The sequence below is a fragment of the Patella vulgata genome, chromosome 3, assembly GCF_932274485.2.
Source record: "Patella vulgata chromosome 3, xgPatVulg1.2, whole genome shotgun sequence".
NCBI classification, from domain to species: Eukaryota; Metazoa; Mollusca; class Gastropoda; family Patellidae; genus Patella; species Patella vulgata.
The window spans coordinates 64,772,215-64,844,303 of NC_065881.2; the positions used below are offsets into that span (position 1 = coordinate 64,772,215).

Sequence of the window (72,089 nt, forward strand, 5' to 3'; positions counted from 1 at the left end):
TTCACCAGAGGAAGCAGGAAATGTGTGTATCTGCTTTAAGGCCCAGTCTGGAATACACATTTGATATGCAAGCCTACCATAAAAAAAACAAAGACTCAATATTCTAACATCTACGATCTTTCCAATTAATGTCAGGTAAAGACCAATCCAAACATTGACAAACATAAAGCTTTGTGGTCTCACATTCCCAATTGATATGTTCAAATGGTTTCCGATCTGGGCCAGTTAAGTGCTCCTGGTTTAACATTGGTCACTACCAGAGCCTCGTCTAGGGATTTGGTCGTGCGCGGCAATGTCGGGCGAAGCCCCACCCGCGAGCACCGATGGTGCGAGACACGCGAACACCGCAGGTGAGAGCCCGCGCGGGGGGTCTGGGGGAGAAAATTTGAAAATTGACTCCCTTATAGACTCGATTTCTGAGCACTTAAAAAGATAGTTTCGGAGATTTGATACACTATTAGTTTTGGCATCTTGTTAAACCATAGATTGATTAATACCCTGTAAAATCGAGATCAAAACACTGCTGTGGCTGATCCGCAGACAGAAATATACCCATAAAACAATCAGAAAGACGATTTTGTAAACCCACGCACCATTATGATATAGTATTGGCACATGGGGAAAAACCTTGTCAGCGATGTTGCCGCCCAGTCTTCAACTTTTGGGCTCAGTAGGCGGCACAGTATGGCCAGTGCGCGGCGGCGGCGCCGTCTAGTCACCATGTTAAACGAGGCTCTGGTCATTGCGCCTCCAGGTACTTTGGCTCCAGACACAGGCCTACCAATTGCATCATCAAGGGGCACAGTGGCAAACATTCGCCATCGACATAATCCAAGATGTTGTTATATAACCACATGCAAAGCAGGAAGATTTGGTCCCCAAAAGCAATTGGTGCTAACACATCTTGCCAGATCATGTATGTAGGCTAGTCAACATATTTAGAAAACTTAATTGGACGATAATTAGATTTGTCAATTGTTTGTTTTCAGTAAACGGCGGTTATTATTCTTCTTTTTCATAGAGGATTGAGTTCGCCACAAGGGATAATTTCATTAATGACACTCAAATAATCATCACAAATCAGTTCCAAAGGCGATAAAGAATTCAATTGTTTGGCCACCAGAACCTGGGGATTGTTTCACGAAATTTTAACTAAGATAAAATCCATATTTTAGTAATTTGATTGGATAATATTAGATTGATTTTAGTGCTTAGCCAATCAAAATTGAAGTATCTACTAAAATTTGGATTTTATCTTTTGTTAAAATTTTGTGAAACAGGCCTCTGGACATTTCTTCTTGGGCAGATAAATTCTGTAGAATATTGTAGAATATGTAGGCCCTACGTAGGCCTACTTTTTCCAAAAACGCGATGGGGAAAAAAAAATAAAAAAATAATAATCCGAACAAAAAGAATAAAAAAAGGGTGTTGTTTTAAGCAAAATACAGGTTCTTTTGGGTTAAGATTGTTTTGGGGTAATAATTATGTGGACTGCAGTTCCATGACCGAGGTCCAAGGGGAAGTAACTCTAAAATTCAATGGCTGCCGACCATGCGGTTTTGTTATTGTTTTGTGTTGTATTTCGATTAATTTTCTCAATACATGCACTGAATTAAGTGACACCACTTTTACAACAAAGAATGGGTGCGAGGGGTAAAAAATTCACACCTAAAGGAAAAACTAATACATCAAATATTGGAAAATGGAAAAAAGGACAGAGTTCAAGCAGCAATCCCGTTTCAAAAAAGTTTAGAGAAGCAGCTAAAAATAGACTTTTTCAAAAGAACACAGGTATTAATACTGTTGTGTAAAGGAAATGGAACATTTATGATTATTTCAATCCATTCACATAAAATTAGGGGCAACTGCTTAATATATATCAATTGTATTAAATTATATATTATAGGTAAACCGAGAACTCAGACCAAAGTCGATCATTCAAGACCACTTTAGAAGTTTAGTTTGACCAAGACCAGTCCGATCAGCCAAAAGACCAGGCAGACCTAGTACCTTTAGGAACTGTCTTGGATCGGACGATATCCGCTGACAGTTCCTATTCGTCCCTATATAGCTGCAATATGAAAATAACGCTCTTCCCAACCTCTGTTCTAAGGCTATTTTGGAATCCTTATCGTTTATTTTTCACCTTGATTCTTCTTTGTTCGCCAAAGGAAAACATACACAAAATACGTTTGAACTGATCAGCCATGTATGAGACTCGAATATGTGCAGACCGCATGTTTATTTAATTGCTAAATTCTACATGAAAATACTGTTGAATTATTATAAATTTGTGTCAATTATGGTGAGACAGTACCTAAAGGAACAAAGTCAGGCCAAGGTAGAGGACCTCTTGGACAAATATTTTGCTTTACTAATGCGCTTCATAACAATTTAGTATTTCAAAGGAATCAAGTGTATTAAAACAAATGCCATTATCAATTTTTTGAAACAACATTTTATTATTTAAAAAACATTGGTCCGAATAATCTTCTGTCTTTGTCAGTCAACTGGTTTGAGTGGTCTTTGTCCAAGTTGGGGTTTTTTATGTATTGCTAGGGATGAAACTAGTCTGGGATATCAAGCTACATACATGTACATGTAGGTGAAAGCAGAAATTAATCCCTTGTAATACTAGTGCTATAGGTGACAGTGCCAAATGTCAAAGTATTCTATTTCTCAATAGAACTGATGATGAAACACAACATCGTACACCTGTGAGACTCATATTTTATGACTTAACAACCTATTGCTTTTGGGAGACATGCTGACACCAACTTTTTAGAAATTGATGATAGTGAAATCCGAGTGAAGTATTGTTTTGATCTGTGAAATTTGTCAATGACAACAATATAATACAGTGATGATTTTATGATCCATAGGTCCAAGCAATCTGACCGTTGCAGCACTTGCTAAACATAATGAAGGGGAAACAGAAATCGATGGAATGTCAGTTGTATCTACTGAAGATGCCAAGAGTACAACAGCAAAAACATTTAGTACATGGGCAACAAATTGGACTGATTGCACCAATGCCACGTTTAGTAGAGTACACCGATATTGGGCTTCGAATTCAGCAATGCATAAAGAGGCAAGTACATACATATATACTTGCGGTTCATTGAGATATGTTTTATTAGGCAATTACTGCATGCTTGTCACTTTGGCATATTCACGATCCATAACATACATGTATTATAGCTTAGACTGGCTTCCAATTATTGTCTTGGATCGGACGATATCCGCTGACAGTTCCTATTCGTCCCTATATAGCTGCAATATGAAAATAACGCTCTTCCCAACCTCTGTTCTAAGGCTATTTTGGAATCCTTATCGTTTATTTTTCACCTTGAAAATTTAGTGATCATTTAAAAAACAACACACATTTTCACTGCTCGTACCGAGGTGAATTTATACTTTAAATCAAAACATTTCTGGTGATGACACACACTCAACAGAATAAAAATCAATCGCTTCCATTATCGACAGATACACTATATTATTTATCAATCTTGCACTACTGTTTGAGGGTAACAGCTAGCTGTATTGTGATATAACTCTCCTGACTTGCCTTAGCTTGTCCCTTTGCAAATTAAGAAGGGCTTTTTTCAGCTCCCCAGTCATATATAGAAAACAGTGACTGCTGAAATGTCAGAAAACGAACTACAAAATATATTAATCATTAGAGTTGGGCGATATTTTGGTTTTTCGATATATAACCATCATAGAAATAAAAACCATCAGAAATACCGTCTTCCAAACCGTGATGTATCATGTTTTGATTTTTCTGAATGATATTAAACAATGTCTTCCTTTTTATGTTAGTTACAATTAATAATAAATAAAAACTATTATTACTCTCGACTGTTCATTCCATTAAGTTTGCAAACACCATTAAAGAGCTTTGTTTTCATCACATGACTTCTCACTTACATTGTGCTTTTCCACTCAACTGATACTGTAAGAATTATACATCTTGACAAACTGTTTTTCCAAAGGATTCATTGATTTTCTGATTGACATAAATTTGAATAAAGCAGAAATATAAATAATGCCAACTATATAGAGAGGGTGTCAGTAGACTGATTATCATTCAGTGTCGTAAGTGTCAGGGGGGTTCATGACTAAATCAATGAATACTTTTTGACATAGTACCAATGTTTTATAGTTCGATTTAGTATTCTTGTATTGCAAAGTCTTGAATGAGAAAACATGAGTTTGCAAGGGTAAATAAATAGCATTCAATCGTACCCATAGCTATAAAAATATGCATGGCCAAGTTTTTGTGGCTATATAAATCTATGTTTGAACCAGCTCATTAAATTTTGTTTGTAAATTCGGTTCTGTATTTATGCTAAAAACTTTTAATAATATTGACTAGAAAGTGTCAAGTGAATATTCTGGGGGTATTTTTAACTTTTTATGCATGTTTATATACATTTAAAGAATGATAAACTGAAGTTTTTGACACTTTATAAAACGTCATGATATAGTGATCATATCACAATATTTTCTGAAAATATCGCCATATCTGTTTCCAGGGATATCGCCCAGCTCTATTAATCATTATACCAAATCATTTACACACATATAAAACATAGGTTAAAAACAAACAAAACTGGGAACAACTAATTAGACAAAACATGAACAAGACAGAAAAAACTAATGAACAAGAAACTATCTAATCACTTGATTATAACCAGGAATTGACTATAAGCATGCAGTGTAGTGTGCATTTCACCTGTTACATTTCTTGCTGTATGTACATATTTACTTATATATATTACATTCATGTATTTGTAGATTCTGGCTGTATTAGCTGCTGTAACTGAAGTTATAAAACAACAAGGTGGTAGTGAAACAGAAACAGAATATTTTGCTGCCTTGGTAAGTTCAAAAGAGTAAGATATACTCAATTTACTTCTTTGATGGTAAAATTTGAGGCTTGTCATAGTTGGAAATATTGATATGTGCCATACATTGTAATTGAAATGTAATTGACCATTACATGATTTTTGAATGTGATTAATTACATTTCCATTACTCATTACATTACAATATTCCTTTATTCATTACATGGCCATTGCTTCAAAAATATAATCATTCCATTTCCGATTTATCATTATGCCAGCCCTGCTGGATCATCCAGCCATATAACTTTATGCTCTTTTATTTCCATTTTGTTCGAAACTGTAGTCAAAATCATAAGGATCTACCATTGGTTAGTCTACAGTGTCGATTTAATTAATAATTTGTTTATTAGGTCAGAGAAATTATATAATTTCCATCAGTTTGACTTGCATGTAGATTTACAATCATGAATTCTACCATATTCCCATCATCAGTTAGTAGGATGGGGAAATGAGACAAAGGTTGTTTTAGGTGACCAATCGATTCATATTTTGGCCATTCAACCCAGTTGCTTTACATTTCAGATGACTGCATTAGAAACGGCAGATTCTAAAGACTCTCTAGCAGCTATATCTTATTTATTGAACCTTGCTATAAAAAAGTAAGTTTTGATAGATATGGAAAAAAATATTTTTTCTCTCATGTATAGAACTATATATTCATATTTCACTCAAAATTTGTTGGAATTATTCGTCAGAAAAAAAGTTCTTTGGGAAATCAAGGGATCTGATTTGATGACAATTGATAAGTCATTTCCACTCAACAACAAGGAACACTGAATAAACTAATTTGAAAAGGGTATTTGTTTCAAACACTGTTTACCAATGTTTAATTGAAAATATTTCCCTTTATAGAGTTCCAGCAGCTGTTTTAAAAAGTAGATTTTCACAAGTATCTAAACAATTATTAGACTATTTAGCTAAATACGCTGATGGGACATCTACATCTCTGACTAAATCTGTAAGTGTTTTTATACATCCACATTTTCATGTTGATGTATATTGTCGTCGCCCCTGTCCAGACGTCCGGAATTTGTTTGTGGACCCTCAACAGGTCACAATTTTTATCCAATTTTGTCGAAACTTAAAATATATGTTTATCTTCAAAAAGATCTTGGTTCCTTTCAATATTGGCATGTATCGGACTGATTGCAAGAAAAATCACATTTTAAACTTGTGGACACTCTAGAGGTCACAATTTTTATCTGATTTATCATGATGAAACTTAAAATGTATGTTTGTTCCTTTCGATATTCTCGCATATCGGACTGTAACTTCCTGGATTATGGCTCCTTATTGTCCTAAAATTCGTGTTTTTAGCTTTTAGTTCCTCTATAGGTCACAATTTTTATCTGATTTAAAAAAAACTGTTTGAAGATATCATTGTTTCACCATAATGTTTGTTAAGTTCGAATTTCGTGAAAACGGACTGAAACTGCTGGACAAAATGGCCGCTCCCTGTACTCAAATAATGTTAAAAGTATGTAATATCTAAGTTGTGGACATATTCAGACCATAACTTACTGGATTACTTATTTTTAGCTTGTTCTATCCATCTCTTACAAAATTTTAGCGTATATTGCATGTTATAGAATATTATTATTGTAATAGAATATAAATGACTGGATGACTTTGCTGAATTTGAGGTGGTGATAAGACTTTAACTGCTTGGTACGTCAAACAATAGTTATTAAAGGGTATTGTGCTAACTTTTGATAGCGATTACTTGAAAATGATTACTGATCTTTATGAATGAAGCCATGATTACCCATCATTATGAATCTAGCTATGATTACCCATCTTTGTGAATCTGGCTTGTTGACAAAGCTGGATTTATAGGTTTAAAACCCTGTTAAACGTGACTAAATATACTTTCTGTTTGGGCAGAGAAATGGGGTTTAACATCCACTCGGCACAAACTAGGTCATTTCGGGACTAACATATGGATAAATTTTATTTCAATAATTTGCTTGCGGGTAGGGGTCTTTAGCTGTGGGAAGAAACTGGAGGACCCGGATAAAACCTATGGGCTTGGACAGGGGACCCTACTCCTCATCATGTATAACCAGGGAATCGACAGACCTACTGATACAGCGTGCACACGCTAACCATTCAGCCATCCAACTCCCCATGTCTCTTAAGACAGAGGATGGTACTTATTGCCATTTACTCTTTGTGTTTCAGCTATTACTTTGTTTAGCAGCTGTTCTAAGAGTTCAGGATCAAGGAGTGTGGAACCATACATCAACACATCAAATATATAACAGTATATTAACATTTATTACACATAAAAAACCAAGGGTAATTATTATTATCTACTAAAATATATTATTATATATGTATAAGATACACAATAACCTTTTTAAATATTAAATATTATTTAAAAGATATACCTCATTGACTTTATTGAACACCACAGATACATTTACATGTAAATGACGAGTGCTATAAAGAGAAAATTCAACAACCTATTGTATGATACCTGCAACACCATTACATATAAATAAGTGTTTATGGTAGATGTTTATTTGATTTTATTATTATATTTATATTTTAAGATACGGAAGACAGCCCATCAGTGTATACAGATTATTTTAAAAGGTAGTTTGTTTATGACTAGTGATGATCCACCACCAGTTCACCCTGCTGCTAGTTTAACAGCTAAATATTGTAATCATGAAATAGAACAGTGTGCAGGTACTTTAAACTTCTTTATTTATAAAGATTAATTCTATTGTTGATAGCAGAAAGGCCAATTTGGAAAAATGTAGTATATATATCATTAAAGTCATGGTGAATTTAATAAATAACAAAAACAATTTGGAATTTGAAGTTTTTATCATTAACAGAAAATGTCCATATCAAATATCATCTTACATTGCCAGTATGTTCAAGTTATTATTTGTATATATTTATTTTAGTTCTAACCGTGGTATATTTCAGGATCAAGTGAAGCTATTAATACTCTATATACATTGGGTTTATTGAGAGAAGTTCTTGGTACCTTTTCTCAGAATAGTTTAAAATCTACATGTGAAAACATACTCAGAGTTATGACTATTAGTAATCCGGTAATTTCATTTACTTCAACTCTTTACTTTTAATGTTAGATAGCAATATTTAGTGATTTGTTTTCTTACATTTGTTTGCTGTTTAGGGTATTTTGTTCAATTCTAGGGTTTTGAAGGTAGACAACACCCTTCAGTAGTGGAATTGTTTCCAAAAATTAAATGCAGAATATTGTATTAATACACCCTCCACTCAACAGGAAACGTTACTTTACCCAATCCCTCAATATGTTAATTGACCATCCTAACAAGAGTGCTTTTATCAGATGTGAAAATATTGATCATATTTTTACAAATATATCAAAGTCAAAGTTTATTAATACATTAATATATTTGTCAAATTTTGATGACATCCCTAATAGATATATTATTTTATAGTTAGTGAAAGCCAGTGGTATGCAAGCCTTACATGGTATGTTTTCTTCAAAACCAAAAGCTAGTAATTTACCTGCAGAGTTAAATGCACAGATTATAACAGTAAGTATACATACAAGTAAACTATAATGTCTAATGAAATATTATCTTCCCTGACATCAAACAATGCATTTGAATGAAACAGAAGTAGTCAAGTGATATTGATAAAGTACTTGTTTTTATTATCAGTTTGAATTTCAATCACTCATTTTATTTATTTCTCTTTTCTTCCAAAAATACAGAGAGGTAACAATCATGAAAAATGATTAAATCATGCCCTCCATTATATCGTTTTGTTTTTTTCGCTATTGTTTAGGCGCTGTATGATTATCAGCCGTCAGAACATGATAGTCAACCAATGAGAGCATGGTTAGCTGTTATGGAAAAAGCTCATGTCAACCTAGCCAGGTAAAATTATATAACACAACACAAATCAGTTACAAATCTTTGTTTAATAACTAAAATAGATATATTGATTAACGTAATTTGGTATTATTGAGCAGTACATTTTGAGAGTATAAATAAAATGAGTGGAATGACATTAACTTGTATATTATGTTTTCAGAATTGATGAGAAGTTAGGTATAAGTCATTTACCAAAATTATTTTCAGTTGGTATGACATGTTTGTTATCCAATAAACCAGAAGTAGCTTCATCAGCATCCAAAACATTAATGGTAAGAAGATAGATATTCTTGATATTATAGTAATTCAACTTAAAAAACCCCATTTATTTTTGATATTATAGTAATTCAACTTAAAGGCCATTGACTTCTAACTATGTTCTATAACAAAGCAATTTTAGAAACAGCTTACCACATAGTCTTAGACTTCAAGTTCACTCGAATCTTTCAAAGGAAATTTGAAAACTCATTTGTTTAACTTCAAATATAAGTGATCATGCTAGTAGTCTGAGCTAGCACCTTGGACATGCATTTGTGTATTAAACTGTTGTGATATTAATATACATTATTATTATTACTACGCTTCGTGTTTATCATTTATATTGTTAAATTCATGATAATAAAGCATTGATTCAGGCCCAAAGTTACAAATGAAGGTGGCCCTTGTAATTACTTAAGACTTGTTTATAGACGTGATCTATTCATATGATTTATTATTTTTCAGACATTATTATCTGAATGTGTAGCACCAACAGTTGATTATCTTCAAGTTCTAGTCACATCAGCTCCAACAGGCTCAATGACTCCAATACATAAAATAGTTAAAGCTTGTGAAAGTGGATTAAGTTATCAATTTCATTCAACATGGAAACAAGTATTCCAACTTCTAGCTTTATTATTTGAGGTAACGACAAGTTCTTTGAAGATAATATTTGATTCTTTAAACAATATTTTATTAAGACTTCCTGCTCAACAGTAGAACTACAGACTTAGTAGCAGTGAAGATTTATTAAATGATAACGTTTCGGGTTGTGATACCCTTTTTCAATGATCACACCTTGAAGCATTTAATAAATCTTCAATGCTAATTCTGTTGTGCTACTGTTGAGCGGGGATTCTTAAATTCATTTTTTTACCCCTCTTCCCCGCCGGTATCTTTTGCTTGATTCAGTACCCACGCAGATGTAGCAGCGTGTCCAGCTTTAGTCACCTTGTCAGGGGAGTGTTGCCGTCCCCCTTCTCGTATCCAATATTTTATTATACGCCCACATTTTCATGTGGACGTATATTGTCATTGCCCCTGTCCGTCCGTCTTCATGGATTATGGCCCCTGTTTGTACGAAAAATCACGTTTTTAGCTTGTGGACCCTATAGAGGTCACAATTTTTAACCAATTTTCTTGAAACTTGTAATGTAAGTTTATAACCCAAAGATCTTGGTTCCTTTCGATATTCGCGCATATATCGGACCGTAACTTCATGAATTATGGCCCATGATTGTACGAAAAATCGCGTTTTTAGCTTGTGGACCCTATAGAGGTCATAATTTTTATCCGATTTAAAAAAACGTATTATTATATCACCGTTACACCCTAAGGACGGCTGATTTTAAATTTTGTGAAAATCGGCCCAAAACTGACAGGCAAAATGGCCGCCCTTCGTTCTCAAATAGCGTAAAATATGGTATATCAAGGTTGTGGACCCTATAGAGGTCACAATTTTTATTCGATTTTGTTGAAACTTGAAATAAAAGTTTATAACCTAAAGATCTCGGTTCCTTTCGATATTTGCGCATATCGAATTGTAATTTCCTGTATTATGACCCTTGATTGTAGGAAAAATCACTTTCTTTTTAGCTTGTTCTCTATCCATCTCTCGAAAATGTGGGCATATCCTGCCTGGCAGCCGTTGGTTTAAAGGTTGAAAGTGATTGATAAACAGGCATATATTATAACCGCATTCTATGATTTTCCCATCCTCCATAGATAATTGTTATTATATAGGACATAATTTTAAAAGATAAGATAATGAATGAACAAAACCAATGAAAACATGGTTATCTATATTGTTTTACATGTATTGCCCTATATGAACGTAGAATCCATTCTTTGGATTCAATCCTTTGCTGGTGCACAGCCAATGATCCTCAGTGGACTGGCCAAACATTGTCATACTAGTAGCTGTATGGGTATCTCAAATTTACCTTGAAAATAAAATTTGAAATTTATTCTACAATGTTGATATGTACAGTGTTGCCAAATTCTGTATTTCACATGATCTGATCATGTTTCCAATATCTGGTCATTTGATAGTTATCATTTGACTCTATGGATTTTATATTCATGATTTAATATTTTAGGTGATAGGTAAACAACTACCTGAACTTATAGAAAAGGTGAGTAAAGTAATGTATTTCTATAAAAACAATATTTTTATAATAGAATCTATTCTCTTATTCTGATTACATAGAATAGTTGTATAAATGGCTGTAGAGCATAGATTATGCCAATTCTATGATATTCACAGAACTTTTTGTCTTGCAGATGTTAGTCACATTAGTTGATTTAAGAGAATCATCCAATTTTTCCTATAAAGCTGATGTAGATCATATTATTGGATCTGCTGTAAAAAGTATGGGACCGAGATTAGTGTTGAAAAATATACCATTAAATATCACAGGAGAGGAGTAAGTATAACTTGTACAATATTTATATATCTAACTGTACAACAATATGAAATAAAGTGGTAAAGTGCCTAGTCTTTCTTAAAGAATGTTGGCTTTCTGATTCACCAAAATACCTAAAAGAAAATAATCAATTAATAAGCATCGAACTGTACTGTATGTTTATTAACAGAGCTTTAAAATAGACTTCTATATTTACATACCTGTTCATCTCATTTCAGTGTATTTATTTGATATGTTTGTAATGTTTTATAACCATTATTCAACTATTGATATAATATGTTTCAGTGATGATACTAATTTTCCTAGAAGTTGGTTACTACCAATTTTAAGTCACAATATACAGCATACAGAGCTAGCTTTCTTCTCATCATATTTCCTGCCATTATCAGCTAAATTCAGACAGATCTGTAAGTTTGATTAAATCTCTTTCAAATCGACAGACTTTTAAATAGTTCTGCGTCTGGTTGAAATTGAACCCGTTTTGGGTGTGTGTGAGACTTTGAAGAAATACATATGTTATCGTAACATAGTTCATTTTTTCGGTAATATTAATATTTAAATAGCATTAGTATAGTGCTTAAGTCTGTTGACTAATACTTCCATTTTGAAAGAGTACAATGTACCAGATAATGGCTCTGTTCCCCCCATCCATATTCACAAATTATCTAAATGAAACTTACTCAGCATTTCAAAAATTTATTTTATATTTTAGGTGTTGATTTGCGTGCAGAAAAACGATTTGCTTTAGCAACAGCTTATGAAGCTTTACAGAAACAAATCTGGGGATTATTACAAGGTTTCTGTACTCATCCTTCAGATCTAACTACAGTGAGTGAAAATAATATCTCATACAAAATCATAGTTTCAATTCTTTATACAGAAGTTATAAAATCACCAATATTGTATTACTTTCAAAGGTTAATTATATCATTTGTTACAAGGTTATCATTGGATATCTACATCCATAATTGTTATTATCTGTTATAGTTTATTCATCTACATTCATATGGTAAGATTATTATAAATCTCATTTTATCCTTTTTAGTCATTTAAATCAGTAGCCAAGATCATGGGAACAGCTATCTCTGAAAGACAAGATCTGAAAATGGAAGTAATGGCTGCTCTTAGAAAACTCATCAATCAAAATCTTGAAAATGGTTAATATTTTAATATATGAATTTTTTTAGTGACTTATTGATTCTTTACAAACATATGGTTTGGATTAAATTCACTTTAATATAAGGTAACAGAAAATGAGAGCTAAAAAGTATGAGAATTCCCTAAAGGTTAAAGTAATATAATGTTACATGCAGTCTCAAATGTTTCCGATGATCATAGTATATATATATTCAATTAATTGAAGTACGGTTTGAGCTGGAAACTGTAATTTAATTATATTCCAGACACCTTTTTGTTAAAAATCATCAATTTCCAATAATTGTTGTAATTGAAAAAGATGAACAAATCTGAGAGGTTTTTTTTTTTATTGTACTTGAATATTGAAGATATTTAACTATTGTTATGTAGGAGTTAACAATATTTTTAATTTACTCCAATCGCTTGTATATTACAGAAGCCAATAAAGCTGAATTAGCACGATTTGCTAAAAACTTTCTACCAATATTATTTAATTTATTTACTACTGATCCAAAGAAAGAGAAAGAAGGTTGTCGATTGGCTGCGTTAACCACTATTAAAGCGTATCTTCAAATTACAGATCTACAGGTTTGAATGAAATCTATTCTATATATTGATTTGATAAATGGTCTAGTTAATTATAAAATGATAATAAGGCATCTAAATAGTGAGTGGTCAATGTGTGTGGTTTATTTAAGCTTGTCATTATGTCAACCATGGTCGTCTGCCTAACCGAGTGGGTTTTCTCCAGATTCTCTTATTTCCTCTTATTGCTAGTGACTTGTGTGCGCAATAAAATAAGTGTAATAAAGATACATTATTAGTACCAAATGATCTAGTTTGTGTTCATTGAACATCAAATCTCATCAGCATGTGTGTGTCCAGCCACACAGTGTTGATAAAATTTAAGTATATTATTCAGGTTGAGTTTTAGTCTTCCTTGTAGCTGTAAATGTACAACATAGTACATAACTTAAACATACATTATGAAAGAGCTAAATCTTCCTATTGCAGGTCTGTCTTTAGGCCTGAAATGTTATCTAAATTATTAAGGATAATTAAACGTAAAAATGGATAATCGAGACTTTGTTTTTTATTGTATCAACTTTAGTAATGATGGTCGAGGCTAGCCTAAAATTCAAAAACTCTTATAGCGAGAACTGTCAATCCTTTATCTAATCTTTCATAATGCCCCTTTAACAAATATTGTAGCTATAATGTACAAATATAAAGTATGTTGATAACATCTATTATATTCCAGCTTGCTGAATCATTTTTTGATACATGTGTTGCTAAGATTAATGATGCTGACATTACCCCTGCTAGAAGGTAAATTGGAATATAAGCTCTTTTTCTTATATGTTCAAATCAAAAATCACCTTTATTAAACATGCACAAACAATAATGGCAAAAAAGTCGATGCTAGTTGTGATATTACATGATTATATACTTTGATTAACCATAAACTGAGAAATAGAAATCCGACCTTACTTTATGATTTTTATAAATTTAATTTGTTTTAAATTTATTGAATTTTGTAGAATAGCGTTGACTGATTTGACTGGAGCAATATTACCTCATATTAAAGAAGACAGGTTACAAATTATATTTGACATAGCTAAACCAAACTTAAAGGTAATTATTATATTTTAATTTATACTTTGAACATCAAATTCATCTTCGAAAAATGCTATTAGTGAACCGAATTATGCTATACAAATTAGTACTTTTACTTTATTCCATCTCTTTTATTTTAAAGTCAACAGATAACGCATTACAGAAGAAATCCTACAGAATCCTAGAAGAGATATGTTCTATGAAATCAGAAGCTAGTAAAACATTTGTACAAGATAATTTACCTAAAATACAGAAAATGTTGATAGGAGCTTTATCTAAATCTAGTTCTTCTTCTAAAACAGTAAGTCTTTGGTTAATTCTTTTATAGCTAGTGATTAAATTCCAGATTTTCGTGAAAATTTATTTGTTACGATAGCATACAAGAGTAGTGACAGTGAAAGTCACAGGTTCTCATAACCAGTTGAGCATAATGATTGAATTCTGCTATTAGTCAGACCATCTTGTATATGAGTTCAGTTATTGGTCAGCCCTTTTTAATATAAACATTATTTAAAAATTACAGAAATTATTATTACTTGTTCTGATATATGTCCCTTTTCTTTTCAGCCCAGATTAAGATGTTTGATTCATATATTTCAAAATCTAGAAAAAAAACAGATGCACTTTGTTATGACAGTTTTACCAGAGGTATGTCTTAATATACATGTAAATCATTGTACATGTACCAGAGATATTGTACTATTTTAATTTTATAACAAACCAATTTCTTCTTAAATCTTTGGACTAAGTACTGGGTACAAAGAAATATTATTTTTCTTTGTAAATCAATTTAAAAACCAGATAATATATTATGTACTAGAGCTAGTTTAATGAGTAATGTATTATTACATTTCAGGATATATTATGTATTAGAGCTAGATTAGCAGAATATAGTTTAATGTGTTGTTATATTTCAGGCTATATTATGTACTAAAGAAGTAGGTGGTAGAGCTAGATCAGCAGCCTATAGTTTATTAATTACTATAGGTGATGCCATGATTAGATGGAGGAAAGATAAATCAGAAGAAGGTATTATCTTTATTCATTTATTAGATTTGTGAGATGACTCTTCCTGTGTACCGGTAATTGAAGATGTAACCCAAAATGGAACTTCTAATCTTTGAAATTTATACACAGTAAAATGGACACTAAAAAGTCAATTTTCCTGGATGCTCTTTTGTGTAAAACAGAGATCCCCATTCTTTTCAGTCCGAGGGCCACAAAGCTTTACTCTGGAGGGCCGGAGGCCACAAGCTTAAAATTTTACAAAAAAAGCTACTAAAGTAACAGTCATATTTTATTAATAAGACATCCGATGATGTTTGCAATCACAAAGGGGTGTAATATCTGGGTACAGTTGCGAACGCAGCTTACTCTTGGCATACTTCGTTTTGGAGAACAACTTGAGTCTTTGCTATTGGGGGAAGGGGTAAGCAAACCGCACAGATGGCCCTCGAGGACTGGATATGGCCCGTGATTTGGGGACGTCTTGTGTAAAATGAACCAGTTGTTTTATACTGTGATCTATCTATACATGTGATAATAATTTTTAATGTTTTTCAGATGTGATATATGAATATATAAAGTTAATATTAGCTGGTTTAGCTGGTGGACAGGATATGGTCAGTAGTTCATTGTTTGCTTTAACTAGAGTATTCTATCAATATAAAGGTAAGAAATTATTTAATTGTCAATTTATGTGAAACCATATTAGGGTTCAACTGTTAAAATACACCAAGGTCTGATGTCTTGTTAACCAATGTGTGAACAAATTTTACAACTTTTATTATGAAAATGTTAAGAAAGAAATTGACCCAGATTCTTACTTGTGTTGACTTTAAAGAATGTTTTATTTTATATTACAGATAAGATACCATCAGAGTGTTTAGATGCTCTAGTAGATAATGTATGTTTATTATTACAATCTAAGTCAAGAGAAATAGTACAATCAGCACTAGGTTTTATTAAAGTTATGTTATCAGCTTATAAAGATACAACATTAGCTGGTCAACTTAAAACACTGGTTAGTATCTATAAATAAATCATACTCATATTATATAATTTTGAACATTTTAACAGAGGGACATGGACAATTGTAATACAGCATTTGATCCATATTACCAACGTGCCAGAAGTAACAAAGAACGTCATTTTTTCTGTTAACATTAATATTAACGGCTATTTTGATTTAACTTAGACTATCTGGTACTAGTATTGATGAGGTCCCTAGCACTTACTTTAATTGAAACCAGATTCAGTAGAAGAACCTTCTTGTTTAAATGAATTTCCCTGCACTTTACATTTAACCAAAATAGTTAAGTTGATTATTAATGTGCTACAATACCTTATCTAATATATATATATTTAATTTACAGGTAGCTGGTCTTGTTTCCATGAAAGATGACTGTAAACATCATTTCCATCTGAAAAATAAACAAATTTATACAAAACTTATCAAAAGATTTGGGTAAGTGAATGAGATCTAATTCTGAAAACATGTCTTTTTGGTTTTTCCTGAATAATTTTTTGTGGGGTTGGAGAGGAGTTCAATATCGACAACTTTGATTTTTTTTTTTTTATTGCAAAACACATGTTTAAAAATAACAATATTGGTGGTTATTTTGAACAGATATGAGATTATTCATAAACTAACACCAGAAAATGTACATAAAGTACTGGTCAATATCCGTAAAAGATTAGAAAGAGAGAAGAGAAATCAGTTAGCTAATGAAAACGGTGACTCAGATGCTGAAGATGATGACGATGATGATGACATGCCTACAAAATCAAAACCCGAAACGTAAGTTAGATTGATTTAAAAATATTAAACATGTGCAACATAAAGAATATTCCATATAATTACAATTGTGTTATATGTTTAATAGATTATATATTTCACATGTATGTTTTATTAAGTATTTATTGAAATACTTACATGTAATAAAACATGTTGAAATATTTACCTGTAATAAAACATGCATGAGAAATATCTAATCCGTTAAAACACATACAAAAACAGTAATTATGATTTTAAATTCATCTGCCGTCTGCAGTATTGAAGAGATATAAAACCAAAGTGTACTCTTTTGTATGTACATAAAGAACCCTTGACAGTAGAAATTCAATGAAGAGTATGTCCATCTTTATATATGAGTCTGGTTAGTACAGAAAAGTAGGCCATTAAACCCCAGTTCAGATTTATATCCAACTGAGACATAAACCCTGGACCTATTGAATTATGTTATTAGCTAGATTACTTATTATAGTAATACTTAATAGGTGAGTTAAATTATTCTATTCTTTTTGACTAATCAGTGTAAGAACTTTATTAATGTTTATAGAATTGATGAATTATTGAGAGATACAGATTCTGAGTTAGATGATGAACCTGAGGATAGAAAGAAGAAAGAAGTTTCTAAAAGAAAGAAAGGAAAGAAAGCATTTATTCAGGAGGAAGGAACAGAAATTGTGGATTTCCTGGATCCCTCTGCTAATAAAAAGATTTTTTGTATGTTATTATTTATACTAAAATTATTAATTTAATGTTAAATCAGCCTTTGTATTTAGAGACACGCAAAATCAACAACTTATAAGAAAGAAAATTTTTTACTTAGCTGATACAATTACTGAAAGGAACAGATGGGCTAGCGAAATAAAAAGAGAATTTGATGTGGATGAAATTCTGAAACTATAGTTCAAATATTTAAAATTATTTATACTGGATTTAAGGCATTTATCTCATTTACAATAAATGGTCAAACAAACAAGTATATGTGCAAGCATAAAATGTGTAAATATTGACAATTTATTTATACCGGTTTATAGCCTATGGGAACCTACATTAACTATAAATGAAATTCGATATTTATAGTTATATTTTACAATTCTATCATTGGTTTAAAAGAGCCTAAATAGTCATATTATTTTCATTATATGTGCGAAACAGTTTGTTAGAACTGTGTTACAACATTCCACTTTTACAATCCAGGTTCTCACTAGACAGACAACACTCCCGGACCACATTCAGTCCATTTGATTTTTTAATTTTGTTTATTTACTTTGTGTGTTGTTTCAGCATCTAAACCCAATAAACAACAAGATAATGGTAGTAGTAAGAGAAGAGAAGAATTATTTAAACGTGGTGGTGATGGACGTTTAGTTATAACAACAGAACAAGATGATACAGGTATTATACTTCAATTACTATCCTTGTTACATAGTCTTAACAGTTCTATTGTAATATAAAACAATGAAAGGAAATGGAGGTTTAAAATCTTGTGCAACACTTTATTTATGTCATATTGTAACTAGCATTTCTATTTTATGGTTACTCGTGCAAGCTGTGGTTTCAAATTTTACTGGATAGCTTCGTTTCTGCCTACTGTTTTTTGGAACCAAATTATCATTGTATCTGTTATGTGTATTAGCAGTCTGAACATGAGACTTTGGTGTTTCATTCCATCCGAACAAGACATAATTTCCTTCATAGCTCAGCAGGCACTATCCCTGACAAATGTAAAACAGGCATAAAAATACCTAAAATTCTTCTGGCCACAACCAAGGATATTTTTATTTTGAGTCTAGTGTCCTAAAACTCCCTAAAATACAAGAATTAGTTATAACATTTTGGTGACAGTATTAAAAACTTTAGAATAATGCATAATAGCTGTGTGTATTAAGTGTGAAATCTGTATAATCAATTTATAATATTATAGGAGAAAAAATTGAGTCGGACATGGAAGATGATTTAGAAGATATTATGGCATCTATGGATGGAAAACGAAAGGTATTAATCAAGTTATTTTCCATTTACTAAATTTTAAGTTTTGTTATTCATGTATATTCCATTTGATATATTTATTTTCATAACTTCATATGATCATACCCATATTTTATTAAAAATGTAATTATTTTCCTTTTTGTCTTCAGAAAATTAGAAAGCGTGTGTTTGATGAACTGGATTCTGATGATGATGATGGATCTATTGTAAATAAAAAATATAAAGGTTAAACTTTCTACACTAGTCCACACAATTTCTAGCATATCTATTGAACCACTTACTTCTTTAAAAGTGTTCTTTAGATAGTAATTTAGATTATGGATAAAAATGAAATATCGTTCAGGTGTTAGCTAAAAATATAATAGAAAAAAGATGGTAGCATGAAATCTAAAAAAATAATCATTGGGTGGTCATAACTGCTGTTAAGATTTATCAATTTGAATAATTTTTTGTACAAGTATGTTTAAGACTGTGTATTGTTTAAAAGTCTATAGTTTGTTTTAATTGTATGAGTTGTTTATATATTATATAGCTGGTGGTAAAGGTATCCATAGACAATTAGATAAAACTAAACAACACAAAGATACAAATCAATATGGAGCTGAATATAAATCTAAGGTAAATATTATTGTCCATAATTCATAGTAGATTTAATTTATTCTAAGACACAGAAACAAGAGCTTTGAGATAATGATCAGCCACTGCCCAGTCTCAGTTAAAACAGGGTTGCCAAGAAAATAAGTTTAATTGATTTTGAATAATTTTATATTTTGTAAATAACCTAAAACTCGCTTAATTACAAAAAGCCATGCACTGGTCTACTTAAAATGAAGTACATCTTGCGCAAGTGTTCTTAGAATTCATAGAAAATCACTAGACAACTTTATTACCTTTAAACTGAGAGAGTCTCAATGATGGCTCAGCAGATATATAATCCATGTAACTGTACAAACAAATCACATCAAATCAAAAATTATGTTTTTACGAAGCAGCTAAATACTTAGGTCTTTTAAAGTTGTTTAGCTAAAAGGTATGTTTAAAAAAAACTACGGTATATATTAAGCTAAACCATAATAAAGGATTGGGTATGATAAGATACATTTTATTGCATAAAAATGTCCATGGGGAGCAGCATATAATTACATAAATTACATTAATACAGTACAACAAATATATATGAAACATTCAATCAAGAGTATACATTAAACTTGTGCAATGTGTAATACGATTGAATAGCAAGGGGGATAACAGGCCTATGTGTGTTTCTTTAGTTTCAGAGTCAGAATGCATTCAATAGCTTATATTAACTGTATATTATATTATTACAGAAAGCTGGCGGTGATGTAAAGAAAAAGGGTAAACCAGATCCCTACGCTTACGTTCCATTCGACTTTAAACGTCTAAATAAAAGGTATTTTAATCATATAATGTTGAAAGTAATGTAAAACTTAGAATTTATTCTGAATGCTGCAATATCGACTCACAAAGAGTTTTTAAATATAGTGATTATTTTTGTCATAATCTGATATTGGTATTGGTAAGAGATTGGTATTGGTAAGTGTATACTGTATATATAATGTATGTAACAAAACAGAACTCTCTTATTTTGAAGGGGGTCGCAGTGGTAAGATGGTGGCTCGCTAGGCTGTAGGTCGGGTGTTCGATCCGTGCATTGGCCGAGAAAGTTCATCCAGATTTTCTGGCATGGCTCCCCCTTGTCAGCCCAGATCGCCAGTTCGGAACAGAACAGTAGGACCTTAAACCCCATTTCACTTCTTTTTTTCAGAAAACAAGCTAAATTAAAGGGTCAGTTTAAAGGATTTGTTAAAGGTGCAAAGAAAGGAGCGTTAAAGGGCAGTAAGAAAAGAAGACAGTAATTGTTTGTTGAAGTCATTGTATATTAATGTAAAACAACATATTTAAATGTCAATTTGTCTTCACAATTGAGGTTAAACTTCCATTTGTTAATGGACGGTGTTTTCCTTATAATAAAAATAATAGGGGTTATTGTAAGTAGTTGTCAGTAAAGGGAGGTAACTCGTACCTGGACACCCGAAGGCCATATTATCTCCCCTTAGACCACATACCTTGTGGCCTGGTTGGAGAGTAACAGGAAATATTTTCTGCCACAACAATGTAACTACATTACCTGAATATATTGATCAATCTGTCCATTCATTATTTCTTTCAGATGCATTAGGACTAGATTTTTGTGAGAATGTTAGATAAATTTGATGTAAAAATTGGTTTTGAACGGTTGTTTCATATACAAATAAGATTTGTTAATTTTTCCTTTCATTATTCTTTGGGATTTTTAAATTTGTATTTCTACATACCATAAGAATCATAAATTGATTAATTGTATAGGTATTTAGTGATATCAACTAAAATATCTCCTTGAACATATCAAGGAAACATTGCTTCAACTAACTGTCTCATAAGATTGTTTAGATAGTAGGAAATATATTCTAATGGCCTTAAAAAACAATATTATCTACTATAAATGGATATCACTAATGGCTGAACTGTTCTAATTTGAAACTCCAACCACATTTCACCATATGAATATAATGTACACCCAAAGGATGATAAACACTCTGTGGAATCAATTTGAATGTAAATAAATCAGGACACAGAATGTGTATATTATTCTGTACATGTATTTACAAATAACCAAGAAGGAAGAAAAGTGAATATTCCAGCAAACCCCTTATCAGAAATTGGTTGTTTTTCTTGCTTGGTGATGTTTAGATACTATAATATAACTAAAGCACAAGTTTATACTTTCTCCACATTAAGCATGTTAATATATTTGGAATCAGGAAAGTACCATATTAAATACACTATAATGTCTTGTGATTTTTTTCTTTTGAGATCAGATTATGGTGAAGTTAAACATAAATTAAAGAAGAATATTTGTTTTTGTACAGTGTAAAGTTGACTATGGTTAAATATATATTAAATCACCTTGAATTATTCATTTCAGTCTTCTAGGTTTTGTTATTTCATATGATTTTGTCTGACTGAAAGGAAGTACTCTTGACATTTTATCACAGCAAATTTATTGGATGCCGATCTGACGATCTTGTCAGATCGACTGGGGTTCTATGCCATTGTATAATTTATGGTGGTATGTCAGGCAAAACTCAGCCTACATGTGATATCTCAATGGCCTCATTTATACTGGGAGTCACTATAGGTATATATTACTTCAATCATCATCAGAACAATTGAAATTGCTAAAGGAAGGGCTCTATAAAAGATTTAGCAAACCATGAATTTCTAGTTTATCATCCACATGGGGAGGTTGTTGAATGTTGAAATCAACATACGGCTAAATCATTGGAAGTTCGCTGCTGTAATATAGAATCTGTTGTAACCACTAACATCGAAACCAAGAGATCATCGAACCCACAGTTTACAATCTAATTAATTCCCTCCTTAGTCATTATATATGTTTAAATTAACACCCACTAGAAGTTGGGCGATCTAAACAAATACATTTGATACCGATCTGCCAATTTATCGCTAATAAATACCCGTTTTGTTTTATTATTTCGTAAAGGTTTATAGCATACAGTAATTTTTCAAAATTTATCGGACGCTCGTGATCAATGCATTATTGATCCCAGCACATCATTTTTTGGATTTTCAATAATTAGCCTAGTCCTTATTAATGTGATACATAAAGTGTCTCATTTTTCCGGTTGCGCCCCCTCGGTACAAGAATTTCTGGATCCGCGCTTTTAGATCCAATATGTGCAATAAAGGGTAATCCATAAATGAATCAATATCTTTATAAACACGTTTTATAAATAGTTGTGAAGAAAAGTAGTCAATTAAAAAGAATTAATGATATTTCCATGTTAAATATTATTATTGCACAAAAAATCACAAGTTTTACTATGCGTCATACAAAATTACAAATGGTACTTCAGTTAAATGGACGTGAGAAGAAGGTCATATAATATGTAGTCTATGTTCAAGGGGCGATTTCATTTTAAACGATTATCTTTTCCATCTAAATTTTAAAACACCAGGCACAATCGCTCTAAGGACTTGCTGCATGAGAAAAATTCCATGAAAAGAGGTATACTGCCACCACTGTCGACGTAATCATGTTGAATTCGTTGTAGATCAAATTAGTTACGTCGATCAAAATCCAAATAGATTACACAATTGCCGCTGTCACGTATCTTTAATTTCTAACTTGGCAGATTAAATGGCGTGTAGCTCTATTTTTCAGAACATTAAATTATACGAAAATGGGTGCAAAAGCACATACTAATTTAATATGATTGTACAAAAACAGATTGTAATTTCGAATCAGTCATATTCGGTATACGCGAGCAGTCCAAATTTAACGGCAGTGTTTGCGCCTGAAAGTCCATTCTGCACGAGATTTTCTTATTATTTTGTCGTTTGTGAATCAGCTTTTTTTGATTACTTCAGCATTGTCTTCTGGAATATGGATTCTTTGTTCATTACAAATGGCATTCGAAACCATTATGTCCACGCCGTCATGTACAGATTTCAAAATATTCACTGGGTCTTAAATATTGGATATTAAAATTCCATATTTTCACGGCAAGAAAACAACATCAATATTGATTGAAATGAATATTTCGTTCTAATTCGTGTTTTTAATTTCAAATATTATATATATATATATATATATATATATATATATTGACTTCTTTAAGTTACGCGCTAAATTTGTGGAACTAATATTCCTGTGAGTCAAATAAATGGTTTTGCTTGTGTTGTTTGTTCTCTTAGAGATGTCTTTATGTAAGAGCTAAATCTGCCTACTGCAGATCTTTGTTTTGGCCTCAAATGTTATAAAAATTATTAATTAGACATTTATTATTCACATAACAAGCCCATAATCAACTCTCTAGACTATCATTGGATTGAAACATGATCGCCATTAAATAATTTAATTAAAAATGGATAATCAATAATTATTTCGTAACTTATCAAATATCTTATCAAAACATCCAATATTCAAACCTTCGCTCAGAAGCAAGTAATTTGACTGAAATTTTCAATATCTTCCTTTTTCATTATCTATTTTCAAACTACTAACGTGAATATTGCCAACTCTTTATCTAAATCTTACGTAGTGTATCTTTAAGGTATGGTTCTGGGCGGTATCCGTTGTTAGAATATGGGAAATATGTGAAATATCTCCTTTAACAAGTCAGGAAACGACAAAAGTTACTTAGTTCAAAGTGAATAATAATATTAATTATCTTTGACTAGTCTACAGTGTTACATAAAGTATTGGTTTCATAAACAATTTCATCCTTTCGCACCCTACAAAACTACTAATTCTTCTTAACGAAAAGATGCTAATTCTGTGTAACGAATAGATCCTAATTCTCTGCAACGAAAAGATACTACAAAACGAAAAGATACTATTATTCTATACAACGAAAAGATACTAATTCTATATATACAATGAAAATAAAAGTCTACATAGCGAAAGAATACTAATTCTGTATAGTTAAATTATGATAATTATAATAACGAAAAGATAATAATTCTATATAGTGAAAGATAAGTATTTTTAACGAAAGGACAAATTCTTTATAGTGAAAACGAAAAGATACTAATTCTACTTAACGAAAAGATACTAATTCTATATAACGAAAAGATGCTAATTCTATATAACCAAAAGATACTATAAAATGAAAAGATCTTAATTCTACATGACGGAAAGATACTAATTCTATGTAACGAAAAGATACTACCATATTTCTACACAACGAAAAGATACTAATTCTATATAACGAAAAGATACTAATTCTATTTTATAACGAGAGAGAGAGAAATGGGGTTTAACGTCCACTCGACACAAACTAGGTCATTTCGGGACTAACATATGGTTTAATTTTTATTTCAATAATTCGCTTGCGCATAGGGGTCTTTAGCAGTGGGAGGAAACCGGAGGACCCGGAGAAACCCCACGAGGCTGGACAGGCGACCCTACTCCTTGTCACGTATAACCGGGGATTCGAAATCACGCCAGTCGACTCAATGACAGACTTTATGATACAACGCGCGCACGCTAACCATACAGCCATCCAACCTCCCATTTTCTAACGAATAGATACTAATTCTATACATACAATGAAAATAAAAGTCTACTTAACGAAGTGATTCTAATTCTATGTAATGAAATTATAATATGTCTGAATAATGAAAACATAATAATTCTATATAGTGAAAAACAATAAGCCTTTTTAACGAAAGGACAAATTCTTTATAGTGAAAAAATAATAAGTCTACATAACGAAAAGCTAATAGTAGAAAAACAATAAGTCTATATAAGTGTATATCGGGAAGGTAGAAGGTAGTAAGTTCTGCCGTTCGAACTGAAACAACTCGACCTTCTTGAAGGGGGGTTGGATGGCTGAATGGTTAGCGTGCGCGCGCTGTATCATAAAGTCTGTCATTGAGTCGACTGGCGTGGTTTCGAATCCCCGGTTGTACGTGGCAAGGAGTAGGGTCGCCTGTCCAACCTCGTGGGTTTTCTCCGGGTCCTCCGGTTTCCTCCCACTGCTAAAGACCCCTACGCGCAAGCGAATTATGTAAATAAAATTAAACCATATGTTAGTCCCGAAATGACCTAGTTTGTGTCGGGTGGACGTTAAACCCCATTTCTCTCTCTCTCTCTCTCTCGACCTTTTTGATCAGTCGTGGTTGACCACTATATTTGTCTTATGTTATTTTACTAATAGAATAAACAAACTGACTGCAGTGATAAAGCCATCAGAATTGGTGTACTTTATATTGCATGGTTATATTAAAAATACATTTTCTATCGTATGCAGGTGCGGTTCACAATTTTGTCAGAGGTATTGTGCCTGCTGGGATGGCCGTTAACATGTTATCTATAGTCTGTGCAATAAGGGTAACCGAAAACTCTGGAAATATGTCTGATAAAAATGACAAATGTAAATCAAGGAATGAGATGATCACGCACCTAACCCCTGAATGCACTATTTGATTTTACCTGGCGGTTTGATAATGTGAGATATTCCAGCTTAATTATCGATTTTCAGGTAATATATTTTTAGAACAATTACTGCAATAGCACCAGGGATTCTTTACTGAAATTTGCGGGAATATACTTTCGTCTATTAATAAGTATTTGTTTCAATATGACTAACGGGTACAATACAAAATATATAAAACCCTTCAACATGTTTCTTACACAAATTAAAATATCGCCCAAAGATGGACAGCAGTTTGAAATTCTTAATTGCTGGTAAGTTATTACTGTATGTTCGTGTTAAATTATTTAAATTTAAATTTTTAAAAAAATATTTACGTCGTCTATAGAATTTTTTATTCAATAGTTTGGCAGACAAAGTGATTATATTTATAATGTAGATGTGCTGTCATAAAAAAAAAAAGTATATTCTTAAATTATTCTTCCTATAGTTCAGACGTTCTTCAGCTAATATCGCCTTAAACTAGATCACCCATCTCATTCATAATTTTCACAAACGAGTCTGGTACCTAAACTCATGGTGACAGATTCTATACGGTTTTGTATCGCAGAGGGATAGCGATAATTCGCAAATTCTCTCGAACTGGTCTATAATAATAATAAAGCTGGGCCTTGTCATCGGCTCACATCCTGGTAAAATGTACAAATATATCATGTTTTGCCCTTTAAATGAATTGATCTTGCAACCTACATTCACATATAAATATATTCACAGGAATATATTGATAAACCTGAAGCCACGGTGGCCAAGTGGGTAAGAGAAAGTTCATCGGGATTTTCCGGCGTGGTTTTCCCCTTGTCAGTGGTGAATGAGGGCCTGACAAGGACAGCTGTCTAGGCGTTCGGATGGGAGGAAAAACCGAGGCCCGTGTACACATTGGCTTGCACGTAAAAGATCCTTTGTAGTTGGAAATCGATACGGTATAATAGTAGGCCGTAGCGCCGCGCTACCCGGGCAAAATTTCCCCTATAACAGACAGTATGGCATAATGCCCGTCTTCAATAGCGCAGTCGGAGCAGGACAATGGTACGTTAAACCCTATTTCAGTTCATTTGAAAATTGATACAAAACCATTTAGTATATTAGTAGTATAGTTATTTCCGTATATCAGACCGAATCAAAGTGAATAAAGTGCACTTTTTACTCACATTTGAAAATTATTTTCTTTTCAGTTTTCACCACGATATATTATATTCAATGTAAATATACGTTAAAAGACAATTTTATATATATATAATTTTTTGTTTGTTTGTTTGTTTGTTTGTTTTTATTTTATTTTTTTATTTTTTTTGGGGGGGGGTGGGTGGGGGTGGGGTGGGGGGTTAAGCATAATTTGCAGAATTGAAAATGATGTATCTGATTGTGATTCCTAAAAAAAGAATACCTAGAAATAGATTATATAAACTGCGATTATGGTTAAACCACCAAAATAGACTTGGTTTAGGTGTTGTATTTGAAATGTTCTATACAGTATTGTAACATCTGATAACCTTTTACTTTTATAAAAAAATAAAAAAATAAAAAGAAACCTACTTGTAACACATTTCTTCTTTAATAAATATTTTAATCTAAATTTCGCTATGAGACTGTAATGTAATGAAATGTGTTTGGCAGAAAAAACTATCAATTACCTTAAAAGGTGTGGGTTTTTTTGGAACATGGCTCTCTGAATTCAGCAAAAAAGCCTTTTAAATTCTTCTCTTTGGTTTTACCGTCTATTTTTTTATAAACATGAGGAAAGAAACAGAGAAAGCTTTATTAATAGTTTTCCTGTTCTATTCTTGGATGTTCAATAAAAACTGTTAATCAATATTGTTCAATGTGTATTACTGTTGCATGGAATGGTGTCAGGCCGTTTTATATATAGACATTGAAACAATGTATGCAATGCGACAACATTTTCAGGCGACTTTTGTTGTGTATACACAACTGACTGAGCAAATAATAGTGAAGTATATTGAACACACAGGACATAAATGTACAGTGTATTCTCGAGCGACGTTTGGACAATGCTTCTAAAAAAACGCCCTTATCAAGCAATAATAAATAGTAATATTGTTTTCCATATAATTGTGACCTGTGCATTTCCAATTCTGTTACTAAATGACATAGAAACAATTTGTTGTAGTGCTGGTTGGATTTTAATATTTGAATTCATTTTATTCGCATGTTTTGGTGGCTGTAATAAGTGTTGTCAATTAACAGTGTTGAGTTATAAAATGACGCGCTATTTTCTTCCGATCTTTAGTCTCGAACACCAAGACTATCGAATTCAATAGTTTTGTAACGGAAACTATCGAGTTGGCACCGTATTATTATGTCAGAATTTAGAGAAAATAAATAGTCAACCATTTTTCTTTGGGTAGCAAATAACACAAGCTTGTGCTTATAACCACCAGATTGTTTAATGGTTATAAACATCTGCTTGCTTAAAGGTCATATTAAAGGACAATATTGGTGTCAGCCATAGAACCATGGTTAAACACGTTCCAAGCATAATTTTAAAAAAGAGATCATTGCTATCGGTAGATGCGTTATGAAGATTTCAAGAAAGGAAAGTGACGAATGCAAAAGGAAAACACGAGTTATCCTTCTATATAACTGACGAGTGATAACAGATACACGGGCGAATATCTGCTCACTAATAATTCCTTTGAAGACCAAAAGTTGTTATGTGAGACTGTTAAAGGATATCTGACAACTCAAAAAAGTAATTGAATGTCACTAGATATGGGGAAAACGAGAAAGATAGAAACAGTCCATACATTCACTTGTTTTTATTCATTCTATACTGAATAAAAACATGGTAATGCACGGACTTTTTCTATTTATCTCATTTTCCCATATCTAGTGACATTCAATTACCTTTTTGAATTATTATTATATCTATATATACGTAAAATAAAGTAAATGCGTCCATTCTAGATAGTTATTTTATTGCTGACATGTTTCATACAAGTACTGTAGGTAACTAGGTATAGAAACAATATCTACCATATATCTACAATAAATATATACACGGGCGTGATAACAGACAAATTGGTAATGACCAATCTTTACAGAACTCAAATTTTACATTGGTGATAAATTGTTTCTAGATAATAGTGAATCGATTGCGTGTATGGAACCGGCTATTATTCTTGCAGCTTAGTCAGATACAATGGTTATTTCAAAAGAATTTAAGGATTTCCAGATGTAGAAGTTACAAAGACAGCTAATTATAGATTGAATGGGCGTGTGGAATCATGGAGTATTTTGCATGAAATTAATGATATTTTAGTTTATTCCAATGTCTGTATATAGTTTGTAAACGTTTCTGCCCTCGCATGTAATGTCATACTACTCTATAATAATATGGGATGATTGTAGCCACTTTCTTTTTAAAACAATCTGGTTAAAACACAGATCCTATTTCGTTTCGTTTTTTTATAGTTTAAAATTTCGTTTTACTTGTCTTTACTACACTAGGATCTGCTGGCGTTAGGGATTAGCCAATGAAACAGTCTGCTACGGCGAGCTTTAGGCGTGTTTTGCACGGAACTGTGGGTAATCCATTAGAAACATCAATGCTGATTGGTTAATCAAATGTCTGGCGTCATAGGGTCAAAAGCCGCTCGTATGGCCTATGACGCGACCTATCGCTACAACTTGTCTGATCTGCATGTAGTGTAAGGCCATCGAAAGTATAAAAAAACGAAACGAAATATAGATCTGTATTTTAATCAGATTATTTTTAAAACGGTTTAATAACCCAGGAAGAATTATGTATTCATCTAAACATACCTTAATGACAATTTACCATGAAATTTATGTTAAAAATACATTATGGGAGATTCGATAACGAGTTGGCAGTTCTCACTATAATAGTTAAAAACTACATACCGTAAAGGCCATTTGCTGAAAATTTCATTCAAATTGGTCCACTATGAACCAAAAACTAAGCGAATGAAATTTCTGCCTAGCCCCGGTCATCATTACTAAAGTCAGTACGATAAACAGCATAGTCTCGATTATCCATTAAATCGTTTAATCGAGAAGGAAAGTTATGCAGTAAATCGGCTCACAATCCACTTAAGATCGCAGGCTAGCGATGCCATCTAGAGTTGATTATGGTCTGGATAAGTTAATATATGTCTAATTAATAATTTAAATAAAATTTCAGGCCTAAAGAAAGACCTGCAATTGGCAGATTTAGCTCTTGCATAATGCTAACATTTCAGGCCTAAAGAAAGACCTGCAATAGACAGATCTAGCTCTTGCATAATGTATGTTTAATAATGATTGACTCCTTATAGTCATTATGGGAGGGAGAACAGTATAGTTTTCCCAAATAACCAAGAGTAGTCGCACTTTCGGTTATCGTCAGATCAAAGATATTTTGTTTTATTTTTGACTTTCATTGCCTCAATATATTCTTTTAGAAGTCTTAATTTTTTTTCAGTTTCTGTATATTGCCTGTCTTTTCCACGGTTGGCTCAGCCATGTATCCCCTTATCGCAGCCAACGCACATCTTTATCCCTGCTATTGGAATTCCTGTAATAAACGACCAACCTGAAATACCCGTGGAAAAAATACAGGAAGACATAATGTTCTATTCTCTAGACCTAGCATATAAAACTGAAAAACTCTATTACAAATACGTGAGTATTCTTTTGCGAACTACAAATTAAAATTGTATTTTTATGAATCTTGAGACCACATAAATATCTATATTGTCAAAAGAACTATGGGGTCGAAGAATTCGTTTAGGGGGCGGGTTGTATGGTAGTGAGAAAAAGTCCAATAGACAACGTTGTCAACTATAATGCGACCATTTGCCAATCGCGCATTAATATTTCCAGTTAATAATTTATTTTTTAAAGGTTTTTCCAATTTTAAAAAAATACGTCTGGGTAGAAAGGGTCCCTTTGGATTGTTTTCAGGTGCAAACATTTTTTTTCTCGCGGCGGAAGTGTGTTAAGGTATATAATCATGCTCCTGACATAATATAGAGGGATAACAATTATTATAATAGGGCAGTAGGACTGAAATAGAATCATTGTTCCGAGACCATGAAGATTGCTGCGTATTTATGGGCATTTCTGTTATACACGAATCCGCCGTGAGTCTTACTCTATCGCTAAAATAGACGTTCTTGCATTTTACTTTGTTGTGAATTCAATTTGGTACGTTTTATAACTGGTACTAATTGATGTATACGTAATTGTCCGTTCGGTTAACAAAAGATAACTTTTTTTCATTTTCAGTTACAACTACGCTCTTTTGGTAGGAGATATCGACGTGTTCTAGAATCGGTTACCAGACATGTTGTCAATGTCAGTTATCGTGAATCTGCCAACAACTACACTGATATGGTAAGTTATTACTAAATATGTGTATTAAAGTTTTCAATCACAGGACAACTGAATTACGACTAAACTTTGAAACATGGATGCCAGGTGTGACATGTTCCTTATTCCGGAACCCGGCATTCCCTTTCCATTGATGGCATATTAGGAGGGGGTGGGGGCGATGGGGTTGTAGCTTTGCGAAATGTATCCAGAATATTCGGAATAAATTAGCTTCTTTCGAGCTTTAACGGATATTTTAACGGACTTTTCAAGACGTATTACAATATTGTTTTAATTAAAATATAAGGACATTTTAATAAAATTCCAGTTTCAATTATCCCTTCTTTCACATCGAGTATAGACCAAATATCTGATTTCATGGTAAAGGTAGTACATATTAGTTAAAAATATGACAATCAAATAATATTATTTTGTAAATTGCACCTTTCAGTTGGTGAGCGACTATTACAATCTGTCAATGTATATACAATTTATGGAGACGATTATATCAGATATGCCACAGAGACACCTCAGACGCCTGGTAAAGAAATTTGAAAACAAAACAATGAAGATGCTGTGCAAGCTTGCGGGAGCTCTTGATATGGAAGGAATTCCTAAACCAGAGGTGCCACCACCCGCAGTTGATCGAAACAGGCGTCATCCTCTAAAGTGTGTGAGAGATCTATCATTTTTAAATGACATCAAAGAGTTCTTTCAAAGTATGGGTCATCGCTATGGAGCCCTTCTGATCCAAAACAATGAATAGTAATACAAAATTCTTTATATATCCATGTAAAGAAATAACTTGAGGTTTATAGTGACATTCTCTTTTAATTATTTTAAGTACTTTTTGGGTAGATTTAAGCATTACAATATTTATACGCCTACTGGTAAACGACAATACGAAGCTATCTAGACAGTCTTTAAACATTAAATCTTTGAAATTGCATAACCAAAGTTTCTTCTGCCATAAATAATGTCAAAGATGGCGGTTAAGACTAAAGTTAGTGTCACTTTGAAACAAACATTTTATATTATAGTATCTATGATATTTGTATGGAAACCCTCTCTAGTTAAGAGAACAAAATTAACGTATTCAAGTTTTATTGAACCAAATCTAACAACTGTGTTGTAATGTATGTTATTTTGTAATATGTAATTGTTGTTGTGTCAAGTATATTGAACCAAATGTAACAACTGTGTTGTTATGTATGTTATTTTGTAAAATGTAATTGTTGTTGTGTCAAGTATTCAAGTTTTATTGAACCAAATGTAACAACTTTCAAGTATTCAAGTTTTTTTGAACCAAATGTAACAACTGTGTTGTTATTTATGTTATTTTTGTAATTCTTAATTGTTGTATTGTCATCTTAATAAAATAAACTCCATTAGAAATAGGCATACACATTTTTTGGTTCTTTTTCTAGACTGAGACGTAATGAAAAGTACCACTTTTATAAATGGATTATTGTAAATCTCGTTTGAGAGATACACTTAAAATATACATTATGTAACAGCTAAATTTGTCTATCGCATGTCTTTCCTCTGGCTTCAAATTATTATTTAAACATTTCACATGACAACCCAATAATCAACTTTCTAGACCATCGTGTGGCTTAGGTATTGAGTGGATTAGATAATTTCAACCGCAGAATTATAAACACGTTTGGGAATGAAAGATCCTGCTTGGGGGCCCTGGCGCAGGTGTTCTATGTGTAAAGCGCCACTGCAGAGACTCGGGTAAAATACAAGTTCCACCCAAGATATGCCCCCGAGACCCCAATATGCCCAGTGCTTCGTATTCATGAAAAATGTCCTGGTTCTGTTCAAATCGCAAACAATTGCTAAGTTGGACACACTAACACCAAGACCGCGCCATTAGAGGACATGCCGTCGCCCGAAGGTTTTTTTTAAATATAATAACACTACCGTTCTGAGATCCGGATCGGCACATTGTCCGCCAACATTCTGTCAGCTTCCCGTACTATATTGCTACTGTGCGGGGTTCGCAAAGATTCAGTGCTGGCACTGTTCGTCACCGACTACGTTTTAATTGGCGACCAGACCGCCTTTAACCACTATGCATTGGACCAATTCTGGCACAACGTCACCAAGATCTATACAAGTTTCAACTCTTGCGCATTCAGTCTGTATCTTCGTGACCTTCTTAAACTAAAAGAACGTGACAGTACTTGAATGGCCAGCAGTCTCTACAGCTCACCAACTGAACTCTATATTGGGACTATATGGGGCGTCGACTCTCCAGGGGTCCCTATATATAGCCCTATAACTGATTAAAGCAACAGCGAGTGGATAAACTTTCTTCCATCAGTAAATGTCCAGCTTACAATAATGCCACAAAACACGATTCAGCTGTATTGTATGTCACGCCAGCATTTCCAGTCAAATCAGTGGTGCGTTTTCATTGCGTTTCGATCAATAATACAACGGTGTAGATCGCGATTAGTAAGCAGACAATTTCGGGACTAACATATTGTGCAAACTTATTTCAATAATTAGTCTAATCAAAACATTATGCCATGATTTTTAACATATTTATCGGTAAAATTAGCGTGTTCAATAAAACAGAACCAGACGTACGTGAATTCGGTGCATTGTGAGGTAGGCCCTGTATTCTGGACGAGTACAAATTAAATAATACGCCCACGCAGCAGTTTTGTGGAAAACTTGGATGTTGATAAGGATCTAGGATCCTTGAAGAAATGTAATCTTTAGGGTTCATACTCTTACGATACCACTGCTTCCAACCAATATATATATACTATTCAAAAAAAGTAGGGGATATTTGATTTTGGGGGCATAATACTAAAATATGCAAATGACTACGAAAAAAGTCACTATAGAACCTAACAGAAGAAACATTTCCAGTTACATGTGACGCCCAAACGCACCAATAGCTACCGCATGGAATGCAGGTGATGCTTCGGATCATCATGGGGGTCCAACCCAAGATTTGCACGACTCTGACTTTGAATGTTACAGTCATTGTGGCATTGAATTCCAGGGTGGAAACATCGGTTTAATTGTTTTAGTGACCAGAAAACAAATTTTGATATGCGTCGGCTTACCCAAAATGAAAGGTTACGTGCCCTTGGCATGCTACAGATCGGCACAACACAGGCGGTTGTGGCGCGGACGATGAATGTTTCTCAGTCTGTCATAAGCAGGCTATGGTCCAGATACCGTGATACACAATCTGTACAGGACAGACCACGCTCAGGTCGACCAAGGGCGACAACTCAAGCCCAGGATCGATTTATCCGTACCTTGGCCTTGAGAAATCGTGTCATCACAGCAAATCAGATCAGCGCTCGTCTTCAAACAGACACTGGTGTGAGAGTGAGTGGCCAGACGATTCGGAATCGACTGCATAGGGGTCACCTTCGCGCCCGACGTCCTCGCGTGATCCCTTGTTTGAGAGATCATCATATTCAGGCAAGACGTCGTTGGTGTAGGGATCGTCAACACTGGGATAATCGACGCTGGAGCAATGTGATGTTTTCAGATGAGTCAAGGTTCACTGTTGATTTTTTGGACAGACGTAGGAGGGTGTGGCGTCGTCGAAACGAGCGCTTCCAAGACGTTAACGTCATCAGACATGATCGATTTGGGGGTGGTTCTGTTATGGTGTGGGGAGGCATCACTGTTGCTGGAAGAACGGCTTTACATGTTGTTGCAGGGCGTGTTACAGGCCAGTACTACCGGGACAACATCTTGGCAGTCCATGTTGTGCCGTTCGCACGACGTCATGGCCGCCGTTTCATCTTCCAGGATGACAACGCAAGATGTCACAGGGCCAGGATCGTTACAGGTTACCTCCAACAACAGAACATCACCACATTACCTTGGCCAGCACTGAGTCCCGACCTCTCCCCCATCGAGCATGTCTGGGACATGCTTGGACAGAGGTTACGTCAACGTCAACAACGTCCTGCCAATGTCCAAGAACTTGCTGCTGCGTTGCAACAGGAATGGGACAATCTGGACCAAAATGACCTTAGACGTCTCATTAGGAGTATGCCACGTCGGATCAATGCTTGTTTGGCAAACAGAGGAGGATTTACCCGTTACTGACTTGGTTGTGATGCTGTGGTAACTTTGCTGTTTGACCCCGGGTATCATTTTACCCTTATAATGGTCAGTCTGTGCCTTACTTAGTCTAACGATCATTTGGAATAAATCGATGAATGTGAACTTCATTTCATTTTGTCATTTGTTTCTTCGTCAGTTTCATTAGGTGACTTTAATAACACTTAAAAATCAAATATCCCCTACTTTTTTTTGAATAGTATATGTTAAAACCTTATATTGTCTATCGCCCGGTAAAGGGGTGGAGTTGGGGGGGGGGGGGGGGGTAACTCCGGAACAGAAACCTAGGCTGTGGATTATGAATATCGATAGGCATCGATAACCCCGATGCTTTTAATTCAAATATAAAAAAAATCCAATAAATACTATAGCCTTTATCGCGTCCACAAGGCTTATCGAAAAGGGGCATAACTCCGGAACGGAAAGTCGCGGAACACTGAATATCGATAGGGTTCATCCTCTCATGACCCCAATGCTTCACACCATATTTTACAAAAATATGTTAAAACTGTAGCCTTAACGCGTTTACAAAAGGGCGGAACGGTAAGTCGCAGAACGCTTAATATCGATAGGGTTCCTCCTCTCGAACGACCCCAATGCTTCCCATCAAATTTGAAAGAAATCCGTTAAAAACTACAGCCTCTATCGCGTTCACAAGGTTTTCGACAAATGGGGATCGATAACTCCGGAACGAAAGGTCACAGAAACGCTAAAAATCGACGGGGTTCGCCATCTCATGACCACAATGCTACACACCAAATTATTAAAAATATCCGTCTATCGCGTTTACGGTGTTTTCGGAAAAGGGGCATTTATAACTCCGGAATGAAAAGTCAATGAATTCGGAAAATATAGGGCTCGTCCTCTCATGACCACAATGTATGCTTCACAAACCATTATTTGTTGACGGACGGAACCCCGGCCGGAAGGTGACGACTAGATAATTAGAATCTGTCTTCCATATATCATACTTAACCCCAAATTTTTCCCATTTACCTGTATTCGACCAGGGCGGTTGGATGGCCGAATGGTTAACACGTGCGCTGTATCACGCGGTCTGTCATTGAGTCAATTGGCGGGGTTTCGATTCCCCGGTTGTACGTGACAAGGAGTAGGGTCGCCTGTCCAACTTCGTGGGTTTTTCCGGGTCCTCCGGATTCCTTCCACTGCTAAAGACCCCTACAAGCGAATTATTGAAATAAAAAATTGAACCATGTGTTAGTCCCAAAATGACCTAGTTTGTGTCGAGTGGACGTTAAACCCCGAGCTCTCTCTCTCTCTCTTTCGTATTTGGGGGGGGGGGGGTGGATGGCTGAATGGTTAGCGTGCGCGCGCTGTATCATAAAGTCTGTCATTGAGTCGACTGGCGTGGTTTCGAATCCCCGGTTGTACGTGACTAGGAGAAGGGTCGCCTGTCCAACCTCGTGGGTTTTCTCCGGGTCCTCCGGTTTCCTCCCACTGCTAAAGACCCCTATGCACAAGCGAATTATTGAAATAAAATTAAACCATATGTTAGTCCCGAAATGACCTAGTTTGTGTCGAGTGGACGTTAAACTCTCTCTCTCTCTCTCTCATTCGACCATTTACTTGTTTTTCTGTCAGTGCCATGGTTGTGTTTGCTTTTAATTTAGAAATGAAATGAAATGAAATGGGGTTTAACGTCCTACTCTTCTGCACCTAACCTGGGCTAATTGAAGACGGGCATACGCCATACAGTGTGCTATGAGGGAAATTTTGCCCGGGCAGCGGCGCTACGGCCTACTCTTATATCGAATTCCAACTGCCAAGGGATCTTTTACGTGCACGCCAATGTGTACACGGGACCTCGGTTTTTCGTCCCATCCGAACGACTAGGCAGCTGTCCTTGTCAGGCCCTCCGTTCTGCGTCACTGACAAGGGGAAACCACGCCGGAAAATCGAGATGAACTTTCTCGGCCAATGCAGGGATCGAACACCCGACCTCCAGGCTAGCAAGCCAGTGCCTTACCCACTTAGCCAGCTTTTAATTTAGACGGCATGTATCTCGCCTTAATTAAATTGTAAAACGCCTTTTCCAACGATTTGATATTAGCTCGGGAAGGTCTAAAAGTTATTAACCACTGCAGATTTGTTCACATAGACGGGTGTAAACAGAGCTAGTGCTCACAGTAACATAGATAACAAACCTTAATCTCTCAACCCTCCGTGGACCGTGTTTCGCATCAGTATATCTCAACGTTTTTAACTACGTTCTCGTAGCTAGCGGTAACAGGGCTAGATTATAGCGCTAACCTTAACCCACAATCTCGTCAACAATCATGATAACCCAATAAATTTGTAAACATCTCACGACGTATGACGAAGTTTACCTTAACTTTAGACTTTACCGAGCTCTGTAAGAAAGGTCAATATATATGCGTGTGTACAATTCTTGTAGTTGTTTCCCGTAACAGGACTGTGGGTTTAAACCAGGGGTCATATTGTTTTTAAAAACAAACAGATCACGCTATAAAATTATTAGTTTTGGTACGAAATGTCCCTCGATCAAGACGAGGGTAATTTAGAACAGGTTATCCAGTCAATCCTATTCCTAATGCCCGGCTTTACTCTCGATCACCCGGGCATGTTTACGTCTGAGAAAAAAGCAGGAAAGGTTGGCATCAACATAAAGTGGAGGAGACATGTTTAATCTTGAAATAAGTTTATCTGACATATTCAACATACAGCCATTTTGCCCCATAGACATATTCTGCTATGGAATATTCTTGTCTGTTATTTTTCTGGTTTTGGATTTTAATAAATTTGGAAAGCAAGTCTTATATTTATGTCAATGCCAATTTACATCCGAATGATCAGAATGTAGAAGAACCAGGTAGGCTACAGGTTTTTTTTTAAAAACAATTTTATTGAAAATGTTATATACATGTATGTATATTAATCAAAGAAGTTTTATCATAGATAAGATATCCTCTCCTGACTTCCATGTCTTGAATGAAATGTGGTATTTATAACATCTTCTGCCAGTCTGCACTGCTGCATATCAAGCACAATTAAGGCAAAGACGGGCATAGGCCTATATAGGTCTACAGCATGCAGTACATGTATGGGGCTTTCTCTTACTTTGAATTCCAACTGTCAAGGGTTCTTTTTCATGCTTGCCAAAATCTCAGCTGTTTGTCCCGTCCAAAGGACTACACATAATTCATTGCCATAGCCTATTAACAGCTCCATCCTGTATACACCACTGACAAAGCAAAACACCACATCACAAAATCCTGATTAAGCTTCTTGACCAACAATGAGATTCAACCCGGGACTTCGTGGTATAGTGAGCCAGCTCCTTTCTCACTGAGCCACTGCGGCTCCCATGATGAGGTAAAATAGTTCTACATCTGGTGTAGTTATTCACATGCAGCGTCATTATCGTAGAGCAAAAACTAACATATTCTTCTTCAAAACAACTGCAATTAAAAGATTCCTTTTCAGAAAAATTAGATTGTAAATTTTGCCCAAATAATCTTAGAAATTGACATTGTTATTTGAACACTTATTTCTTTTAGATTATGAGAATTTAGTATATGGTGAAGTATGGAAGAAAGAAGTAACTAAATTATCTATGTTTAGTAAAGATACCAATACAGCTTATAGAGTAAGTAGATTAAACAGGCACGAATCCAGAGGTTGGAAATGATATCTACAACATTTCTTTTTTAAAACTTTTCGCGAATTGTCACTAGAACACTTGTCTGTGTCATTGAAATTTCGGACACTGGCTCACTAACCACTGGAGGTCTGAGGTTCAATCCAGGTGTTGGCAGAGAAAGTTCCACAGGATATTTCAGCGTTGTTTCCCCGGCCTTGTCAGTGATGCACGACAAAAAAGTGCCTGGCAAGGAACGGTGTCTAGTCTGTCGGATGTGACAACTTAGGCCAAGTGTAGGCCTACACATTAGTGTGCTCATGCACGTAAAAGAACCTTTGACAGTTAGAATTTGAAATAAGAGTAGGTCATATAGTGCCGCTGTCTGGGTAAAATTTCCCTCAGATGTGACAACTGAGGCCAAGTGTACACATAGGCATGCTCATGCACGTAAAATAACCATTGCGACAGTTAGAATTTGAAGTAAGAGTAGGGCATAGCAACGCTGTCCAGGCAAAATTTCCCTCTTAGTACACTGTATGGCGTATACCCGTCTTCAGTAGCCCAGTCGGTGCAGAACAGTAGGATGTTAATTAAATCTCATTTTATTTATAGAGTATGTTGTAATCATAATTCACAGTATTTTAAACTAATATTTCAGTATGTAATGAAGTTTTTAGATAATTCTGGTTATATACGACAGATGGAAGTAGAAGGTGTTTTAATATATAGAGTTTCAGATGTTAAAAAAAAGGTTAGACCTATACTGATTTCTATATTCTAACAATGGATGGATAACAAAGAAAGCTTCAGGAATCAAATTAAACAATGCATTATTGATATGACTAGCAGGAACACGATCGAGCAGTTGTCTAATGGAAAGTGTAGAAACAGGAAACAGGACTACCACCTAATTTCAACAAACAATACAAATTGATTTACTGGATTAGGGATGTCACATTGTCATAATTATCTATCTTTTATTAGAATACAGAAAGAGATTGAACATCTAGTTAAAGTTATTTATATTATCCAGTATTAAATCTACTGGTTTTTTTTTACATATCTATAATGTTGATTTACGACACCGGTGTAATGTCGAGACCATTATATGTTACAATTAGATTGTCAAACTACATGTATGAATTTCATGAAAATTTTGATTTGGTCAGGGATTTCATGTAAATCCTCAAAGGGGATAAATAGCTGGCAGTTCTCACTATAATAGTTAAAAACTAGATAATGTAAAGGGAATTTCCTGAAAATTTCAGTCAAATTGGTCCACTTTCGAATTTTGGGCCTAGCCTCTATCATCATTACTAAATTCGGTATGATAAAAAACTTAGTCTCGATTATCCAATATTGGATTAAATCATCAATGAGCGTTAAGCAGCAAATCAGATTCCAATCCAGTAAATATCGCAGGCTAGCGATGACATCGAGAGTTGATTATGGTCTGGATAAGTTAATTAATGTCTAATTAATAATTTAGATAACATTTCAGGCCTAAAGAAAGACCTGCAATAGGCAGATTTAGCTCTTGCATAATGTATGTATATTAAGGCTGTAAACAACGGTATGTTGCAATCTGCCTATTGAACCATGCTGTTTGTAGTTATGTTCCAGTGCAGCATTAAATGGTCAATTAAAAGTTATTCTCTGATAAGTTTGGGGTCATGGAATCATTTTTTAAACTAAAGGAATTAAACCTTTTTGAATTACCTCAAAATAAAGTATTGTGTTGGATAGATCTGATGTGTCTTTATAAATTGCATGATTTGTAAGGGTTATGATTAATTTTTTTACTGGGCTTAGTCATGTATTATTTTAAATCATGTTGAACTGAAATACTTGTAGGTCTTGTTGTTGTTGTTTTACTGTCTTGGATTCCCTATATTATTTAAATCTATTTGTGTTTTTCAGATAATACAGTATTCACGAAGTGGACATGCTCCTCTTTATGCTTTAATATCTGTTCCATATGGACGAAATAAAAAAACAAGTACTATATCAGTGCCGGTTACGTTTGGATCATTTTTTACTTTTAGTATAGAATGGAGAACAGAACATTTTTCTCAGTATCATCAAATAACTGTCAGTAATTCATGGAATTTAAAATTCTATATTTTTAGTCATACTTTTCATAGAATTTATTATCACCCTTTGAATAGAACTTCAACTTGTGTACATTTTGTAGATGATTTGGAATCTAAAAATTCAGTAAAAAATAGACAGAAGAGTGACATGTCTAATTCAACTCTCTCAACAGAACAAATTTTACATACTAGTGAATTGACTCAAACATCAACTTCAGAAGATGATGAAGCAGAAAGTGACAAACCAATTGTTAAAAAATCAACCAGAAAAAAACTCCATCTTGAAGTATTAAAAGATCAAGTTAATCCAGTTAATCCAGATTTATATCTTGATCCAGATCAAGTATTAGATGATCAAATTTCTACCAAAACAGAAGAAAGGCCAATTAAGAAAGAACTACATGAGGAAGTGACGTTGAAAACTGATGTGTCAAGTGTAACCATCAAAATGAGAAAAATTGAAAAACCAGTTGAACACGAAAATGATGAATCGAAAGAGACACACAAGATAAAAGAGAATAAAATTGGAGAGGAAGTATTTGAAAAATCTGATTTAACAGAAGAAAACTGTGGTAAAAAAGACAGTCTCAAAGATCTCACAACACAAGAAAAACTTGAAGTGATACGAAATACAAAAAAACTTATACAGACAAATAAAGAAAGGTTGTCAGATGCAGACTCTGATTCAGAATTAAATGATGAAAACCTTAGTCCTACACCAGATAATCAAGTTACACCAGAAGATAATAATAACGATGATTCCTATAAGGAACCAGAGGTGATCCTTTATACAGATGATTCTGGGAGAGAATTTGAGGCTGTTGTTTATGGACATATGATTGAAATTCGTGGTGTTTCTGATAGCTGTATGAGACCCAATGCTATGATGCATGACATTTCTAGAAAACCCATTGAGCTGCTTTTCCCTGAGAAAAGTAGTGGTGGTTTTTATGTTGATCATGATAAATCAATCAGTATTAAAACATGGAAAGATTTTTTATACTCGTTATGGACGTGCTCCAAACAGACAGAAATTCCTGGAAAAGGGTGTTGTGATATATCCATTATATCTTTTAATATTTGGTTTTTTCATCCATTAACTGATGACAGTGATGACTATGTAAAAAGAATACAAAGAGCTGGAAAGGTATTATTTATGTAACTAAATTCTTCATTATTTTCTGCATAAAATATTTCAGCTAATTGCTATTTTCATGTGAATGGTGTTAGATTTAGGTATATTTATGTGAATTCCACATAAAATAATTTAAACAATTGCTATTTTCATTTGAGATGAATTTGAGAGACTTTATGGGAATGGTGTTAGATGTTTTTATATAAGAATTAATAAGATAGACATGAATTTGTTTTAGAAAATTTCTCCCCCATGTAAATATGGTCATCATCATTGCATACTCACACTATAAAGTTTGTGATCTGTACAGATTTTGACAACATTTTCAGGAATAATTAAATTGGGGTATAGGTGCTCATTATTAATTTTAAGAGTGAAATCATATTGTGCTCTATATTTATTTGTACATTCACATCCATCAGAGTTTAGTTCCTTGTGCACACTGTGTAACAAAAGGGAAAAGACACCATGTACGATGATAGAATCTCTTACTGTTGTAATTAATAGAATATATATTCCAGATATTATCTGAAAGTAATGCTGATGTGATTGGTTTACAAGAAGTTAGATTTGAAGAAGGGAAAGGTGGAGAACTTGGTCCTAATCAGATTGATTACTTTACATCTATATTGCCTAGTTACCAGGTAGGTGTTTATGTCAGAGTAGGAATTCATTTGATCCTGGTTAACAATTAATTGGCACTTATTCTGCTTGTGCTGGCAAAAAATCATTGTTAGAACTAGAATCTATTTATAACCATCAGATTATTCTTAATTGTTCTAGTAATTGTAAGCAGAGGCCTATTCTGCCTCATGCATGAAACCTGTTAATATTTATACATGTACAGTGTTAAAAAAGTTAATTATAAGACAGGATATGTAAGTATTGAATTATGATTTGTTTATCAACAAGCCATTTATTGTATTATAGTTTATCAACCTGCTATGTTTATCTTATTGTATTATAGTTTGTTTATCAACATGCTATGTTTATCTTATTGTATTATAGTTTGTTTATCAACCTGCTATGTTTATCTTATTGTATTATAGTTTGTTTATCAACATGCTATGTTTATCTTATTGTATTATAGTTTGTTTATCAACATGCTATGTTTATCTTATTGTATTATAGTTTGTTTATCAACCCGCTATGTTTATGGATAATAGTTTATATAATGGAAGAACAGAAGAAGGACTGGCTATAATGACTAAATATGAAATAATTAATCATGATTATATATTGCTATACAGGTATCTACCGGTACTTCAATATATTCTCCAATACTGTATATTACTAAAAAATCACTGGTAGCTAAAGATGTTTATCTTTTGTATTCACATGAAAAAAATTGTTCAATAAAATACTGTAAAATAAGAAATGAATGTGAGCAAGAAATACATGTGTTGAATGTGACCTATTACAGGTCGTTAATTGATAATTGAATCACAGTATGAGATAATTAAAGTAATGAGTGTTTACCCTATCAATAAACTGTATTGTTAAAGGTAACACCACTCAGAACAACAAAATAAACAACAGTGTTTATAACACTGATATCATTATCTGGCAAGTGGTGTCTTCAGTTAAAATGACAAAGGTATTCCAGTATACCCATTTTATTTGTAAGCAATAGTTATGTTGTAAATATTGTTGAAGTAAAAACATAAATATATTTACTTTTATTTTGTAGAAATATGAGCAACAGTGCAGATCGTCATCAGAGAATTTGTTTACATGTAGAAATAAATGTTCCGGGTGTTGGAAGTGTGAGTTACAAATATTATTTGTTATTATGTTAAAACAGACCAGTGTTATTAAGATACGTCTATTGATAACTATTCAAAACATAACCTACTATTTCTAAATGTTAAAGGTTAAATAAAAATGTTAATCGTTTGGTAATAAGTTACTTACGTTTCACGATAAATTTGCCCTTTCTGGAACACCTGATACCACATGGCTTATGTGAGTGGCCATGAATTTTGTCCCATGTTCTATGGTTATTTCATGTAGGTAAATGGAAATCCTCATGAAATTTTGATTTAAGAGTTTGTATTGTGCACATTGTTCTGAAAGAACTGTATAGCATTTTGAAAATAGGTTCACTATGTATTTCGCTTTGACTTTAAAGTCACTGATACGTAGGACATCTTTGTGAAATTAATTATGCTCTATCAATTATATTCTGTTTGCATTAAATTTCTGAGCAAAATCTGTAATTAGTAAATAAATAAATATGTTTGAGTTATGATTGGAGCCCAAAATAAACTATATATAGTGAGAAAACATGAGCATTCAATGCGATGCATTTGTGTGTGCTTATATTTGTTACATCCATGACAACACCCAAACAATGTCAGCGAATTTTAAACCATAGAATGCAATTTGAATTGTCAAATTTGAGAGGAATTGGGCATTGTTGTTGTGCAACTGTTAATTTTTCTGTTCTGATTTATTTTGAAGGTTCATGTATTTAATACTCATCTATCATTAAGCCATGAAGCTAGGGAAAAGTCTGTAGAACAAATATGGAAATATATGTCGAAATTTACTGGACCATCTATATTACTGGGTGATTTTAATGCAGAACCAGAGGAAAAATCTATAAGGTACAGGGTACTTTAAAATTTGATTATTGTCTATATTTTATTTGGATTAAATTAATTTGTCATTTATTAAAATACAATATGTAGCTTTGAAATGCTACAAACATCTTCTCTTTTTGAAGTAACAACATATCAAATTAAATGGTATTTATTTTTAAAAGCATTTTTAAAAGATCAAACTTTATTCTGCACCCTTAATTTTAGAAAATGGTAAGAATTCAACTTTGTCATTTTTGATATAAATTGCATTGGTTATGTGTTTCACCGCAATAACACTTGCAAAATTCTGATTGTACCAAAAATATATTTAATTACCAAAATAATATCAATTTCAGATATTTACAAAGCCAGCCACAACTAGTTGATATATGGACATATATACATGGTGATAATGATTCAGGAAAAACATTTAAATCTATAAAAGAAAATCGACTTCTGAAACGGGTAAGCCTGTGGCCTTTTAATGATTTACATGGCTAACCTTATGGTATTATCATAAGGGGTGATAGGTTCCTTATAAAATTCTCTTTAATGATCAGTAAGGGTATAAAAGGATCCCAGATGGTGTAACAGCACCTTCTACTTCATTTAGACATCAGAGACATCATTAATTTGTCTACATAAAAATAGATTCGTTGATAAAGTTGAAATTTGTCATGCCAGTATGTACACGGGTCAGCTACTCTGTGGGAATTGTATTAATGAAGTACATGTACACGAAATAATGAAATGAAAATGGTTGTAACCAGAGACAAGCACTACTATAGTTACTAGCGACTCTTTTCAGTGTAAACTTGGTAATTGTCATAATATTTTTCAATGCACATCTATAAAAGTGATTATGAAAATGCTGTTCATTTCCTCTACATTTGTGTTTCAGATTGACTATATATTTCATCGGAAGCAAGAAAATACTAAAATATTAGATATTGAATTACTTGATACTGATACCTGGGGGTAAGTTTCTTATCAATTACTTGACTTGATACAGATTACCCTATAAAACTATCATTCACTTATAAACAGTTTCATGTATAAAGTTGTACTTATCACTAATTGCACTGTAAAACTGATGCAATTTACTTTTAAACAGGTGAAAATTCTAGTATAAAAGCTTGATTAATTCCAATACCTATAATCAGTATTGAATACTACACAAACTCAACCAACAGTGATGAATAACACCTACTTAATGACTACTGTCTAAATTACTATGTATTTTAACAGACTTGTAAACATTAGACATATAAAATGATAGCTTAGATCTGTTTGTGGTACATCTTTCTATTAGTAAAAGTCATTTGTTCATAGTTGGGGGGTTGGATGGCCGAGTAGTATGTGCGTGCTGTATCATACGGCCTGTCATTGAGTCAATTGGCATGGTTTCGAAACCCCGGTTGTACGTGACAAGGAGTAGGGTCGCCTGTCCAACCTTGTGGGTTTTCTCCTGGTCCTCCGGTTTCCTCCCACTGCTAAAGACCCCTACACGAAAGCGAATTATTGAAATAAAATTAAACCATATGTTAGTCCCGAAATGACCTAGTTTGTGTCGAGTGGACGTTAAACCCCATTTCTCTCTCTCTCTTGTTCATAGTTGAACACTCACTGAAAATCTTTGTACAAATTTGATGCAGTGAGAATATTTGCAGCCATGTAATGATTGGCCAATAATAAAATAATGTTTGATTTGACTATACATGTGCATTTTCCAAGTATTCAAATATTTTGCATGGTTTTCAAGGAGTTTATCAAACCTTGTGTGGGATACCTAAATAGATATTTGATTAGTTTCTAATTTAGATAGGGGGTTGGATGGCCGAATGGTTAGCATGTGCGCACTGTATCATAAGGTCTGTCATTGAGTCAACTGGCGGGGTTTCAATTCCTCGGTTGTATGTGAAAAGGAGTAGGGTCGATGTCCAGCATCGTGGGTTTTCTCCGGGTCGTCTGGTTTCCTCCCACTGCTAAAGATCCCTACACGCAAGCTAATGATTAAAATAAAAAAATTGAACCATCTGTTAGTCCCAAAATGACCTGGTTTGTGTGGAGTGGACGTTAAACCCCATTTCTCTCTCTCTCTAATTTAGATAATATGGATTGGTCATTTGAACTTGGAGAGGATGAAAGTCATGTTAACTTCATTTCTCTCTCTCTCTCTCTCTCTCTCTAATTTAGATAATATGGATTGGCAATTGAACTTGGAGAGGATGAAAGTATGTTAAATTCATTGTTGTGTTTTTTTCCAGAAGTTTATCAGCATCAGATCATGTTGCTGTTTTGTCCAAGTTGGGATTGAACTGTCCACAGAAAGAATGAGTAATTGTTGAGTGGATTTTATAACATTTTGGTTCATGTTCTTTGTACCTTTGAGGTTAAACTTTTATATGCCAACTCTTATTGTATCCTCCCTGTCTATCTGTTATCTGTTAATCCGTATCTTTTTAAGACTTTTTTGTGTCTGGTGTTTATTGACTGCCAGTAGGCATTTGTTTAATATTTACTGCTGATTACACCATATTGCCTTATTAAATGACAGACATATTTTGATAACATCATTACCCAGAGGAAGGAGGGGTTGTGACTGATTATATTCACAATACCAAGTGTGAATAGAAATACTTCTTCATATGTTTTAATTTACGGCTGCATGTGTTTAACAGATAACTAAGGACTATGATTGTCTGTAGCTAGTCTATACATGATAATCTTGATAGATTTTAGTCACTAAAGGTTACTACAGAGGTTTTACTCAAACAGCTGTATAGGGGATGCTCAATTGAATGTTCCAGAATTCAGTTCTTTCAATAAGACGAATTTGGGGTGGCAATTATGTCAATTTGGCATCACAATCGTGCATTTCCTACACATCAAGGATTAATATGTCAGTAATGTTAAGAGCATAGTTTGTGTTCAAGATCTACTAATATATAGCTCTTAATTTTAATATTGAGATATTTATCTGTCTCCGATATCAGTAAACTCAAATTGTTATTTCATTTGAATACATATAGTGTGTGTATTTTATGGAATTCATATTTCCCTTATTTGAAAATAATTGTGAATATAAGGTTACTGTATATTTAAACATGTGTATTTAAAATGGCTAGACCTCTTTTTATTTGGGTTAAAAATAACATTGTTGATTACACTGGAAGTTTTGTATTATTTGTTTTGAGGAATGACTTATCATCAGATTGAGAATGTTACCTGTATGTATTAGAAAATGTGGTTATTAAAGTTGTTAAATCCATATATACTTCGTATTTATTGCTGCTAACATGTCTTTCAAAATTACCAAACAAGTCGACCTTCGTTTAATCTTTTGAAACAAAATTTTAATTGTATCTCATCACTAATCAAACTTACACCCAATTAGATACTTTATTTTGACCTAAATCATAGAGATTTTAGCTCCTTTAAGGGGTAAAAAGGGAAGAAGTATTGGTTGTTTCAAGATAATTATTGTTGTGTTTAAAAGATTTTATAAATGTTGAATATATATTATTTTTAACTTTGATCTCTTATTAGAAAGCTTTAATACACATATGTATGGAAGGTTTATTTGTATGGAAGACTTATTTTAAATTAATCTTATGTAATGGTACATGTATTTCAAATGTTTTTTTTGTTTCAATGATTTATTTTTGTATATTTAACATTTAAGTTTGCTCAATATATATTGGTGCTTTATTTTTAAAAATGAATTTAAGGTTTATATGTGTTTATGTGCATTTACAAATTGGATAAAGCTCAAAACTAGTTAGAACTGCACTGTTAAATTTACTTTTTGACCTGTATTTCAGGTGTGAGCAGGCATATTTTTCTTTATGCTTTGAATGGCAAGTACAATGTAGTAAATAATGAATTTAGACTTTAAAGTAATGCTCAAAAATAATTGATATGAAATTGGATGAGAATTAATTTATATGGCATAAATAAGGCAATTCTAACCATGTTGAGTTTAGTTGTCAATAGCAAAACAGGGGAGGTAATTGTGTTGTTATTCCTGTGTCATACATTTTTAAGGGTGGGAAATAACGCCCATGATCGTATAATAGTGATTTGATAACCTATTGAGCAAAAGACATAGAAATAATTATGTTTTGACTTTTAGAAAATTTGAAATTCTCGCTTTAAGAGTCAAATGAATTTAATTTATCACTGAGTCACATTACATTTAGAAACCAGCACAACGATTAATTTAATACATGTGACTTACAGACAGTTAATCTAATACAAAGTGTTGCATCAAAGGATGATAGTCAAAATGTAAGGCTATAGATATTTAAATTTGTGCAATATATTTTTTAAATTTTGTATTAGGTCCTGTATTGCCGTCGCCCATGTCTATTGGTCCACCGTTCACATTCCAGTTACTATATTTTAAAATTTATATGGGTTGTTTATCTCATCGAAGAATCGAATTGATTTTCAACATTTTCAATAATCTCCTACTATGCTTGATGTTTACGAAATCTTGTTAGGTTCTTTTTGGGCTGCAATTAATAACATATTCTGAGATTTGAATTGGTTGTCTATCCCAGAGAAAGAAAAGGCCATACTGATTTTCAGTGGTTATCGATAATAACTTCTAGAGTTGTTACCCTTGTTAGGACCTAAGAGGCTTCAATTATGATCAGATCAATTGAAATTTTTCTGAGTTGTTTTAGCTCATAACTGCTTTGCTGCTGGTTGGCCTATTATTCATTGACTGGCAACCTTTGTACAATTGTTTTATCCATTTGATTAATGTTCTCTTGTTGTCAGTGCGCTTTTCTGCATTAAATAACATTTTAAGTATTTGATATTTTAAAAATCTATTTTTATTATCTAAATCGTACATTATATTGTTTTTGTTAAAAAAATAAATTGTTGTCAATAAATAAAATAACATTGTTTGTTATATCTACCCCAAAGAAGGAAATGTTAATGCATGAGAAAAACAGGTATTGGTTAGTCAATGCATAACTCAAAGACATTGTTCATATGTTACTTTACAAGCAGGGTGGGATAGCTAATATTTGCACCATAATGGTGCAATAATTGTGAAACTAAAGGAAATAAAATGAAATGGAGTTTAACATCCTACTGGGCTAATAAAGACGGACATACACAATAGTGTGCTATGAGAGAAATTTTGCCCAAAGATCGGCCTACTCTTCTATAAAATTCAAGGGTTCTTTTACATGCCCGACAATGTGTACACTGGACCTCAGTTTTCCATCCCATCCAAACAACCTTTTGCACAGCAGCACTGACAAGGGGGAACCACGCTGGTAAATCCCGATGAACTTTCTCGGCCAACATGTCTTACTCTTGCTCACTAAACCACTGCGAATCCCAATACAAAGATTTAAAAAATGAAAATTCCTATGGTAAAGAGATGATATCAAAAATGGTTGACAAATGAAAAACTTTCTTCATAAAACGATAATAACTTATGATAGCAGCATTCTATGCTGTTTAATATAATAAAACATATAAAATATGTTACAACTTTAGATAATCATATAAAATAAAAGTTTATAGGAAATATATTAATAGCACAATTTATTAAAAAATATATATATACATAGCACTGTAATAATACATGAAACACAATATCTTGACTAGAGGTTGTCTCCAGAGAACCCCATAACTTCAATCAAATGCCTGAAAAAAAAAACTTTTGAGGGTTTTTATTTATATGCTACAAAATCCATCCTTCAAAGTCTCTTATTTCATTTGACTCCCATCATCACGAAAAATTAAATGTAATTATGCAAAATGATATGAAAGTGTTACTTCATAAACAACAATTGACTTCATTGTTTGTATTGATACAGTATGTCAGTTAGTCTTGTTTATCCTACAAATCTTTACATAGTGCAACATCCTGGTAATTGCAGGTTGTGACAAATAACTACATTTGTACTAGAAAGTGAAAGATAGAAATGAACTATTCAAGAAATACATCAATTGAGAGAAAATTGAATGTATGGGAAAACACATCCATTGTTGTCAGTACGGTCTACTACTGCTTGAATTATCAAGCAAACAAATGTTTATTGTGAAAAGCAAATTTTTCAAACAAAACAGTTTTTTTATTAGAGTTCCATTTTTTCACCCAGCTTCTAAAAGTCTAGAGCAACCTCTGGTATTGACTAGATACATTTTATACTCCAAACATCATTTTCAAGTCATTCATAGACAACTTCTGACTGGTAGCACCAGATCTATAAAATAAACAGAATATACTGTGAAATACAATCTCATATTTTGTGTTATTCTACATATGTGCAATTCATCTTTAACTTTATTCTTAAAGTAGTATAAATTTCTTATCTAAAGCTTTGTATAAAAGCGCTTTTGAGAAGTCAACGTCTGGAATTTTTTTCACTGTATGAATGAACAAAATACTATTAATTATTATTTACATTTGTTAACATTGACAAATCTCTTGATGTCAATGTATATTTAAGAGGATATAAAACCAGGGGTTGCCACGCAAGAAACGCCTACATTTTGCAAGAGATGGACAGAGAACAGGTGACGTTTTGTACAATCAGGGGCCATAATCCAGGATGTTACAGTCCAATTTTTACGAAATTCGAACTCAACACTCATCAGGATACTATGTTACATGAATAGGTTACTGGTAATTTATCCATTATTAATGTAACATTCTGTGTCCTGATACAAGTGTAAAAACATTGATGTAAAAAAAATTGGGAAGTTTGAATCCACAACTGCCGCTGAAAGAGTTTAAGTGGATACAAACTCTATGTATTCCACATCCAAAAGACGTAAATTGTATATCATAATTGAGCGCCAATTAGTTGTTTAGTTCTGTTTCTCTAAATTGTCAGTCAATGACTTACCCACTTAAAACATTATCAGCTAATTGTGTTTTCTTTTTCTGTAAGTCGACTATCTTTTCTTCAATAGTATCCTTACATACAAATCTGAAATTATTTTAATGAATATGTCAATCATTACAACATTTGTCTAAAGAAAATTTAGTCATTTCCTAAAATTTTTAATTGAAGTATTTTTAACATTTGATGTCATAACTGAAATTGTAATCCTTACTTGTGAATAACAACATCTCGTGTTTGTCCAACACGATAAATTCTATCACAGGCCTGGTCTTCTAGAGCTGGATTCCTGATAATAAGGAGGAAAGTTCAATAATACAAGTTGTCAAGTACCTTTCTGAATAAAGATGAAATGTTTGTATTTGTTTATAATTGGAGGTTCTAATCTACCCAGATTGAGACACTTCCCTGTATCTCATGTAGGGTAAATAGATTACCCAAATATAACCATGATATTTGGATCTATTTTATTTTTTTTTATTTTAAGTTAATAACGATATATGGAAATTCTTCTAATAGTAATGGATCCGCGGGCCAGCCATAATCATCCACTACACTGTACAATCCTAGACCGGTTTTGATGCAGCCTTTACTCAAAATAAAAACAAAGTAACAACAAGAAAAAACAACCCAAGAAAAATCTACAATCATATATATATATAACATGGTTTGAAACATAGATTTGAAACATGGTTTTCTTACCAATGAATATCAACAACAAACAAATGACTGCCACCAATTAGATTTAATCCAACACCACCAGCTCTTAATGATACCAACATTACCTACAATTACAAAGTAAAAGTGACTGACGAAAGGAATTTAACAAAAATCATGTCAACCATTTTACTGATCAATCAAAATCTTTATTTTCAAGTGTTTTATACAATAACAATCACTTTTCATTCTCTTTTGTTTTCTAATTTTTATAAAACTGAATATCTAATAAATTGGTCTAGTTGGGTTAATTCTATGAAACAGTGAGACATCCCTCAGATGGATCTAAATTCAATTTCATAACATATTTTAGTCCAGCCTATACAATCTTACAGAATATGTCAAGGCTACATACCAGCTGGCTCATTTTACTCAGAGGACAGAGGACCTTCTTAGAAGTGGAAAGAGGACATAGCTGATCAATTAAGTTTATCATCTTCTGGTAATACAAGGGGGTGTCAAGGGGGGGTTTGGTGTCTAAGTGGTCTAACACATTTGCTTATGATCATAAGACCTGTAACTGAAATTAGTGCTGTGGTTTCGATTCAACACTTGCTAACTGCATGGGTTTTCTCCAGGTCCTCTGAATTCCTCTCACTGCTATATTGTACCCTATGTTAGTCCCCAAATAATCTAGTTTGTGTTGAGCGGACGTTAAACCTCATTTCTCTTTTTCTAACACAAGATCTTACATATTTTCCACACAAGAAGATATTAAGCCTTCTCTATGATCCGACTGGATGAAAGTCACTTTTGTGAAAGCAGTAAAACAAACCAGTTAGTTATTTTGATTAAGATTTACCTCTGAACCTGTTGGATTAGTATTAAAGTCTTCTACTAATTCCATTCTTTTTTTAGCTGGTATATTACCCTGTATAGTACTGTATGTTATACCCATCTCACTCAGATGATATCCAATAATATCTAACATCTTCGTCCATTGTGATACAATAACACTAGAAACAAACAATATGTCATGGGTCTTAATTTTCTTATTTGGAAAGCTACTGATTTTTTTTTTCTTGAAATTTAAAATCAATTGAAAGATTTCTAGCCACTTCAGACACTAATCTCAAATAGCTGTGACACTAAAATGTTTACATGTATGTAAAATTCATGAAATTTTAAGTTTATTTTTTTTCAATAGTTGAACCAGTCTCAGATCAAACTGAATGATGATTTCTGTCAAATAAACCGCATTACGGATAACAATAATCTTTTAACCAAGCATTACCTTTTAATGGCCTCACCCGACGTGTTGCCACTGCGAATAGATTTGATCTTTTCAACTACAGCTGTTAACTGAAATTACAACAAAGATGAATTTATATGCCATTGGTTTGGCACAGACGAGTACAAAGCTTATAGTAGGACTGCTAAGTGCTACACAGTACAATCACATTCTAATATGTTACATGTTCTGCGCATGATCGACTAATACTCGGCCACACATCAGCAGAGAACTGGATGTCTTCCGCCAACAATTGTAATTCTTTAAGTAGATATGACATAACATTTAGAACATTCAACAAGACAATAAATATAAATCATTTCATACTAATATCTCATTCATAACTATAGACTAAGACAATGATCAAAATCCACAAATTGGTGTACAACATACCTTTATATAAAGGTACAACGAAAAAAAATGATGAACTGCAGAGTTCTAATTCCTCTAAAATACTTACAATGGGAGCTAATATATTTATTTTTGTGCTTTTTAAATAAAATTTCATATTGCCTTCAACAGTACATTGTGTTGGATTTTTGGCATGATATAAATGCATTAATACATTTACATCACTTTTAACTAACCTTTGAACTAAAATGATGAATTTCAAACATGGTAGTCAGTTCTTTTTTAATCTCTTCTTCTTTAGGTTTAACTGAGTCTAACATTAGACCCTGCATTTGTTCTTCTAGAGTTAATTCTATATTATCTTTCGATAAGCCTTCACTTTCTAACGTTTCATCTTCTAATTGCTGCAAAACACATATAAAACGAACAAATAAATGAATGAATTTAAAATGTCTGCAACACTTTTAAATACCAGTGGACTTATTTATGAATCCATGAAAACAATTTTTTTTAAGAATTCAGCATTTTCAACACTAGAGAATTAAAATTCTTAAAATATGTTAGCTTTACATTTCATGAAAAAGACGCTGGAAGTCCGTTTTTTAAAATCAGTCTTTTCAAGCAGAATTACAAGTGGAATTTTAAGATATCTATCAATCCTTAATGGTAATACCTTTCTACAATCGCAAGACCTTTATACGATCACAAAACCTTTATCAATCACAAGACTATCATAAGATCACAAGACTATCATAAGATCACAAGACCTTTATACAATCACAAAAACTTTATACGATCACAAGACCTTTCTGAGATCACAAGACCTTTTTAAGATCACAAGAACTTTACAGGATCAAAAGAACTTTATAAGACCGCAAAACATTTATACGATCACAAGATCACAAAACTTTTATTTATTTCGTGCATTACTGGCCTTGGTTCATATGTTAAAACAAAAAGATCCTCCAAAATGCATTGTCTACGAAGAACAAAAGTTACTTTAGGCAATTACCCGAAAACTACCTTAAAATAAACAATGTCAATGTACTTACTTGTTTCATTAAACTTAAATGACAGCAACTCTGTCTTAATCTTAATATCAATACTAACAGCTGACTTCCAGTTGCTTTATTATTACCATCATTACCACTAGCTCCTCCTTTATTTTTATCTTTAGGGCTGATTGACAGCTTGTCGGCAAACTCATCAGCCAATGAGGATTTAGTTTGACCTGACCAGTCACCAGATTCTTTTTCTTCATGTCGTTTCACGTAATTTTGGACAGTAGATCTACATGTAAAAATTGAATAAAAATGTGAGTAAAATGAAGACCAAATATTCTGAAATGAAATAAAAACACCCCCAGATTTAACTTAAAGAGCTTGAGAGACATAATGCAGCTAAATGTAATTTAATCTTCTAAAATGGAAGGTCCATGGAGGTTATGGAAATCAACCTGACCGTTGCATAAATTAAGAGTATGAAGCGTTTTATAACACTTTTGAAATATATCTTTGCTTGGTAGATATTCAACAGTAAAACAGAACCTTTAGATTGATTGCATAAACAGGTCACACATAGCTTAATCTCAATAAGTTGTTGAAGGAGAATATTAAATGCCATAATAGTGAAACAACTTAAAAGAAAAACAAACTTACTTTGTTTTAGAAAATAATTTATCATAAATAGCCCTCTCTTGTTCTGATAATTCTATTTTATAAGTCTCCACAGATTTCTTTGGTAATGGAACCTGTTAAACACATATTGGATGTTTAAAAAGCATAAATACATATACCATTCATTTTATTTATAGAGTAATGATTCAGGTTATGATGTTTTCTATAAAATGATAGAATCAACTTACTAGTAGTTTACCAGCTTTATTTGTTTGTTGTTTAGTTCTACGTAACAATAATGTACGAATAATGGTGTTTAATCTTGTAGTACCTAAAATATATTCAATAAAAATTAAAGAATTAAAACTAATTTTTATGTCTGAAATTACAACAAAGAGACAATATGATAAGGTAATAAATACCATAATTTTACTGCATAAATGATTAACATATGATTTCTATTTCCACATTTTGTAAGTTCTTAATGAATGATTTCACTCCTTTTAAGGATAATTACAGTATTATACTGGTATGTTAAAGATTGTTAACATTTTTAATCGTACCTTTGGCAGTATCAACATTTCGTTTCCAGACTTTGTATTCATCAAATGGAGCACAGCGTAAAAATCTATAAAGACATGTAATAGAAGATGACAAACACTGACCGATGTCGAATTGGACTAACTATTAAGTTCAGTTAAAAATGACATAGTCTCTTTGATTTAGGTCAAAAATAAAATTGTTGATTTACCAGGTAATTAATTTCCATTTTCTTATTTTACATCAGATAAAGCCAATTTTGCATTCAACAGTTGATAGTTTTAAGAGAAATATGCAACTAAATGTCTGCTAACTCTCTACCTGAGTTAAATATAATCGTATAGAGATTGTCATATGTCCCTGACTTCAGCAGATACAAACATAAAACATATTTCATTATTAATCATACCTTAATAATGAGTACATATCTAAGAGATCATTCTGTATAGGTGTACCAGTTAAAGCCCATCGAAAACCAGATCTTAATTTACAAACTGACATAGATGTTTTACTCTTAAAATTCTTGATATTGTGTGCTTCATCTAAAATAATTCTTTCCCAGGCTATTCGTAATATATTAGGTTGTTTGGTACTCGATCCAGCTGCCTGTAAATTAAACACAATCTGAATATACCAATAATAAAAATACTATCAAATAATGAGTTCAATTTGACTGACAGAAATTGGTTTGAACATACGTCTTCTAGTATGGATCAGATGATCATATCTGATTTAATGTTTAAATAAACTATGCAAGTCTTATTTTTCCTTTGTTGATGTTAGTGGTTTAAAGAGCTGTTAGCAATCTGAAGATCTTTACCAGTTGGTAAAAAAATAATTTTAAATTTGAGTATATAGTTGTATTGGAGTGTGTAAAATTTAAACAGACCTGTCAATCCATCGCTTTACAGTATGAAAAGCACAGCAGTCACTCATGAATTGTGTTTTGATACCATAAACGTCCTACAGTTCTGCTCCGAACTGAGCTAATGAAGACGGGCATACGCCATGCAGTGTGCTATGAGGGAAATTTTGCCCGGACAGTGGCACTACAGCCTACTCTTATATCGAATTCCAACTGTCAAGGGATCTTTTACGTGCACGCCAATGTGTACACGGGACCTTGGTTTTTCGTACCATCCAAAAGACTAAACAGCTGTCCTTGTCAGGCCCTCCATCCTGCATCACTGACAAAAGGGAACCACACCGGAAAATCTGGATGAACTGTCTTGGCCAATGCAGAAATAGAACACCCGACCTCCAAGCTAGATAGCCAGCGTCTTACCCACTTAGCCACCGTGACACCCTACAAGAACCAGTGTTTTGATACCAGGCCCCAAGTTCACAAAGGATTCCCAAGCTTAAAATAAGAATTTACTCAAAATTGTTTGCCTTATTTTAACTATAATATAGCCCTTTATAAAACTTTTGTTGTTTTAATGTCTCAAATACATCAATAAGAAATTGTGTGCAACGTTTTGTGTTTCTGAAAGAAAGATATTTGTCATAAACAGTCATTAAAGGTTGAGTAAATTCTTAACTTGAGTCTGAGAATGCTTTGTGAACTTGGGGCCAGTTCTTGGATATTCTCTAATAGTTGAGTTGAAGGTTATTAACACAATAAATAATACTACATGAAATTCCTCTTTAACACTGGAGTGTTACAATATAACTTTTCATGGAACACCTGGTTCCACTTCTAATTTATTACTGACCTTTTCTGTATCTTCCTCTTCATCTTTTAATGGTTGTTCAGCCGATTCTCCTTTTACAATACCAACTTCTATACTGATAATATTATATGTTGTTAATACCACATCATTATCCGCTAATCTACAAATAAAACATTAAAGACAATTCACATTAAAAAGATAAAGCTGTCTTCCTTGCTTGTATATCTCAATCTTCACCAAGTAATTAAACTACTACAAGTCTCAAACTGCAGTAAAAAAATTTGAGAATCAGTAAGTGGAAAGTACAAGGATGGTCTTCCTCGTTATCTCCAGTTGTATCATTCCAGCTTTTCACGAATTCAAATTATCTGCCCTTGATTGTAGCTTGATTCTAGGAACCAATAAAAAAAAAACAGTTTACATACTAGTCTTAGCGTCATTGTTTATGTTCATGACAAAAAAGCAGTTTGTACACACGATTTAGCAATCTGTTTCACAGAGAATTACGAGTCTCGTATAATATCTCTGTCATAGATGACTGCCTTAACATGTGCTGTCACAGCACGCGGTGTGAATCATTGGCTGAATGGCGCGTGCATTGTTTACATAAGACATAACTGCTTCGGAGAGAATGCCGTATTTTAGTCAATTTAATACCCATTTACACTAAATCGGAAATAATTTTTACCTACAAATACGTCAAACGCCTTTATTTATTTTTCCAATATATACAAAAAATGTTTTAGATTTTAATTTGTCGCAGGAAAAAAGTTAATATTTCTAGCTCATTAAGCCGCATCAATGTCATCCTTATCAGTGATTGTCGCGGCCAAGCAAATATTCAATGCGGATCAGTGTGACGATTTAGTTGCAATAAAATGTGAGTTACTTCCCTTTGAAGTTTTTGATTGATCGATAAAAAATAGCATAATTATCAAGTGTCTTCCCCTGTGATAAAATTATTGTGTTGACTAGTTGGTAGAACTGTATATGTGTAATAACTGAACGCATTTCATAAACTTTGTTGTAGGTAATTATTTTACAATCAAATTTATATTGAGCTAAAATATTTTTTATGTTTTATTTCTTCTGTCTATCAGTGTTTTAATAGTCCGTCTACCAAAACAATGTACTTGATATCATGAAAATGTATATGGCTTAACTACAACAAAGTGGTTGATATTTGAATAAATTACTTGAGTAATTATTTTACAATCAAATTTATATTGAGCTAAAATATTTTTTATGTTTTATTTCTTCTGTCTATCAGTGTTTTAATAGTCCGTCTACCAAAACAATGTACTTGATATCATGAAAATGTATATGGCTTAACTACAACAAAGTGGTTGATATTTGAATAAATTACTTGAGTACATTCTTTTCTCTGTTAGGACCATGATATAAATTGACTTTAAGTAAACCTGGTTCACATCTACGTTCTATTTCTTTATTCCATTGATGTATCAGTGATGCTGGACAGATAACCAATGTAGCATTTGATTTGACGACAGATTTACCCACTGGAATAAAAAAAACTTTTAAATTATCTTCTATTTTATATTTCAAAGCAATGATAATGAGCATTAGCTCATTAACCACAGCCACATTACATTTTAATAATGGGCGATTGTCCTTGCTGACCAATAAACAAGTCCTGAATTTTTACTTCATACTTCTGTTACACATGATTACTCAAACAGACATTGATTGTGTTGTAAGATACAGGGTACTTGTGTTTAAGCTACCTAGGTCCCAGTCAACGTAGTGAATTAACAAAGAGAGATAACTCAATAGACAGACCACTTTACTCTCATTGGGGTTGGAATGAGTTTTTGTTTATGTTTTAATTCCTTTTGGATGTCTGCATCCAATCAAAAGCTTCTATATGATATTAGACCGTTATCTTACAGTCACATACATCTGATGTACTTTTGCACCTGATAATTATGAAAATTGAGTATGATTTAGAATTTCAAAAGTAAAATTAATAACTCACATTTTTCTAACTGTTTATCTCTATTTAACCAAGTAGATTTTTCTTCTGTTGTTCCCATCTCTCTAATCTCTTTCTGTTTTAATATCAGTGAGATAGATGTCAACGTCTTACCTAATCCCATATCATCAGCTAAATAATAAAAAGTTATAATTTGTCAAGGTTTTTAAGTACTTGATCATTTTACATGTATATGTAACCTGATAGGAAATGTCTTTAGCATTGCAAGATATTACATATACGTTTTTAAGAAGCAATTTGCCGTGCAGACAGATCCTGAAATACCTCATTTTATGGCATGAAAATCGACTGATAATATGTATAGCCAGTCAATTTACACTTCTAGATAACCCAGACTAGCAACCATGACCGAAATAAGCACAATAGTTTGGTTAAAAGTCAAGTAAGATGTATCTTGTTAAATCAAAAAAATTGTCTGATATATACTCTTCAAAAAGAGTAGGGGATATTCAGAAATAATACAAAACTGCGGAAATGCACTGCTGTTTTTATTAGAGGTAACCAGTGTATGTTAATAACAGGCCAATTGCCTACACATGAACATAAACAGTTCATATGGGTGACTTATCTGACGGCCCCATTTCACTCGCAGCGAAATACACTGTCAAAGTGAAAATAAACGTTTTTGATTTTTGTCTTAATGAGTAATTGCTCCACCAATCCTCAGACATTCAGCCATTTGTCGCAGCATGCTCCTAATCAACCGTCGAATCACGATTTGGGGCAATCTGACCCACTCCTCTTGCAGTGCCAAGGCTAATTCTTGCAGTGTTGTCGGTTGACATTTACGTCGACGAGCACGTCTCCCAATCAAATTAAACGTAACACACTAATGCAAAGATAAGCTAAACAGTAAATCTTTGCAAGAACCGATAGGAAAGCAAACATGGGAAGATAAACCAGCACATGGCAGTTTTCATCAACCCTTGCTTGAAGTGTCAAATTTGACAATGAACCCCTCCCACGTGTATGGCGCTATTGCGTGTCGCATGTGTAGCTCAGTGGTTCTGTTGGGGCGATCTGTGAACATACTCTCAAAGCATGTCAAGTGACCATGACTATTTATCATATCACAACCTGCATAGGTATTTGCATTTCAATATTTATTATGTCTTCAATGAATTTGACAATTTCTATTATATAATCATAAGTCAATTATAAAAGTCCATTAAACAGTGTTCTATATGTATTTTACATATCAAATAATAATACCGAACCTAAGATTCCTCCAGCTGGATGTTGTCTTTCTCTCCATGTTAACCATGATAATGCCTGTCGTTGATGTGTCATTAGATTGACCTTTAAACCTTTAGGATCCTCAGATTCAGCGGTTTCATCAGGACAAGATTCTAATTGCCTAAATAATGATAACCATAAACAAATACTTGCATAATGATAAATGTCCCATTTTGCCCATCCCACATGCCGAAAATATTTTTTTTTTTTACTTTTTGACATTACCCTTTTTAAATGACTTGAAATGTTATAGTATTCATTAAAAACAGAAAAGCACCAAAAAACAAGCAAAATATGTACACTAAAGAACTTTTGTAAACAACGGCTATACAATTTCATAAGATTTAAATCCTGAAGGGTCCCCACATTCTTTATATTTATATGTACAAATGAGTTTGTTATATACATGCTCCTTTTAGGCATGCGAATAGTCAGTCATGATTCGTCACTATGACTGGGAAGTACAGGATGGAAGTATAAGAGAAAAACCCCAGAATCATTCTATACATGTAGCAATCTAATTAAAATATAGATCTATATTTCGTTTCGATGGCCTACACTACATGTAGATCTAACAAGTTATAGTGGGAGTTCACGTTCATGACGTCAGGTACCAAGCAAGCGACATTTGACCTGATTACGTCAGTCATTCGATTAACCAATTAGCAACCGTCATGTATTTTTTATCTACTTTTGCTTTGTTTTGATGCTTATTGCCGCTAATGTCTACCCACAGTTCTGCGCAAAAAAGGTCAAACGCTCGATTGGACAGTCCATTTGATTGGCTGACCCCTCATTTTAAGCAGAACACGAGTTAAATAACAACGCTTCCAGATCCAAGTGTAGTAAAGACAAGTAAAATCGAAATTTTGAACTATAAAAACGAAACGAAATTGGATCTGTGTTTTAATCAGATTGCAACTGTAGCTACAATATTGAAGAAACCCAAATATGGATATTAAGGAATCAAACATGACTTATTTGTACAATTTGAAATACTATAATTACTTGTGTAGTTTCTCTAAAGCATCTGAAGTAATAGTTGTAACTTCTCTTAATCTAGCAGCTGTCATTCTACCTCCATATAAGGTCATAGCTTGTGGGTTGGCTTTAATAATAAGTTGTAAATACAGTACATGTATTTAAAATGATATATATAAGAAATGAATGGGGTGAACATATTTTTGTCTCTCATTAAAATATACTTATTGCTTAATTATAGTATAGTTCTGTTGTCATAAATGCAATTGGTTAGAAGTGCCAGTGATTTGACAATGATTTAAAATATCCTTAATTAAAGTTTGTAGAAATTACATTAGACAATTCCAGACTTTAAATGACTTTATTAACAAGTCTATATTTTCATAATTTCTTACCAGCATACATTTGAGCTAGAATATGAGGTGGAAGTTGTTCTGGATTAGGTAGTAAAGTAGTACCACCGGGTCTATTAGGCTGTGTAACAAGCATGGTTTGATTGGTTCCAGGTTGTGTAACTAATAATGTTTGACTTGTACCAGGCTTCCCAGGTTGTGTAACTAACACGGTTTGACTTGTACCAGGCTTCCCAGGTTGCGCTACTAACACAGTCTGGTTGGTTCCTGTACCAGTTTTAGATGGTTGTACCATATAAACCATTTGACTACCGGCTGGTTTCACTTGTGTCATGGCTTAAATGATATAACAAAATCTTAGTAAATTTCTTTACAACCTTGTGACTGTTATAACCCACCCACCCCATACAGTTATAGCAACACTATGCTTAGTGATTACTGCAACCATACACTTACCATTTTACAATCAAGTGCATGTCTGGAATATCACATATTGTAGTCTTGATCATCAAAGACAGACTGCCAGACAACGAAATATATGCCCACATATATATGCCATCCAATAGGTCCACAATCTTTATACATAATAACATCAATGTTAAAATTCAGTAGGCTTCTTTGTTTTACTAATTTGAATAGATTGGATGATAACTTTTGTTTAAGAGCATTCACATCAATATTCTACAAAATGGGTCTACATGTTCAATGTAAATTTGACATGGGTACCAGTAGAAATAGACTATGGCAAGCTGAAGAATTTAATCATACCTGTAGTTTTTGTTTTAGCCATCTTTTGATTTTCTTTATTTATTTGTTGATCCAGTCTTTTGATTGAACTCTGAATATTCTGAATCGTTAGCATGAGTTTTTGACCTTTATCAGGAAGGCTGGACATTTTAACTGATTTGATGATATTCTGAAAAAAAAAAATGTACACTAAATTAGATGAAAACAGTAATTTGTTTCCTTCTTCTCTACATCATTATACAAAATAAAACCACTGTATCCATACCAAGCTGTATATCTTTGAAAAATGAATTGCAAGTATAGTAGATTTCAAGTAATTTGATAAAAATCTTTATCCATCTAACGATTAAGATTAATAAGTAATAGAACTGTTTAGTCAATTTTGAACTGAAAGGATTGACTGAATAATTACTAGTTACGTCTATATATTCAGAAATCTATTTTGCTTCAAATTGCATGTCTAAAAAAGGATCCTAAATAAAAAGTAATAAAATTAAATGAAGAACCTACTTTCTTTGAATTAATATTTTTAAAGAAAAAGGTCAAAATCACTGTATACATCATAGAATAAATCTGTCTTGTAGGCTGGTATTCGTAAGAAAAATAATTATTATAGATTATTTATATTTACCTTTTGTTTTTCGAGATACATTTGTAATTCCCTTCTTTGTTGTATAGCATCTTCTAAGGATATATCATCTAAAAAAAACAAACAAAAAAAACTCCAATAATACGTAAATTCAAAAGAATATATAAACAATATCCAAATAATGAAAGGGTGAAAAGCTATTAATTGATTTTTGTGAGGAAAATTCCAATTTGACAGAACTGCAGTCTAGTTGTGTGAGTAGAATTATAAGGAGTGAGCAATGTTCTGCTGTGTTGATTCCTAGAGATTGTCTAATTCGGTTAATGCATACTGTTGCCCTGTATTTTAATGTTTACTAAGTCTTAAATGTTCATTGGAATAAGAGATTCCCATTCAAGCCTGATGAATCAAGCAAGAAGTCCTTAGGTGCTTAAGCAAAGGTAAACTCTATCAATCAAGCACATTTAACAAGTATGAAAGCCACCATATCAAACATCAAAGTCAACCAATCAATACACAATTCTCCAAGGAACAAGCATGTCTAGTTTCAAGTCAATCGTAATTGAAGAGTGCCGCCCCAAAGAAGGAGAAAAAAACAAGTTTGGACAAAAAACTCAGACAAGTGATGATGTTATTCACTTACCTTCGTCATCTGAACTAACAATCTCAACAATGTCCTCATCTACACGTTCTTTAGGCTTCTGACGATATGACATGGGGGATTTAGAATGAAGAGAATCAGGTAACTTGGAGTCAATTACTGACTTGGGCAATATAGACACCATTTTGTCTTTAGATGCAGATTGCGCTATTTCTGAAAAACTTCTAGAATTATCTGCTGGTGCATTTGATGTGAAAATTTTTGAATTCTTTTCATCGTATGATTTTGAGCTGGAAGGAGCTGTATGTGATTCTGTCTTCTGGCATGCTATTGCACCATTGTCAGTCTTATTTTCAGGAATCTCGACAATATGATTCTTGGAAATGCCTTCCACATTATTCTGAGGCAATTTATCAGACTTACTAACAGAAACTACAGGCACATCTACACCTGGTTTCAAAGTTTTAACATGATTTTCATGTTTTTGACTGACAACCTTCTCTCTACCGCTTTCTTGATAGTTATAATCTTTCAATGGTGATTTCTTATTCTGTAACCAAAGAAAAACAAAAAGCATGAAAACAATAGTATCAATATTAATGATCTTTCGACCATAAGATCGTCATACAGAGTCAAGTGGCTTGGTTTTCATTCCAAATCTATACATGACACGGGGCACGGTTGCATGCCTTACCTTACTGGATTCTTCGATTTACACCTACTGCCAAAGACCCCTATATTAACTGTGCCATAGTTAGTCATGAAATGACCTAGATCAGGGCTTAGGCCATTACATTGCAAATGTACATGATAAGGGGTATGGTTGCATGCATAAACTCATAGGCTTTCTCTGGATTCCCCAATTTACACTTACTGCTAAAGAGACCCCTATATAAAACCATAATTAGTTGCGAAATGACTTAGAGCTTTGGCCATTATAGACAGGCTAGTTCTTTAGGCAATGAAACAGCAGCAGTTGAGTCTTCTTTAGAGTTTATATAAAAGTTGTCACTATATAATGCTTTAACACTACAAATAATTGATACATGACTGAAATTTGATACATGTACAAGGTACATAAATAGTAGTTGGAAAAACAAGTTTGAAAAGCACAAAATTTCAAAATTCAGATACATGGAACAAATACAAGGTTTGATGACAAGAGAAAGAACTCTATGAAAAAGTAAAGTACCGATTTGACCTCAAACTTTGATTACCACAATACAACAATATTAACTCTTGAACTTTTGAACATATAAAATAATAATGACAATACAGCCAATAATTCAATGAATTATACCCACCTCTGCACTGAGTGTATAATGTCCACACCATGAAGATTTGCCACCATCTTGTGTACTTGATAAACCTTTACATCGGTAAAAATAACTGAAAAAGCAAAGAAAGAAAAAACGTATCACACAAAGATATAAAAAAATCTGGTAAATAGCACTTACAAGTTAAAAAGAATTTGGGTCAAAAATAAAATCTTCATTTTCATTGATTTTGTGTTGAGATATTAGCAACAAACCCAGCTAAGATCTTTATTCTGTACAGTTTAAAATGTATAAAAGTTAGTACCAGTATACTGCTTAAACAATAAATATTTACTTTTTTTCTCCTGTTTGCTTCCCTCTCTGAATAGCTTGTAGATATATCATAAAGTCAGTATGTTTAGGACAGGTTTTTGGTTCAATACTAAAAAAAAACAAAACAGAACAAACCATACATTATTTTTATACACACACAAGTCCAAGTAGTAAATAAGAAAAGAAGAATCTTAGCTTATATTATATACATTAATAATTGAATACTGGGGTGACATACCGGTAAACACACAATATAATTTAATCATCTTGGTGTAATGTTCTCATGATACCATAATATCCTACATTTATAAAATTAAACTAATTCTGGAAGTTCTTGAGCCCATAATCGATATTGATGATTACATCAATCAATAAAGAAGGGTGTAGGAATTTATTAATTACACCAACCAGTTACAATAATTCTAATGCAGTTAACTTACTGTGCTGTCTTTACAAATTGACATTTTTCTTTAGAATGAGGACACACATAAAAGCTTTTGCCTTGATTAGGTCCAGGCTTAGTACCTGTCTTAACAAAACAGTGCATATCTGAAAAAAAACCATCACAAAAGGCATAAGTCACAACAAATTACCGGTAAGTAAAAATTCATTGTAAAGATTTTTAGAGTGAAGAGTATAATTGTCAGGTAATAAATCAATGAAATGGGGATTAACGTCTGAATTTTCAGCTCCCACTGGACTAAATTAATTGTCCGGATGTTTGGCATGCCATGTGTTTACACAGAAAAGGGCTACCACATCTAGCAAATCTTTTAACACAATATTTTCCTGGACATGTAGGTACTATATAGATCCATCTGGCAAACCCTGATGGAGATCACATCGAGATTTCAATAAGCAAACCTGACAATTTTTTCTTCAAAACAACGATTGATTATTGTTATTTGTTATTTATAACATTTCTGCCACAATTAACCATATAATTCTACCTGACATGGGTACAAACCACCATTTTTAAATCGAAGTGATAATAGCTTGCTTTTTCCTGCACTTTAAATTTGACAACTTTAAGTCATAAAGACAGGACTAATATGTATGAAGTGTACAACAGCCAATCAAAGTACTAACCTGATACGAGTTGTGCGTGACTAATGCTGTGTAATTATGAACGTCTGTATCAATTTTGATAAAAACAATGCCTGTTTCACTTTATTGACAATATTTGCAGATAAACTAAAGTTGTTTCACTAGATTGGACTGTGTATGTTTAATAGTATAAAATTAACTTATTTTTAAGATGTTACATGCATTAATAACGAAATTAAATTTGCCAGGCAAAACTAAAGACACCCTCTCGTAGCTAAGGTCATGCACATCTGTATATCCACAGGAATCTGACCTTCTAATCGTATATACATGTATATCATACACCATATCGAACTAGACAATATATAATAAAAAAAAAGAACAAGAATGCAATGCCTGTTCAATCCTCGATTTTACCTGCTCTCGCTTCGGCTTCGGCTGACGTCACACAAAATCAATCCCCAGTGACTAGACCTGTAGACCATTGAAACAAGGGCCAAAGATATTTTTAGTTTTTCTCCCTTTCCATTTTCTCCCTTTTGTCCAGCGATTTTTGTTGACTTTTGGGTGTAGAATCGAAGAAGAGGGTTTGAATATACATTATCTGCCAGGTTTTGCTGAATATTCATGATCTTGAGGCGGAAGTATATGAGACTTTAGAGTTTGGTTAGGTTTTTGTGTGACGTCAGCGCATGGCTTCAATGACAAACGTCAATGAACGAAAATAATATAAATAATGGAAACAAGTGGCTATGATACCGTTTTGTAGGGAGTATTTATGCAAATCAAACGGCTAGATTGAAGAAAAAACATATCTGAGTGAATCGACAGAGGTTTGATTGCCTGACATTACGAATTGATGAAAAATAATCAGCAGAAGTGAGAGCAGGTAAAATCGAGGTGTCAACAGGCATTGCATTCCCGTTCTTTTTTTATAAAAATATTGTCTAGTTTGGTATGGTGTATGCATATATATACGAATATAAGGTCAGATTCCTGTGGAATATCTCAACGATTTTATTTACGTTCTTGTAGCTACATTGTACACTGTAGCCTTCTCTGTACTCGACAGCAGTACCTTATTATAATGTTGTAGAGTTATTCTTCTTTCTAGTTACAAAATATAAACTCAAAAAATTGACATTTGGATACAGTTAGTTTGTTCAGATTGTGCCTGTAGTTTGGAATTTGTCCTGGAACATTGCACATTGTGCCTGTTCTTTATAATTCGTTAACCCTGAACATTAAACTATCATCCAGCCTAAGTAGTAGTAGTAGTAAGCTGAGCTAAAAATAAAAATAAACCAACATAACAAAAAACCCAAACAAATTAAATCAGATGATACTCACTCACTCACCGACTCAAGACTCAGATCGGATAGATCATCTGAGTATATAATATAATTAGTAGCATTAATTCTCGAAGAGCTGTCAGATTACCGAACTTACCATGGCCTGAACAGCTAACGCTCTCCATATTACTTCTCTTTCGTACAGATCAATGTCAACTTTACTTCGTCCAATAACTTGGTCTTTCGCTTTCGGTCTTGAATCAACCGGAAGTTGAAATTTCTACATCCAAATATCCCGCCAATCAGGGCGTGAATAGCTCATTATGCAAACGGGTGTCGTCCACACGAAAAATCTGTTTAAGTCGTCCACCCACACTCGTTTGTGGAGTCTTCCACAACTATTGGTTATGTCGTCCACATCTAAGAATTATAAGACTCGTACACAATTTTATCGTATGGAAGAAATAGCTAGTACTCGTTGACTGTTTTGTTATTTGATTTCAGATCGAATCGCCGATGTTATTTGATTTCAGATCGAATCACCGATGTTTTTGTAATAAATAAAGTATTGTATGATCATTGTTTTGATATAGGCCTAGGCCTATATGTTAGATCGATCGGCATTATGATTTTAGTTTGTTTTGTAATTTTGTTGTTCACCGATGTTACATTTATTTACGAAAACCAGGGAGAAAGGATGATCACGCAGAACTCAAAACAAAAAAAAATATACTAATTTAACTAATTAAGAATACCTTATGCCTTATGTGTTCCGAAAGTAAACTATGTCGTGTGGACGACTTTACGTATTAATACTATTAAGTATTACTATCCCGCCATCTTGCCACTCACCGAAGTACGTAGGCCTAGTTTTAGGTTTTTTTTTAAAATCCAGTACCATTGTTTTGTTTTTTTTATAAATTCGCCTACAAACTTGACATAGATTTAAAGTATTTAAACAAGTTTTGTTCGAATTATGTGTCGGATGTTCACTGGTTTTGAATCCGATCTGCTCCTCAGCGCTCATTGATAAATTGATGATTAAATCCAAAAATGGATAATCGAGACTGTTTTTTTCTTATCGTACCCAATTTAGTAATGATGATTGAGGCTTGGCTTAAAATTCAAAAGCCAATATCCCGGTTCAGAGTGGAGCAATTTGACTGAAATTTTCAACATATTCTACGTTATCAAGATGTCTATATATGTTTTAACTATTATAGCGAGAACGGTCAACTCTTTTAGTCTTTATCTAATCTCTCATAATGCCTCTTTAATCTTTAGAGGGATAGTAATTTAAAGCCCGCTTTCCATGTACACGTTTTTATATTTGTTAGAAAAAAATAATGAAGACCCATTTCCCCAAAACCGTGAAACATAGTGGCCTTTTTTCGATGAGTCTTGAAATTATAATATTAGGTCAGAGCCCGGACACCCCCCCCCCCCCCCCCCCCCCGCGAAAGAGGGCACTCAAAATAGTGTAGCCTCCGCCATGATAAACCTTTTAAATGCTCAATACCACTCTTGTTGTAACTGAATAATATGTCCCAATCTTTATTCTGGTCAACAAATTGTAGGAGCCTACTATTTTAGAATATTTCAATTAATTGATGATACAAATTTCATCTTAACACACCTTATTAAAAATTTTGAAAAATTCAACATAATGGTTTGAAACGTGTAACGTAAACCTTTTCAAATGAAACTTCGATTTAAAAATATTTTCGAACCCTCTGGACAAGTAAAATAGGATGTAATGGATAATTTACACAACAGTACGTAGGACACTTAAACATCTAGTACTTAGAGATATTATTTTTTTTCTGGAGCTTTCAAGCCAGCAAGAGTGTTATTGTCCCTTTAAAACGCCACTGATATGAAGGCAAAGGTTTGTTTTCCACCAATGTCACGAGTTTCATCCCACTCAGGCCGGAATTGCCAAAACGTAGTACTTAAAACACATGTAATGTATACGCCTGTAACTGGGTCTGATAAAAATTTAAAAAAAGCCAAAAGTTTGATCTCCACTCAGGCGGGAATTACCAAAAGGTAATAGGCCTACTAAAAACATCTTCGCCTGCAGCTGAAAATTAGGCGGATAATTTAAAGCCCGCCTTATCATTCAGACACCCAAACTTCGAATCTATGATGGATATTGATGGTCTTCAAGTTCAACCAGAAGCTCAGCTTTTGAGGCCCAGAAACAATGACCTTCACCACCAGTGCCAAATTCAATATGATCCATGTTTAGTTTTTTTAATAGTTTTGTTCGAAATCGCACCCTGTCGGTATTACCATATTTGGTCCACCAAACACATTTCATAAACATGAGAGAATTTGATGAAATTTACGAAAATTATCATTGTTTTTATATATAAACCTATCATTCATTCAGTTTGAGTGCGTGAGATATGACTTCTATATAATATGTGGAACCATTAATCAGTTAAAGAGACAATATGCAGACCATATTACTACATAACTACCACAATGGGTATAGGCACCTAGTGAATATCTGGGAGAAAATAGTGGACAATATTGACACCCATCATCTACAGACATCTTTGTAATTGTTATAATTCGAAATAAGAGAATATAAAATTACCTCGAAATTTGAAGTTATGCTTTTCCATTGGCTGTTGCTACAAAGTCACTCTATCTAATTGTTGGCACAATGCTGTGAGGTCTGCTTTTTTTTAAAGATAGATTGTGATAATTCTAATTAAAGTGTTAAGCTTCTCTGAGAGCTGTCGCTAAAAAACTACCCTATGAACTTTAATATGATACAAAATGTAAAATTATAATTTATTATAATATATTCAAAGTTGAACAAAGGGTTGTTATTTGGTTTCCGTTCGTAAAATGTATCACTTTTTTGTTGTTATTAATAGTTGTTATAAATTAATCTCTGTGATATTTAACACATCTTATGTCTGTCCCGTCCGTCCAAATTTCTTGTAAACGCCCCACAGATCAGAGATTTTTTTTCTTTCAAACTTGCTGTTGTTGTTCTTCGTCTAGTTCCAAAGGAGAAACCCTAACGAAATTCGTAGTCACTGTTCTTGCCATCGATGCCTTGTAAACCAGGATTGTCAGCGATTTTTTGTGAAACTTGCTGAGAGTTTTTGGCTAGCAGTAAAGATAATTATTTTTATGCAACTAGTCATTCCCTATTATTTTGCTTTAACAGTATGTTATTCTAATAAAAAGGACAAGGGAACAGTCTAGACCTATATTACCTTGGTACAAAGTATATATATTTATTTTATGATCAGTAGTGGAATACCGCGTTTTATCAGTGAAATAAAAGTGTTATTCCACTGGCTAGCAGGAGTCCATGTTGTTTTTACCTAAAATGATTGTAAAATCATGAAATAAATAGAACATTCGTGAAAATATAAGTTTTCTTGCTTCTCGATGAAATAAAATATGTTATTCACGACAAAACGACAAATATCCTCTATATAAAACAAAGTTTGTTCAGGAAAAGGAAGCTCTGAATAATTAACAACAAAAAATAAATAAATAAAAAATAAGATAAACAAAATGGCTTTGTACATATTTACAGTTTCGGGTATGCATTCATAGTCTAAATATAATTCAATTAAACCTATATTTGTGATTATGATTTGTATTTTGTACCCTGTAAATGTATAAGGATTTTAAGTTAAATTTATGTATCATTTAATTGTGGGTTCTTGGAGCATTTATTCAAATCAAA

General features: G+C 33.2%; 3 protein-coding genes and 1 long non-coding RNA gene across 5 annotated transcripts; 2 read left to right on the forward strand and 2 right to left on the reverse strand.

The window, feature by feature from the left end:
- The first annotated feature begins 1,545 nt into the window (after nucleotides 1–1,545).
- On the forward strand, nucleotides 1,546–21,995 carry LOC126814659 (RRP12-like protein). 2 transcript variants are annotated; one of them, XM_050539964.2, is made up of 34 exons: nucleotides 1,546–1,791; nucleotides 2,883–3,091; nucleotides 4,804–4,887; nucleotides 5,436–5,512; nucleotides 5,766–5,871; nucleotides 7,095–7,211; nucleotides 7,469–7,607; nucleotides 7,854–7,981; nucleotides 8,357–8,455; nucleotides 8,709–8,800; nucleotides 8,958–9,069; nucleotides 9,521–9,700; nucleotides 11,155–11,190; nucleotides 11,339–11,481; nucleotides 11,767–11,888; nucleotides 12,194–12,309; nucleotides 12,527–12,638; nucleotides 13,055–13,206; nucleotides 13,880–13,947; nucleotides 14,160–14,253; nucleotides 14,378–14,536; nucleotides 14,803–14,883; nucleotides 15,153–15,264; nucleotides 15,799–15,906; nucleotides 16,101–16,258; nucleotides 16,611–16,702; nucleotides 16,865–17,035; nucleotides 17,577–17,743; nucleotides 18,311–18,421; nucleotides 18,951–19,021; nucleotides 19,165–19,240; nucleotides 19,548–19,633; nucleotides 20,344–20,426; nucleotides 20,802–21,995. In XM_050539964.2, exons 1-34 carry the CDS (start codon nucleotides 1,641–1,643, stop codon nucleotides 20,890–20,892), a joined length of 3,903 nt encoding a protein of 1,300 aa, XP_050395921.1. In that variant the 5' UTR covers nucleotides 1,546–1,640; the 3' UTR covers nucleotides 20,893–21,995. The 2 variants fall into 2 exon arrangements, with proteins under 2 accessions (XP_050395921.1, XP_055955452.1); XM_056099477.1 differs by lacking the exons at nucleotides 1,546–1,791; nucleotides 2,883–3,091; nucleotides 4,804–4,887; ... (20 more) ...; nucleotides 15,799–15,906; nucleotides 16,101–16,258 and having other exon boundaries at nucleotides 16,606–16,702.
- Nucleotides 12,404–37,841, reverse strand: LOC126814660 (uncharacterized). Its single transcript, XR_007677695.2, has 4 exons — nucleotides 37,644–37,841; nucleotides 16,580–16,658; nucleotides 14,772–14,838; nucleotides 12,404–12,580 (listed from the first exon to the last, which is right to left on the reverse strand). It is a non-coding gene; the product is annotated as an uncharacterized LOC126814660 (long non-coding RNA).
- A 39-nt stretch (nucleotides 37,842–37,880) lies between these two features.
- LOC126815146 (uncharacterized) lies at nucleotides 37,881–48,221 on the forward strand. Its single transcript, XM_056099478.1, has 11 exons — nucleotides 37,881–38,329; nucleotides 39,018–39,106; nucleotides 39,759–39,851; nucleotides 41,021–42,340; nucleotides 42,850–42,972; nucleotides 43,460–43,578; nucleotides 44,019–44,094; nucleotides 44,792–44,937; nucleotides 45,270–45,378; nucleotides 45,815–45,891; nucleotides 47,181–48,221. Exons 1-11 carry the CDS (start codon nucleotides 38,212–38,214, stop codon nucleotides 47,248–47,250), a joined length of 2,340 nt encoding a protein of 779 aa, XP_055955453.1. The 5' UTR covers nucleotides 37,881–38,211; the 3' UTR covers nucleotides 47,251–48,221.
- Nucleotides 48,222–49,954: 1,733 nt separating this feature from the next.
- LOC126814658 (transcription termination factor 2) lies at nucleotides 49,955–68,620 on the reverse strand. The gene is made up of 25 exons (XM_050539963.2): nucleotides 68,526–68,620; nucleotides 66,470–66,578; nucleotides 66,052–66,138; nucleotides 65,745–65,829; nucleotides 64,483–64,990; nucleotides 63,882–63,949; nucleotides 63,272–63,419; nucleotides 62,546–62,839; nucleotides 62,178–62,277; nucleotides 61,151–61,290; nucleotides 59,916–60,044; nucleotides 59,286–59,439; nucleotides 57,962–58,079; nucleotides 56,656–56,852; nucleotides 56,270–56,334; nucleotides 55,955–56,037; nucleotides 55,749–55,840; nucleotides 55,143–55,380; nucleotides 54,327–54,494; nucleotides 53,743–53,810; nucleotides 53,311–53,464; nucleotides 52,494–52,576; nucleotides 52,006–52,080; nucleotides 51,795–51,878; nucleotides 49,955–51,149 (listed from the first exon to the last, which is right to left on the reverse strand). The coding sequence occupies exons 1-25, from the start codon at nucleotides 68,551–68,553 to the stop codon at nucleotides 51,089–51,091; spliced, it is 3,336 nt and encodes a 1,111-aa protein (XP_050395920.1). The 5' UTR covers nucleotides 68,554–68,620; the 3' UTR covers nucleotides 49,955–51,088.
- Nucleotides 68,621–72,089: the final 3,469 nt, after the last annotated feature.

Coding starts and splice junctions, on each gene's coding strand:
- LOC126814658 (XM_050539963.2), bottom strand. CDS start 68,553: ATGGAGAGCGTTAGCTGTTCAGGCCATG. Junction 64,991..65,744: donor ATTATACACTCAGTGCAGAG/GTGGGTATAATT, acceptor CTTTGGTTACAG/AATAAGAAATCACCATTGAA. Junction 58,080..59,285: donor AGAGAAAAGAATGTACTCAA/GTAATTTATTCA, acceptor TTTTATTTGTAG/ATTAGCGGATAATGATGTGG.
- LOC126815146 (XM_056099478.1), top strand. CDS start 38,212: ATGGAATATTCTTGTCTGTTATTTTTCTGGTTTTGGATTTTAATAAAT. Junction 38,330..39,017: donor TCAGAATGTAGAAGAACCAG/GTAGGCTACAGG, acceptor TATTTCTTTTAG/ATTATGAGAATTTAGTATAT. Junction 45,379..45,814: donor AAAATCGACTTCTGAAACGG/GTAAGCCTGTGG, acceptor TTTGTGTTTCAG/ATTGACTATATATTTCATCG.
- LOC126814659 (XM_050539964.2), top strand. CDS start 1,641: ATGGGTGCGAGGGGTAAAAAATTCACACCTAAAGGAAAAACTAATACA. Junction 11,482..11,766: donor TTAAATATCACAGGAGAGGA/GTAAGTATAACT, acceptor AATATGTTTCAG/TGATGATACTAATTTTCCTA. Junction 16,703..16,864: donor AAACTTATCAAAAGATTTGG/GTAAGTGAATGA, acceptor TATTTTGAACAG/ATATGAGATTATTCATAAAC.